At 43.9% G+C, this 72,089-nt stretch overlaps 1 protein-coding gene and 1 long non-coding RNA gene across 39 annotated transcripts in view; both read right to left on the bottom strand.

The window, feature by feature from the left end:
- LRRFIP1 (LRR binding FLII interacting protein 1) overlaps positions 1-19,717 on the bottom strand; it is a gene marked incomplete at its 5' end in the record, with an annotated part of 101,599 nt that extends 81,882 nt beyond the window's left edge. For 36 of the 37 annotated variants that reach the window (XM_083472129.1, XM_083472131.1, XM_083472132.1 and 33 more), the window contains one exon: positions 19,439-19,717. In XM_083472129.1, the coding sequence (XP_083328255.1) occupies positions 19,439-19,657 (219 nt within the window). The remainder of the gene's footprint in view (positions 1-19,438) is intronic. The other variant, XM_083472130.1, reaches the window with a different exon arrangement.
- Positions 19,718-44,956: 25,239 nt separating this feature from the next.
- Positions 44,957-63,580, bottom strand: LOC310693491. Of its 2 annotated transcripts, none has more exons than XR_014519202.1 (5): positions 63,541-63,580; positions 51,515-53,288; positions 50,445-50,654; positions 49,111-49,200; positions 44,957-46,337 (listed from the first exon to the last, which is right to left on the bottom strand). It is a non-coding gene; the product is annotated as an uncharacterized lncRNA (long non-coding RNA). The 2 variants fall into 2 exon arrangements; XR_014519203.1 differs by lacking the exon at positions 63,541-63,580 and adding an exon at positions 60,309-62,718 and having other exon boundaries at positions 51,515-55,978.
- Between the last annotated feature and the right edge of the window lie 8,509 nt (positions 63,581-72,089).

The raw sequence follows: 72,089 nt of genomic DNA, 5'->3' as shown, positions 1-72,089 counted from the left end.
TGATGACTATCCCTGCTAGCCATGGCTGATGGGACTGTGAGCCGATCAACATCTGGAGGGCACAATGTTGGCTCCCCATGCACTAGGCAATACAAACAACTTCAGAAGAAGTCTCTACAACCAAGCAATATAAAAAGTCCAATAGGTCAGTGGGATAGATAATTATTTAATCCAGGTATGGGGAACCTGTAGCCCTCCTGGTGTTGCTAGACTACAACTCCCATCATTGGTCATTCTGGCTGAGGTTGAGAGGAGTTCTAGTTCAACAACATGTGGAGGGCCACAGGTTCCCCAACCTTGATCTAATCAGATGACATAAAAGAAGGTGATGGGCAAAAAGTCCAAAAAGGCAAGATAAGTAAATAAGTAAATAAATAAATAAATAAATAAATAAATACACAATAAGAAATGGAATACCCCCAATTCATAACCCCTAGAAAACCAGGCATTACATTACAACAGAAGACAATTCATCCCATTGTCTCTGGGGGTTGCAAAACTATCAATAATTTTAGTTTTATTTTCCTAGAGTCCTTGAAGAAACATTAGTTTTAAAACACAATTAACCCTGCAGAATGTAAACCAACACTGGGAAATTGAGATGTATAAGAAAAACATTAAGATCTTAGGTTAATTAAAGCAGTCAATATTTTTTTTGTTACAGCAGGAATGCAAACATTTCATTCCTTGCCCAATTTCCTCAGCTTTTAGTTAAAAATCAAGAGAATTCCATCATTGGAACGACAGTGGTACCTTGTTTCTCGAACGTAATCCATTCCAGATGATCGTTCGAGTTCCAAAACATTCAAAAACCGAGGCGCAAAGGACTGTCTGCAAATTCAATGGAGAAAATTGAAAAACACGCAGCGGAAGCCGCTCGACTTCCGAGGAGCGTTTGAAAACTGAAGCATTTACTTCCAGGTTTTCGGTGTTCAGGTTCTGAAACGTTCATCAACGGAGAAGTTCGAGAACCAAGGTACCACTGTATACACTTACAGTGCCTGCAATTCAGAGGTACAGATTTATACTGATTGCAGTTTATCAACACAAGAAAAGACACAAAGAAATGTAGCTGCTTTAGAAAAATGGGACAAATGTAACTGATTTTGGGAAATGGGACAATCTGACCCCAAACCAAGTTGGGATCTATACAGATACCAACACAATTGCCACATCCAATGTCTACCATTTAATCATGTTAAACTTTGCCTTTATGCCCAAACCAGATTTCCTAAGGAGCTTACAGAGCACCATACCATACCTAACACAACTAGAAGTACTAGCTGCGCTGCCTTTCGACTGTTATGTTAACCAGCACTATCTTCTAGCTCCTTCAGAAATTGTGTACAATTTCAGCTCAGCCTATCTTGTTACAATCACAGTACAGTCTTCCCCAGAGCTAAAAGAAATAAATGGTTTTCATAATATCAACCAACCCCTTATTCCAAATGTTAATACATAGTGCAGAACATTTATAGATAAATAATGCTACCCATTAAAAATTTCAGGCATGACTGTGTATCTTTTTCTTCCTAAAACCTCTAAATTGCAGCTTAATCAACATAGAAGAGTTATTGCTTAATGCCTGACCCTTATAGCTCTATATTCTTAGCTATTTACTGATAAGAAAAAGCCTACCTGCTTCACCTAACCACCACCTGAGATGGGCAGAACTCCACAACCCACTCTTATTGCTTCCCTGGCATTTTGTTTAAATGAAGTCTTCTGTTATTCTGTCACCCAGCAGCCAGATCCATGAAAACTATAGTGCAGTCAAAATTCAAGAAATTGCAACTCTCACACGAGCTATACTGAATGATCCAGCCAATCAGGTTGCCAAATTCAAGAAACAGAAGAGACTAGACAGCTTGTGCGTGTGGGATGGGATTACAACATCTAACTGAACAGGAGCTTCCATGGATTAATAGGTGTAATTTCTTTTAAGACTTTATGTTCTTTTAACTCTGTTATTCAGAGGTCCATGCACCAGAAAGCTCATTAAAAATAAATCCCATGATAAATTTAATTTATTTATTTTTTTTACTTCAGTGAGACAGTCCTATTTGTATGCCTGTTCATAAAGCCCATTCATCAAAGTCCTGGCAAGATTTTACACTTAAAAAGTAATAATCTCATTTTGGACAGCCCTATTAAATATCCTAAGTCAGAAAATAAGATGGGCACCTAAAAAGCGATGCAAAAGAGAACTCAGCAATAGTGGGAAACTTCATGCCCAGCCTCCTGTTTTACACTTGAGAAATAGAAGTAAATTATCTCTTACTCTCCTGCCTCAATTTGATTCCCCACGCAGACTGACCCCATTAAAGTTTGCTCCACAAAAGACTGCATGGCAATAATACAAGGGTGGAGGCAGACAGGGTGTTTAACTACTGAGTTTGCTGTTAGGCATATGGAACCAAGATACATCGTGGCAAAGCAACCACTTTACACGGTATTCCTGCAGCATCTTTTTGAGTAGCCAGTTGAGAATGTGCCAGGAGTACTCTTCATCTATCTAATTCAGTGGTTTCAACCAGGCTGCCTTCCCTCCCTCCTCTCAAGTGCTCTCGTGTCTCTGCTCCCCAAAGGCTTGCACAGCTGTTTGCTGCCCCAGCCGTGGCCACAAGCTCCGCAGGTGAATGGTGCTTCTGGGGCTGGCCAGGGAGTGCAGCTTGCCAGGACCTGAGGTGGCCCAGAGTTCAGGGGTGGCTGCAGCGGCTGCCTGGAGGACTCCCAAGGAGGGGGAGAGGAGGAGGCTGAGGGAACACTCCACAAGGGAGGGTGTTTGAAAAAGGGTGAGGGGCTGCCAGCTCTGCAGGCAAGAGGTGACATAACTGGGCTCCTGAGCCCCACAGGGGTGCCGCAGAGGGAAGGTAGTTGGTCAAGGGAGCCAAGGACTCAAAAAGGTTGAAAACCTCTGATCTAATTTCATCTGTCTGGATCCTGTGGGCTCACTCTTACTGTTTGTGCACTGACACAGGGGGCTGTGGCCAAATAAGGCTATTTGGTGAGCCTGGAGTGGTGCAAACAGAGAAGCAAATCAAGATGGCAAACCTTGCTGAGCCATGGGGCAGGAGAGAGTGAAGAAGAATAAAAGGAAGCCAAGAGGGTGGAAGGAGTGCTTGCTGCCCCCCATCCCCATCAGAAGCATTGCCCCTGAGTGGCAAAAGTCCTGTGGCTGACTGGAAACTGATTCGTCCCCCTCCGTTTTGGGTACCTCCTCAACTGTGCTCCTACCAACCCTCTGCTACCACATCCTTGCCTTCTCAAAGGTTGACCCTAGATTTTTGTTTTTGGTTTTTTTGTTAAAAGGTAAAGGGACCCCTGACCATTAGGTCCAGTCGTGGCTGACTCTGGGGTGGCGGCGCTCATCTCACTTTATTGGCCGAGGGAGCCAGCGTACAGCTTCCGGGTCATGTGGCCAGCATGACTAAGCCGCTTCTGGCGAACCAGAGCAGCGCACGGAAACGCCGTTTACCTTCCCGCCGGAGAGGTACCTATTCAGAAAGAGAGAAAGGAGGGGTGGCTCTGGTCCCATTCACCTTCAGCTCTGCCCCTGACAAAATTTTCTTGTGGATCAACAGCTGTTCGCCCAGCTGCTGGGTTATCATTTGTGGACTACCAGCAGAAGAAGCCTTTTAAAAAGCCCTTTTACTTCCAATATTAGATCACTCATGATTCTTGATCAATTTATATATAGAGAGTGTGCGTGTTTTAAGAGAATCCAGCTTCAGATATTTTCCTACATCTCATTTCTGCTCTGCACTTGGCAGCTAAAAGGCCCCTCCAGTTGGTCACCTGAGAGTCACGGCATGCAGGCTGAGGCAAGCATGGAAGAATGTCTGTACTAAGCAGCGGCCTCCCAAGAGCTGAATGCGCACTCACTCATGGATCCATCTCAGGCAATCTTTCAGCCAAGCCAAAAGCCTACCTTCAGCTATGCAGTAAGTAGAGCCAGGGGAGAGGGAATTGAAAGAGATATTCCCTACATTGCTGAAAGTGGCATCTTCCCTTAATCAAACTCGGCAACAACTGAGCAGTGCAGGTAAGAGAAGAGTAAAGCAATACATCCCCTGCTCTTCATTTGACAACACATCCTACAGCATCAGTATCTTTCTTCACTAGACGTTTAAACTAGATCAGCATTCTGCTTATGTGCAAGACCAACATGCAAGCAGGGACGGGGCGGGGAGGGCAGGAATGTGTCATGCTCCACCTCCTATATCACCCACCCAACTCATGGGTGAAAAATGGCTTGAAGCAGAGGAGCTTTCTATGCACAGAGGCTTCCCATATGTTTTAAAAGCCTACACAACTGGGGCTCCCCATTTTAGACCTTTGCCTTGGGAGGCTGATGGGTCTGCGTGTAGCTTGATGCATTTATCACTGCTCTCCCTGCTTGCATGTGGGGCTTACACACAAGCAGAATGCCCAAACACGGCTCGTGATATGGGACAATCAGCACAGCGCCATTTAATGTTTCTTTTTAATTTTAACTAGTTAAAGAGGTTGCAGGAGCTGTAGACTTGTTGGAATGATCTGCTCCAAGAAGCAGATGGGTTCAGATGGTTTCCCAATAAGTCCCTAGTCAGGGAGCTGTGGGTTCTTCTTCCCTCCAGGCAACTTTAAATGCTACGTGAGCCTTTTGGTGTGAGCCAAAGGGCAAGCGCTCAATGGCTCTTGCATTGTGGCTCTTTATCTGGGACTCATGACCCTGCAAGGAAAGAATAAACCCATGTGGAATGAAGTTACCTTAAATAGCCCACATGGAGAAAACTCATCATAGACAATCCTCTAGAACCGGCTGCACACTGAAGTGATCGACTTCTCTGAGGATGAAAAAGAAGTTGAGACTAAACACTATAAAATATATTGCTGCTAGCAGTATACTGCTGCACTGAGTGAAGAAGCTCATCCCATAGAGGCATAAGGTTGGTGCTCAGAAATTCTGATATTTTGAATCATTGGGAGTTTGCACTGAATTGCAGTAATTGTTTTGATGAATATGTGTTTGTTTTTTGCCTAATTTCTATACCCTTGTGTTTATGATATGATTACTGTATAGTGATTCTAATGCTTGCTCCCAGTACATTTCCGAGCACAATTCAAAGTGTTGGTGCTGACCTTTAAAGCCCTAAATGGCCTCGGTCCTGTATACCTGAAGGAGCGTCTCCACCCACATCATTCAGCCCGGACACTGAGGTCCAGCGCCGAGGGCCTTCTGGTGGTTCCCTCATTATGAGAAGTGAGGTTACAGGGAACCAGACAGAGGGCCTTCTCGGTAGTGACACCCACCCTAGGGAAGTTTTTAATATTTAATGCTGTACTGTTTTTGATTGGGAGCCGCCCAGAGTGGCTGGGGAAACTCAGCCAGATGGGCAGGGTATAAATAATAAATTGTTGTTGTTGTTGCTAATTTTTAATGTTCATGCAAGCCATTTTGAGCTCAACACTACTGGAGAGATGGGATGCAAATATACAAGGTATGACCAGAAAGTTCAGTGAATGATCACAGAAAATGGACAGCGAGAAATATTTTAACATACAACCTTACAGGCCTTCAAAGTAGGCCCCCTCTGATATAATGCACCATTGACAACATTTGTAGAACTGTTGGAAACTTCTGGATAAGTCCTCTTTTCACATGGCTTTAAGTTCCCTCGTCACAGCAGCTTGGATGAGTGAAATGTTGGGAAAACTGTACCCTTTCAGTGCAGATTTCAGTTTTGGAAAAAGAAAGAAATCCGGTGCGGCCTGATTGGGAGAATATGGAGGGTAACAATTTCAACTCGGTAATGATTCAAGGGTCATCTTCAATGGTTTGCTGCCCTTCACGGAAACACTTAAACCACTCACACACTGTCTTTCGAGTTACAGCTTCATCTCCGTACACAATTGTGAGCATTTCGTGGATTTCCGATGCCAATTTACCCAATTTGAAACAGAATTTCATATTGACTCTCTGCTCCATTTTCAATCACAACACACTGCACTATTAACAGCTACTAAACGCTACTGCATGAACGTACGCCTGTCAACAAATGCCAAGACACGTGCGCATATGTTAGCTGAGATATGGATGAACGTGTCTCCGCGAATCCAGCAGTTCCCATTATCACATACAGGGGTGATTCACTCTACTTTCCCGTCATACCTTGTATATCAAGAGCCCTTGGGAAATTTCCCGCTGGCATGCGGACTCTCTTGGTGAAGTCCTGGTCACTCTGTGGGATGCACAGGTGTATTGTGTGGTAAAAACAATCAGACCTAAGCTCCCTTTCCCATGGAAAAAGTCCTTCTAGCCTCTTGGTTTACTAGGGAGCAGGGGGCAATGAAGCAGTTGAGATGACAAAGTCTAAACAAAAGTCATGGAAGTTTTGAGAAGAAAAAGTGGTGCAGATATAGTTTTATAAATAATACAGTATAATGGACTGGATGAGGTCCAAGGATTACATGCTTGATCCATATAGTTTTAAAGGTGGGCCCAGACAAGTTCATTTGTTTATTTAAACCATTTATATGCTGCTTTACACTAGGGCTGGGCAATATCTAGTTTTCAACATCATGGTATATCAGCAGCTAAACACCACAATATGCTGATGCCTGGTATGTATTTCAGCTGTTTCTTCCTCCACATCTTAGGAGAAGAAGAAGCAGCTGATTGCTCAGCCTTACATGGTGACTGAGCCATGAGAGGGGCATCGGGGCTTTCTTGAACCGCTCAGCCTGTGATGTCCCTCGGGCTTACACATGAGCTGACCTGGACACATGTGAGCTGAAGAGGCATTGGGGCTCCCTCAAAGGTGTCCGCCTGTCTTCGCCCAAACGGATGAGCTGCCTCTCTTTGCTCTTGGGGTGGTTGGTCACTCTGGGAGGAAAGACGCAGCCCCCCCCCCAATGAAGGCAAGCTGGTGGCAGCCAAGCACATGGAGTGTGAGAAGCATGTTCTCAAGCTCTGGACATCTGTCTGCCTTTGCCTGAATGGGCCAGCTCCATCTTACCTCCTGGAGCGACCAACCATCCCAAGAGAAAAGGTGCAGCCCACCCACTTGGGCAAAGGCAATTTGAGTTGCCAATACATTGTGGTGGCTTGGGAGCTGCACTCTATCAGCAGCTCAAAAAGTCTGAAACCGGTAGTGTGATATGAACACCATACCAGTTTATTTATTGGGACAATGAATAGAAGTATCATCCAGCCCCACTTGATGTCATAGACTTTAAGTGGTATGTAGTAAGGTTAAAAAGATACATTTAAGATAAAATCATTTAAATCTAACCATACACTCAAAAAACTTACTTTAAATGCCTGTTTTTTAAGTTACTGGAAGATATAGCTATACATCACCTCAAGGCTTGTTGGGGTTTGTGCTTGCAGCCAAACCACCTGTTAAGAGTTTTTTTCAACCAAAAACTCCTTTCTTTGGGTCCAGCACATAGCTGTCAAGTGTCCCTTATTTGAAGGGACAGTCCCTTATTCCAGCGACATGTCCCGCTGCTGTCCCTTATTGATGGATGTCCCTTAAATGTCCCTTAAATGATGTCCCTTAAATTTCAAAGGAAGCAGCTCCTCTCCCTCCCTCCCTCCCTCCCTGCCGGCCAGGGAGGAGGGAGGCTCCAACTGTGTTGCTTGGCTGTGTTGCTCACCCAATAAGAAGTCTAAGAACGACTGGGGGGTGGAGCTTGCATGCCTTGTGTGTGGCTAGTTAATGCAAGCTGAGGGTTTTTTTGAATGCTGGACGCCATTTTGTTGCACGTGCTGCTGCAAACTTTGCAGTGCAAAGCCAGGCCGGGGAGCCATCTTAAGTTGAGGCTGCATAGGCCTTGTGGTGCATGTGATTCAGATTCTATTCAGTTGAACCTCTGGTTACAAAGTTGGTTGGACAGTGTTCACGAAGCTACCAGAATGAGTTTGACCAGACTGCAGGAGGACAGGAAGACTGGAGTGCCTGGAACAGGTGAGGCTGCAGGTCCCTTATTTTGGCTGCTGGTCCCTTATTTTCAAATCTGTAAGTTGACAGCTATGGTCCAGCACCTTTCCAGCTACCAGACACCTAATTAGCAGAGTAAACACACACAGTCTTCAATGTGTAGGAGTTCCAAGTCAGGCATGGAGTAATCAATCACAGGAAACAATCCAGAACATACAGAAATTCATTTACTGTTGGTTTGAGCATAACAGTTACAGAACTATACAGGAAAACAAGCTTCTATCAGTGCCCTGACTGATGTACACTTAAAAGGTTACAGGCCTTGCCCTAGATAGCTGCAAGGCCTCCCCTCTCCTGATCACATCCTTACAGTTCAAGAGTTGAGTTCAGACTAAACAATCTCTCAGTTCAGTCTAGAAGCTGTGCATGTGTGGGAACAGTTCTCACAGTGTCGACTAGGTCTATGTGATTTATCGCTATATCATTAATTCCCAGCATGAAGTCTACATTAAATTAAAGGTCATTAAATTTGATCTTGCAATATATTGTTCAAAACACCAGGGGGCAGTAAACCTGCCAGCAATTTGAGCAGCCCAGTCCCTGTGCGCAGTTCCTCTCCCTGCTCTGGCTACTTCGCTGCGATTTATCTCAGCCCAAGAAACATCCAAGACTGCTTGCTCCTTCTCCTGTATACACTAGGGGGGCTGTTGCCCATGGCGCGCAATGGGGAGGGCGAACCAGCCACCCCCCTGCAGAGATCCCTGCCTGACTCCTGTGGCAAGGGCTGGGCGATTGCAGAAGTTGAACAGCACTCTCTGTGCCCCACCCTCACCTGCCTCCAAACCGGACTGGAAAGCCCCCATGCTGTGCTGGCAGCCCTAGTGCCCGTGGCTTCCTCCAGCTGGGCAGAGATGCTGGCCACTCTCCTCACATTCATGGCTGGTGGTGGCACTGGAAGCGCCTGGCACTTAACGGGCAGGCAGGTGAGCAGCGAACAGGCAAGTCCCACGTGACTGGAGCCTCTGTGTGACTGTGAGAAGATGTCAGGACAGCGTCTCTATCTCGGCAAACCCCATCTTTTTGGGGGGTGGGGGGGAGGGCAAGTGGCAGAAGAACTTGCGAGAGCACTTCCCTGCATGAAAAGACGCACTGAGCACACACACACACACACACACCCCGCTGGATCACCCCTTCAAAGAGGTGGTGGCGCTACCCCTCTGAGATGCTGTAGTTGCCTGGCATGCACCTGCCCCACCTTGGGCAGTAATTGGGGACGCAAAGCCCCTGCCTCCACCCCCACCCATCCAGGACTGCCTGCTCCTTCTCCTGGATGCTCATGGCTGCTCCTTTTACCACCCGCACGCAGAATCTTCATGCCCACCATATATAGTTCAGTTTTTCAGACACTGTGATATATCGGTATATTGCGATGTTTAGCTGGTGATATATCATGATGTTGAAAGCCAGATATCGCCCAGCCCTAGTGTTGACCTTGTATCTGCAGTAAACAAACCAGTACTTCAGCAGCTTCTGGTAACTTCCAATAACTTCAAATAGCTTCTGGTAACTTGTTCAGTATTTCTGGAAATGAATGTCTCACCTCAACAAGGTTCAAAGGCTATACTATGGCCCAATGCACACAAACATTGGATTATCAGTAAAGCACATGAAATACTAAGAATGCAAAAATTAATTTGGAACTTCAAACATTATGTCAGGGTATCATAAGGAAACTACATTTTTAAAGTACCCAGGAATTTCAGAGTCTGATATTTCTAGCTGTGCTGAAGTCTGTTTAATGCTGTATTGTGTTTTAAATATTTGGTTGGGAGCCGCCCACAGTGGCTGGGGAAACCCAGCCAGATGGGAGGGGTATAAATAATAAAATTATTATTATTATTATTATTATTATTATTATTATTATTATTATTATTATTCCCCCCAATGTTTGAAAGTCCTCTTCAAATGGTGGGGAACTTAAAATAGGAAAGTTTTAAAATAAAATTATCCTTATATGTATACAAAGCACTTAAATTCCTCTTTAGCAAAAGGAAGAAACCCAATACATCCTTTTCTGGTTTACATCCCAATAGCTATAGTGTACAGCAGCAGTATCTTTATTGAAACTGTTGCCGGTATTTCAGTAGGAGAAGCAAGAAAAGTTATTGAGAGCTGGCCTGTCAAAATATCTCAATCAGCATCCTAAGCGAGAACATTTGAGTGGGAAATGCATCCGAATTAGGGTTACTTTTACACACACAATATGTTTTAGGAAAATTAATGAATGAATGAAAGCATCATAATCAAGTGGCCCAGAAACAAATCTGGGTGTATCTGTCTATGTCCGATTATGCCATTACCAAAGCCAGATATTCATGCCAGAGGGACTTCTTTAGTCCATTTCGGTTTCACATGAAGCAACAACTATGAATGGCCCAAGTCAGAATGCCAACGGTATTCATTCTCTCTCTGACCCAGTTTTTAGCATTTGTGATAAAAAGGACTGAAGACTTAAGCATTATCTTTTAGGTAAATGCTCTTTAATGTACTGTTGCCGGTAGCCACCATTCTCATAAAAGAAGTTTAAGAGAAAACAGACAGCAGCTGCTATTTCAGAGAGCTATTTTAAGATTCTGTTACCATGTCCATCTAGCACAGATTATATACTGTGCTTGTCAGGCTGCTGCTCTACCTCTGGCAGAGACAAGCACTTTCTTTCTTTCTTTCTTTCTTTCTTTCTTTCTTTCTGACACTAGGAATAGTTTTGTGGAATTGAGGGCAAAAAGTTTAAGTTAGACAATTCACATTATGAAACAGATGAAATTTGTGGAGCAAAAACAGTTCCTGTTGAAACTGAACCTCTGGACAGGTGTTAAATGTATCATCTTACACTCCAAAACTAATCTTCCTAAACACGGCATTCACCTATAATGTAATGTATTTGTTGCATGCCGCTTGGGGTACAGCACAGCTTTAATCAGCCAAGTATAATACAAAAAACTGCCACTTTAGTATAACATTGGACATCATACAAGTCATATCAAAAAAGAGCTGTTGCATGCCCCCCAGGCATGGCCAGATGTCTGCATAAAGCAAAGAGAGCATGAAAGACAAGGTTAATTGTGTATAACAAAGATGTTCAGACAGGACCTGAGGACAGTAGCTAAGAATACATTTTCAGAGTGGCACACTCTGGCACAGAGTGGTTGAACAAGAGACTCATAATCCTTATTGCAGAAGGATGCAAAGCCCAAGCTTTTAAGTACAGAATGCTGAAACAGTAAGGTCAAGTCTACATATTGCAGCTAACAGATTGGATGGTGGCTAACAGATTGAGGTTGAATCCTGACAAGACAGAAGTACTGTTTTGGGGGGATGGGACAGGTAGGTGTGGAGGACTCCCTGGTCCTGAATGGGGTAACTGTGCCTCTGAAGGACCAGGTGCATAGCCTGGGAGTCATTTTGGACTCACAATTGTCCATGGAGGCGTACGTCAATTCTGTGTCCAGGGCAGCTGTCTACCAGCTCCATCTGGTACGCAGGCTGAGACCCTCCCTGCCCGCAGACTGTCTCGCCAGAGTGGTGCATGCTCTAGTTATCTCCCGCTTGAACTACTGCAATGCGCTCTACGTGGGGCTACCTTTGAAGGTAACCAGGAAACTACAACTAATCCAGAATGTGGCAGCTAGACTGGTGACTGGGAGTGGCCACCAAGACCATATAACACCGGTCCTGAAAGACCTACTTGGCTCCCAGTACGTTTCCAAGCATAATTCAAAGTGCTGGTGTGGACCTTTAAAGCCCTAAATGGCCTTGGCCCAGTATACTTGAAGGAACATCTCCACCCCCATCGTTGAGCCCAGACACAGAGGTCCAGCTCCGAGGGTCTTCTGGTAGTTCCCTCACTGCAAGAAATGAGGTTACAGGGAACCAGGCAGAGGGCCTTCTCGGTAGTAGCGCCCGCCCTGTGGAATGCCCTCCAATCAAATGTCAAGGAAATAGACAACTATTTGACTTTTAGAAGACATCTGAAAGCAGCCCTATTTAGGGAATGTTTCATGTTTTATCGTGTTTTTAATATTCTGTTGGCAGGAGCTGGGACCGAGCAACGGCAGCTCACCCCGTCGCGGGGATTCAAACCACCGACCTTCTGATTGGCAAGTCCTAGGCTCTGTGGTTTAAGTGCAAGTAGATAAATAGGTACCGCTCCGGCGGGAAGGTAAACGGCATTTCCATGCGCTGCTCTGGTTCACCAGAAGCGGCTTAGTCATGCTGGCCACATGACCCGGAAGCTGTACGCCGGCTACTCGGCCAATAAAGCGAGATGAGCGCTGCAACCCCAGAGTCGGCCACCTAGGTCGGACTGGACCTAATGGTCAGGGGTCCCTTTACCTTTACTAATATTCTGTTGGGAGCCGCCCAGAGTGGCTGGGGAGACCCGGCCAGATAGGTGGGGTATAAGTAATAAATTATTATTATTATTATTATCAGAAGTGGGATGAGATGGCAGAATGGACAATGCCACTTCAGCCTACAGGTAGAATACCACTGGTGAAAATATATGAACCACCAAGGAAGAAAAATCACATCATGAAGAAAGTTTCTAGAACTGGGTTTCTGCCTACATTGTAGCTAGAAAATTTGCAAAGAATATTTAACTAGAGGAAGCATTCAAAATATGACCCACCACCTGAAGGTAAAAAGGTAAAGGACCCCTGGATGGAGAAGTCCAGTCAAAGGCAACTATGGGGCTCATGTCCACTTTCAGGCTGAGGGAGCCGGCATTTGTCCACAGACAGCTTTCTGGGTCATGTGGCCAGCATGACTAAACCACTTCTGGCGCAACAGAACACTGTGATAGAAGCCAGAGTGCACAGATATGCCGTTTACCTTCCCGCCACAGCGGTACCTATTTATCTACTTGCACGGTCGTGCTTTTGAACTGCTAGGTTGGCAGAAGCTGGGACAAAGCAATGGGAGCTCACCCCATCGCACAGACGCGAACTGCCAACCTTCCGACTGGCAAGCCCAAGAGGCTCAGCGCCACCTGCAGTCTCAGAAGTTGTGCAATCCATTCTACCAACTCATGCTTGGGTAAACCAGGCCTATCTGAGAGCTTTGGGAACATTATTATTTTATTATTTTATAAATTTACATACAGCCCTATACCAGCAGGTTTATAATTCAGCCCTAAATCCTATTATTCTGGATGTGTTTGCTGCCCTGAGCTTCTTCAGGAGGAAGAACATTTTATAAACAGCAACAACAGCACCGCCATCATTACCAGCATCCCAGGAGTAAACAATATTTGAAGACAAAGACAACAACTTTTACTTCTCCAGCACCTACGGCTTACTGTATCCATTCAACAGGCAGAATGTGGTCTTAAGTAAGCAAAGAAGAGAATGCTGAAAACGATATTACTTAACTGCACTGCACCCACACTTCCATGCAGAACAGATGTGTTTTGTGCATAGTAAGAGAATGAACCAAGCCTCAAAAAGTGTAACATATCCCTTCCGTGATGGCGCATGATATTGTGGCAAGGGTGGGGATGAAGAGATTAGGCAACAATATAAATGCATAACTGTGTATATTACTAATAAAAGCCTTGGAGGAAGAGACAATAGCCCTCCCCAAAAGAAAAAGAAACTTATTTATTACTATGGCCCACAAGTCATTCACACGCTCACTGGCTGTTAGTTCCAAACAACAGCTGGTAGGTTTTTTAATACTTCTTTTCCACACTTGGTCTTAGCCAAAAGGTTGAGAAGTATTTTTTCCTGTTATCGGCAGCCTGATTAACAATAGCATTTGAATCAATCTGGCTGACCTGATCCAAGCACACCCCACACACCCCCCCTCACACAAACGAAAACAAGTTTCACTACAGCCAATCAAAGGCAACCAACCACACCTTAGGCCAACCCCAACTTCTCTCACCACCAAAGGAATACGAGCGAATAGTAAAGAAAACCCACACAAGTGATGCTGACACAAAACCCCACACATAGAAGCATTGCCCCCCCCACCCCACTCACCATCCCCCCCTCCACCTCTTTCCCCCTTTTCTTCCTAATGTAACACTAATGTCTCAACAAATGAAACTGATCTGTAGAAAATGTAACTTAAAAAAAGAAACACTGCGTATACTTTTGTAAACCAATAAATCTTTAATAAAAACATATTTTTTAAAAAGTATAATTCCCGCACTAGGTGCAATTTCTTAGTATTGTGTAGGAACTTGACTTTATGCAACATGAGTAATTTGTACAGTTTCCTTTTATTTGTTCACACTGATTTCCTTTTAAAAACTGCTCTCACATCCTGTAGAGGCAAGACATACCAAGCTCAGAAACAAATAAACTACCTGACATTTATTGGCCTCCGTCAAGCATTTAAATAGTGGTATATAAACAACTGGAAGAATGGGAAATTGTTCACATAAACACTTCAGATGTTACAAAGCAGTTAGTTCTGGAGGCAAACCTAGAAAGGGGGAGGGCCCTTGTGCAACCCCATGAACCACTTTGGTTAAAGAAAACAGTCAGTTGCACATTTCAGTATAAAGGATGTACTGCTACAAACATCACACAATAGTAAATTAGATTAAAAATAGGACACTGGATCAAGATCTTCCAGTAATCATACTTATGGCCCTGTATATTATGTATGTACTAAAGAGCTTGGTTAACCAAGGTCTATTAGAAATTATTCTTCATATTCATACAAAAGCTTGGTTTCTTATGCTTCTGCTCTGGCCTTTGAGTATGAGCAGTGGGGTATCAAGCATTTCTATAAAGCAAAGAAAATACTATTGATAGGCTCATGACCTTCCATGTTTCATTAGGAAGTCACAATATCAGTAAATAAGAATAGGTATGTATGCATTGTATACCTACTTTTGGGGCACCCTGTATACTACTAAATTGTCAGTCCTGGCCAAGCAGAAGAATAGGTGTTAAGCAATAACTTGAATATTCAGGATATAGAATTGAATGGGGGGGGTGTAAGGACACAGGCTAGAGGGGCTGTGTTTGGGAGACATTTTTGGATCATACTGTGCAAGAAAATCTGTTGGCATCACATATCCTAATGTGAACTGATTGGTTTAATGGCTGCCTATCCTTACAGAGCCAGAGAGAAGGCTTGGAAAAACCTCAAGATTTGCAGAAATACAAAGAAACACACACAAAAACCCTGAAGGAGTAAAAGAAAAATTCACCAAAAACAGCCCAGTGAGGACTGAGCAAGTAGTTATTTAACATATACCCATTGTGAGATATGGATAAGAGGGCAGACACTCCCTTTAATATTTTCCAAATGCCAGCCAAAATGGGTAAGGAAACCTTCTCACTGAGGAGGTGAGTAGGGATAGGAGTCTTTTGCAAGGCAAAGTGGGGCAGGCTTGAGGTCTGTGGAAGCATGACTAGTCCTTGCCATGTGAGCTGTTTTGCTTTTGAGGTAATTTCCCCTCATGTCTCTGCAGTCAGGCCGGAAGTAAGAATTGAGCAATGGAGCACACTAGATTAAGTCAGGATGCCAAACCATAAAAAATAAACTACAGTTAGCTCAAGCAGATTCACAAGCCAAGTTCAAACAATGGTTTTAGATTATGGTTTGTTGACCAAACAAAACATAATTCAGTTCATGCACATGAACAAAACAAGAGTTGATCTAAACATGCCATGGTTTAGCTTTATATCCAAATGCAGTCGTTTGTCTGCAGTCTATACAAACTGGCTTAACATACATAAGCTGCTATACAGCTCAGCTGTGGCCTGGTTCAGATGCAGTACCAAGCCACAATCCTGCCCCCTCCCTCCAGCCGCAAATAAGAGTACAGAAAGCATCTACTTCTGTTTCCAGCCACCTGCAGAGCATTTTTTTAACTTTTAATCAATTTGATTAGTTTTAATTATAGTTTATCCTAACAAGCCGGGATCATAGAACATGGTTTGAACTCTGCTTGTTCAGACAAACAGTTGTTAAAACTACTTCATTTCTTTCCTGTTTTGATTTAACCAACTCTATAGGTACTTGAAAATGCGGGTTTCCACTTTCCTTCTCACAGCTGTGCCAGAGGAGAGATGAGAGCAGGGGCAATGCACAAATGCAAGGCCATTTCACATGGCACTAAGCCCCCACGGTACCCTCCAGATGTTGCGGACTACAATTCCCATCATCCTTAACCAATGGCCATGCTAGCTGAGGCTGGTGGGAGGTGTATTCTAAAACATCTCATGTGCACAAAGTTGGGGAAGATTTAGCATTATGAGAACTGTTCAGACAGCTTACAAGTTTGAGGAAGGGCCATCGCTCAGTGGTAGAACAGCTGCTTTGCATGCACAAGGTCAGGTTCAACTCATGGCACCTTTGGGAAAGGCTGGGATAGAACCCTGCCAGAAACCCTGGGAAGCTACTGCCAGTTTGTGTAGGCAATACTGAGCCAGATGGGACAGTTGTCTAACTCAGCATAAGGCAGCATCCTCTGTTCCTAACGTAAGTTTTTCAGGATAAGATTCATATGGTATGCTTACTAGGAAATAGTTCCTTTCAGTAGCAAGTTAAATCAGGCTTTTTTGGATGAGCATTTCAAGAGGGAGGCAATATAGAAAATCTTTTAGATTACTATTTCATTGTTGTTTTAAGTTCTGTACTAATGCATTTTATTGTTTTGAGCTTTTTTGTTAGCTGTTCTGGATACTATTTGTTAAAAGATGAGTTATAAATATTTTGGTCATTTTGAATGGTGAGAATTTTTAATTATTTGAGATCATGTCTACATGTTACACTGCGTTAGTACTATCTGAACTTTCACTTTCCGACAGACAGCAACTAAGCTTGGGAACAATGCATTCAGCTCATCCCTGCTTTGCTACAGCTACTATTACACTTGCTCAAGATAGATGGAAACTGGAAACTCTCTCAAGGGAGTACAGCCACAAGTGGCGGTGGGGAGAGATCTAACTGTGTGCCCTGAATCAATCACCTGTTACATGACATGCCAGGGTTTTTAAAGCACGTATTTTCACCTTTATGGAGCATTTGTACATTATCCAAACCTGCTCAGTATCATAGAAATAAGGCTTCACTGGCTGTAGTCAGAGAAGCCATTGTTGTTTATTTTATATTACAAGCAGCCTTTACACTCCCTTTTTCTCCACGTATGTGGAGCTTTCATTTGTGCCTTCTATCAAACAATAAACTGCTATTTTGTCCAAATCTAGAAAAGCTATGCATTGAATGAAGTATAGATTTTCTACAAACCAATATGCAAAATCAATGTTTGATCCAGATTTGCAGGCAAACTAAAGCACACAATTCAACAATATAAAAATAGGAGCATAGCCATATGCCTTACCTTGAAACTCTCAAATATACGAGATTGAATAATGAATAAACTATCTAGATACACAAAAGCTGCTTTGTTTCCATAGTTTTCATCAACATACTTTCAACACATTTTACTAACAAAATCCATTATACCTGGAAAATCTTTTGCCCTTCCTTAACAAAATTCCTATATCCTAAAACTACAGTCTGAACATAAACTCGAGTCTGAAGAGTTTCACAAGAACATAAAAGTTACAGGCAATGGCATGCAACAGAGAAGAGTTACAAAGGATTGTTTTCCTGCCTGTATTGTTACATGTTGTAACAATGCATTTTGTAATGTTACAATGTTGCTCAAAAGATGGAGACACACAAAAATCAAGCTGGCCAGTCAGTATGCTAGGGCAGTCTGTTAGAAGGATATGGGTTTAACCATCTTTGGGAACATGTCAGAAAAGGAAGTTCTCCCTCCTTTTCTCCTTCACACAGCAACAGTACGTACAAAGGGGTGGGGAGGAGGGAAACCACCAGGGATCAGCAACCTAAGGCCCACAAGCGGCCCATGGGGGTCGTTTAACCCTGCCACCCACTTGGTCAGCTCCCGTGCGCCGTGCCAAAGCGGCGCGGGCAGAGCGGGGACTGCCTTCTGCGACACTGGCCAGCTTCCCATTGGCTGCAGGAAGCTCCTGCAGCCAATGGAAAGCTGCGCACGCCTCCTCCGCACCAGAAATAGTGTTTGCGCATGCGTGCGTGTTCGCGCACTCTGGCCCACTGCGGCATCTGCAGGACTGTGAACAGGCCCAAGCCACAAAAACTTTGCCAACCCCTGACCTAAACCATCTGGAGGGCTTGGTACTTGCAATTTTTTTAGTTTAAAAAGGACAAGCATCTCACCAGAGTCAGTACAGATATCAACTTCCTCATCTTCCACTTCCCTCCTGAGGTTACTTAACTCACCCAAAAAGTTGTTGCCGCAGAACAGTACAGAAAAGAGTGAGCAAAGCTCACAGTGCAGAACAAGATCAGCTCCTAAAGATCAAACTTCTGTTAAAGAAGTAACAGCCAAAACAATACTTCAGAAGCTCTCGCCTCTTTCCTCACCTTTAGCACCTTAAGTTAGAGGAACCAATAAAAGCCCATGAGAGAAAGAATTTATAGGTATATGAAACATGTTTTAAAGACCAACGTGTTTGCTGTGGTGTTTCTGGGCTACAGCTTCCTTTATGAGAACTATGAAGCCTTATAACCAGTTGGCAGATCATCTATTATAATACCAAAAGGTACAGAGAGAAAGAGCAAAAGGTAAATAAGTAGCAGGGTCCAGAGGCCATGGAACATTAGAAGCAACACACAGAACCCAAACACATAAAAAGTTAAGCCTTCCTTCATCTTTTTGGAGAAAATGTGAGATCTAATTGCAATAAATAGATAAACAAACTACAAGAAGAATGGTTGGTGACTATCCTAATCAAATCAGAGTGCCAGGGTGGCGTAGTGGCTGGAGTGCAGGACAAAGACCAGGGTTCAAATCCCCCCTTGGTCTTGGAGCTCCCTGGGTGACCGTGGGGCAAGGCGCTGCCTCTCAGGCCCAAGCTGCCTCACAGGGCTGTGGTGGGGACTGCTTGCGCAGAGGGGAGCGAAGAACCAGGCATGACCCCTTGAGCTGCGTGAAAGGGAAAAGGTGCAGTATAAATGCAGCACTCAAGATAAAACAAAATATAGAAATGTTTGTGTGTACACCAGTCATGGATCCAGACAAGGGAGACTGCTGCCTTTCATTCATCCCTGCCATTAAGATAAACGGTTTTGTCTTGGAAGACAATACTTTGTGTTTACAAACTTTATTGAACATTTTAAAGGGGGGGGCACATTAAGGGGATATGAATGAGCTTATTAACCCTTCTTCTGCCGTGGTCGCAAATGGGCTGGACCCCTCCCCTCCCCCGCCCCGCCCCCAAGGGCCTCCCGGAAGTTGATGGGAGGGAGGGAGGGAGGGGAGAGGAGAAATGGGGGGGCGGCAGCGGCACCTGACAGCTCCCACGTGAAAGGGGCGGGGCCGAGGTGACAGCCCCCGCCCCCCCCGCCCGGGGAGGAGGAGGAGGAGGAAGAGCGGAAAGAAGCGAGAGGCGCCTCCGGGAGGCCGCGCCCCCCCGCCCCCCCCGCCCGCTGCTCACCTCGCGGGCGATCTGGTTGAGGGCGTCGTCCTCGGCCGCGGCGGGCCTCTCGCGGTTGGGCTGCCTCTTCCTCCCGGCCGGGCCCGCCGCCTGCTGCTGCGGCTGCTGCGCCCCGACCAGCTCCATGGCGCGGCCTCCCTCCTTCCCTCCCTCTCGACGCCGCTCCTGGCAGGCGCCTCCGGCGTGAGGAGAAGAAGGCGGCTGAGGCAGTTCGCGCATGCGCGCAGGGGGCGCGGGCGGGGGCGGGGCCGGGCCGACGGCTCTCCGCAGGGGGCGGGGCCGAGCGCGAGAGCGGCGCTCACCTTGCGGGGAGGGAGGAGCCTGGCGCCAAAGGCCGCCTCGCCTGGCGAAAGCCCTCAGAAAGGGGGCGCCCCCCCGACCCCCACTCAAGCCCCAGGGAAGCCTCCTCTCTCCCCCCTCAGGAACCGAAGCCCGCCCGGGAATGTCAAGAGAGCAGAAAGGAAGACCCCTCTGTAAAACAGATCATAAAAAGAGCTCCCTCAGCCGTGGCTGCTCACTGGGAGTCCGGCACTCGAAAATTCCTAATAAATTACTAGAAGTATGAACAGATAAGAGTCCCGCTTGTGCCTAGTATGCTGAAATCTTTAGAATATGCTTCTTAGACATTTATTTCAGGCCACTGAATACTTCAAAATATCACACACACACACACACACACACACACACACACTTCTTAGTTTTGCCTCCATAAAAGGGTTGGAAGCTGAAATCCAAAAATATCTCTGATCACAGGCAAAAATGTTTAACCTTGTTCTAAGAAAACATTTGCCTCTATCGCAGAACCACTAAATAGTTTGGCACAATCAGCCCAGGAGTCACGCCAGGGCATGAACAAAGTTTGTTGACCCGAGTGGGGTGTTAAATAAATCAATTCATTTTAGAAAGGGAAGCCACAAAGAAGATCAGGAAACTTGACTGCTGGAAACCTACTTTCATAAATAATATAGTATGCAATAGATTATAAGAGTAATGAATGCTTCTGGCCTTTCTTCAGCCCCAAGGCAACATGCACGGAAATCACAATATCCCTTGACAGTTGAGCTCAACACTTCTTTGCCCAGAAGCCTATTTATGGCAATTGCTGTATGCACTTGGCTGCATCCATTAATTGTTTCTCAGTCCAGTTTTAAACCCATTTATTTGGAAGCCAGATTAATTTCAGTGGAACTTACATTTACATGTTTCATCACACTGTTTGTATGTAATTGCAAAAACAGCTGTCTGATGTTCCATTTCTGTTAACTGTGAGTGATACAAAAAGAAGACATACCAAAAAATAACAACCATATATTTTGTAGCACCTACAAGACCCAGATTTAATGTAGACTCTACTGCATAAACATAAACCTCACTTCATCAGATTCATGGAGCGTTATCCCCAGCAAGTAAACAAGTCATCTTCCAAAGATCTCAAGGGCTGTCACATGGAAGATGGAGCAAGCTTGTTTTCTCCTTCTCTGCAGGAAAGGACTCAAACAAGTGGATTCAAGTTACAAGAAAGAAGATTTCAACTAAACACCAGAGAGAACTTTCTGACAGTAATTGCTGATCAACAGTGGAATGGTCTCCCTTGGGAGGTGGTGGACTCTCCTTCCTTGGAGGTTTCTAAGCAGAGGTTGGATGGCCATCTGTCATGAATGCTTTGGCCAAGATTCCTGCATTGCAGGAGGTTGGACTAGATAATCCTCGGGGTACCTTCCAACTCTAAGATGATTCTCTCTGTGTGAAATATATAAAATACATGGAGGGGACAATGTAAACAGGGGGGCCAAAAGGCCATGAAAGCAAGAAAAAGAAAAGATCTGTGATATTTCTCTGCAAAACTCAGGTGTATGCAAATAACCATTCATAACAACAATAAGTGGTGATAATACAATCGCCCTCACCTTGCTTACTATGTTTAAAGGGAGAAGAAACCATTGCATAGTTTGAGGTCTGAACAAACAGAATCAAAGTTACTCATAAGCTATCTGCTCCCCCCCATTAACATTAGTTGCTCAGTCTGATTCATCGTCCCTCCCCCAACAGGAAGAACGCCAAAATCCCGCCTTTCTTCTCCTTCCCTTCCGTTGCTCTCTGAGCTTCTCCTGTCTCCTCATACAGGGACTGAATGGCTGGCCCGTCTCTTCCCCAGAAGACACAGCCTCAGACTCTGGCTTATCTGATGGTTGCCTGGCAATGCTTTGGCCAACTTCCAACTCTTCCTCTCCTTGAGAGCAAACAGCTTCTTCCCTGGGAAGGAGGGATCTGGGCTGTCCTCTCTAAACTCAGACAGACAGCTCCTATCTGCAGAGTCAGCCCCTTGCTCACTCAGCTCAATTTCTGAGGCTGACTCTTCCGCTGCGCTCGGGAGGGGCCATGTTCCTGACAACTGACATAGACTGTCTGACAGTGATGCTGATACCGGCTGAGTCTGCCCTCCTTACTTCAAATCCTAATAATCTTCACATCCTGAATAATCTACTTAAGACCCTCATTCTAGACCTGAACACTAGTGTAGAGCGCCCACCTCCACACTAGCCTGGCCTCTGCTTATGGTTTCAAATATTACCTTAATAAAATTACATAATTTGCACATCAACAAAGCACTAACGATGTCATGCTGAAAGGCCTAGTTCAGATTACAGGTAGAGGTTTACTACCAGCAGACTCCAAGAACCAATCCCTGTTCACTAGCTTTACAAGATCTCTGATCCTTACTCACTAACATACAACTTTTGTCTGTAATTGTGATTATGTAAATATTAGGGTTTATATCTAATCTATATTTATATGGGGGTATGCCTTGTTGAATAAGAGAGGTCTTTTGAATTAACATACATAGGATTGTACTGCACATGCCATTTATAAAGTAGCAGCCTGTAAAATCTTCATATTTTTTAAAAATGTGAACACCTCTAATTGAACTTTTATTACTATTATTATTTCCAGGTCTCTGGCGGTTTTAAGCTGTTTGCACCGCTTTGACATCAGAATCCTCTGTAAAAGTTAGTGTGACGACTTTAAATAAAAAGAAAGGCATTAAATAAAAGAAATGGTGATTAGCTGCCCTTAATGCATAATAATATGTTAATAAGAAATGAACTGAGAGACTTCAAATAAGCCTTTATAGAATCTATTTTAAACTTAACCTGTTCTTTATTAATTAAAAAAACAAATTAACACAATATCTTGTGAGCTTTTAATTGGCTGTCTTAAGTCTCTCTGGAGAATTCAGCATGTGAACTATTTGTTCTCCTTTATTGCCCTATTAGGTCAAGGTAAGCTTTTTTCAGAAGCAGCAGCTCTGTGGCATGAGTCAACAGGGTGTGCAGCACAGGGACACTTGAAATATTTCCACTTTCCTCTTACAGAAAATCAGAACCCAAGCAATTTCCAGTCCATGTTTAGAGAGCCTCAGGTCTGTAACAGGATTAGGGGCTGTTGTCTATTTCAGAGTGACGTAGGGGTTTCACCCTCAAACCTTACTGATAAAGTAAGACTCCTTACACAAGACTTGAAGGTGAATCTTTACTTGCCAGGATGGCAACAATTTAGCAAGCTGTATTATTTTTATATCAAGTTCAATACAAGAGAGGGTCTCTAAAAATACATTCTTTCACAGCAATTATGGGCGTAGCCAGGATTTTTGTTAGAGGTGCAGGCCTTTTGTTGGCGGGGCAGAACCTCACTTAGCTATGTGTTTTTATTTATTTTTATTGACGGGGGGCAGCTACCCCTCTCTGCCCCCTTTGCCCCCCCAGTTCTGCCCATGACAACAATGTGTAAATTATTAGTCCATAGCTTGCCTGTCTTTATAAGCTCTTCCGGAAAGAGTCTGCTTGAATTCTTCACACTCCCATGTTTCCAGTCAACAAAATAATGGCGATGCAACCAGCCAACCTCCAACTTGCACCCTCGCTTCTAAGACACAGACAGACAGACAGGCAGACACTCTCTCTTTTACTTTTAAAGGCAGTTAACAAGTTAAAAGGGCAATGATTCAGAGTTTCTGTGACCTTGATTGGACCCACCTGCTTTGCAGCCGCTACATTACATATGTTTTCTTTTCCCCAGTACAATTTATTCTTTGTAAAAGACATTTTCTAACAAATACAGTACAAATAGCAACAGGGGGAATGTTCTGGAGTTGGAAGGACCAGTGTTGTCCACTTCCTTCCACTCTTCTCCAAGGGCCAAACCAGAGCAGCATCTGTGATGAGCACCCTGCAGCTGGTCAACTGGTATTTTAGACAGCTTTCTAGTAGGCAGCCTGGCCCAGAAGGCAACATGGAATCCCAACTTGCCACTAGTTTAACTGGGAAAACAGGGAAAGCTGCCCTAGAGTTGGCAGCAAGCCCAAGTATTGTTAAAAGCTGCTAGCCAAACATTCATCTCTTAGACAGCCTGCCAGTCCATGGCCCAGAATGGCTGGCAGATGGGAGATGGGGGAAAGGAAATAATTGAGGTCTCTGCTTGAATGGTATATCCCTCAGTGCTGGGGAAAGGCAGCTAAGTCAAGACAACAGATTTGTGGGACTATAAGTGGGCAAAACAGCACCTTGTACTTTGGAAAAGGCAAAGCAGAGGGAGATATTTTTGTGTGTGAATTGGTCGAAGACATGGGAGAGGGCATGACCTCTCTGGTCTGATAAGGAAGTAGCAAATTTATTGCCTTGTAAGAGCTGTGCCCCCCCCCCCCAATATTCTGCTTCTATATTTGTAAATAAAGCAAATATTACAAGAAAGCCACGAGTCCTTAGTGCTCTCTCATCCAAAGGAAACCCAACCCCAAACAGTGCTACCCCATCAATGTCTTATCATAGCCCCTCAAACTTCCCCTCTCAGGAAGCAGAGAGTATTTAACAGTTATTCTTCATATATTGATAAAATCAGAGTCTTTTGAAACTATGTACAGAATTGCAGAGGAGGCTGAAACAAGCACAAGCCAGCGTGGTCCAGTGGGGAAAGCAGTTCAGTGCCGAGTCTTCAATAAAACATTATCAGTAAATGATGATGATGTAAATAAGTTCAAATATTTGGAGATCTGAAGTAGGACTGGCTCCAGATTGGAAGGGCCCCTCAGTAAAATAGCCTCTGGGGGAAGGCCCTTCTCCATCATGGCAGGGTGGGCTTACCTGGTTATGAAGGATAGCAGCGTCGAGCTGCCATGTTGCTCTCTCACAATGCTTTGTCAGGGGCAGCCTGGGAAATTTTAATGGAGGCTAAACTAAAAGTGGGTGGGGCAGGCATCTTTCGTGGGCTCTGCTGGGTTCTGATGCACCATCAACAGGCGCAGGTGGTGGGTGCTGGCATTGGGCCTGCTGGAAATTGGTCAGGGAAATTCCCACACTCTCTCTCTCTCAGTATTCATAAACACTAACTATGGATGTATTGTTTTGACTGCTTAACAGATACTTTAATCCCAAACTCTGTTTTCCTGACTAAATTCCAGGGTGCTTAGAAGCTTATTAGCCTTTCGGGGGCTGGCATGTTGAGATGGGACAAGGGTCCAGAGTCCACTTGTTTCTTGACTAAGCTTGCAATTCTGTTTACAGATAGGTAGCCGTGTTGGTCTGCCATAGTCAAAAAAAATCCTTCCTTAGCACCTTAAAGACCAACTAAGTTAGTTCTTGGTATGAGCTTTCGTGTGCATGCACACTTCTTCAGATACACTGAAACAGAAGTTGCCAGATCCTTCTATATAGTGAGAAGGTGGGGAGGGGTATTACTCAGAAGGGTGGTGGGAATGGGAGATTGGCAGATAGCTGAGATGAGCCTGTTGACGACTCTTAACGACTGCAATAGGTCTTACAGGAAAAGGCAAGGGGTGAGAAGGTGAAAAATGGCTTAGTCATGTATAATGAGATAAGAATCCAATGTCTCTGTTCAGACCAGGTCTCTCCATGGTTTTAAGTTTGGTAATGAGTTGCAATTCAGCAGCTTCTCTTTCCAGTCTATTTCTGAAATTCCTTTGTAGTAAAACAGCTACTTTGAGATCTTGTATAGAATGTCCTGGGAGATTGAAGTGTTCTCCTACTGGTTTCTCTGTTTTGTGATTCTTGATGTCTGATTTATGTCCGTTTATTCTTGCAATTCTGTGCACACCTACTTGGGAGTAAATTATATTTTATTGAATGGGGCTTACTTCTGAGTAGACATGTTATTGGCTTGAAGGCCATTACATGCAGGATAAAACTGTATCAGATACAGCACCCATCACTGGAGGGTTTTTGCCACATTGTTATTCCTCCCACCTTCCTTTTTTTGCATATTTATGAACACAGTAGCAGCCAGAAATCTTCCTATGATGAAACAGGCTCCAATACCTAAATAATGTTTACAAGAACGCCTTTTGTAAGTGGCCACCTACAGATAAGCGTTCTTTTGTGCTGCTGTTCTTGAACTGGCACAACATTTAAAATGCTTCTCTTACCTTCTCACATGGAACATTTAATTCTTCACACCTTGTCCTGAATTAAAAAAACTTTACTTTCACAGATAGACATATATTATGTCAGATTTGCTGTAGATGGGTTTTGACTTCTCAAGCCCACATGTTGCTTTATGCATTTATCTCCTGTACCTTCCTCCACATCTTATGTCACATCCAACTTCCACCGGACCTACATTGCCAAAGCAGAAAAGGCGCCCTTGAGTTTAAAGCTGTGAAGGATCGGTTGACTGTGCTGCTCTTTTGCAATGCGGCTGGGCATTGTTGTGCCCTCCAAGGCAAGAACAAGAACCTGTTGCCTGTCTGCTGGAAGTCCAACAAGAAGGTCTGGGTGACTGCTGAAAACTTTCTGGACTGGTTCCACAAATGCTTTGTTCTGGAGATGAGGCGTCACCTGCTGGAGAAGGGGCTGGAGTTCAAAGTGCTTCTGCTAGTGGACAATGCTTCTGGTTACCCGCAGGGACTGCAATTTGAACACGAGCATGTCAGAGTTGCTTTTCACTCACTGTACGACCTCACTCATCCAGCCTTTGGATCAAGGGGTGGTTCACTAGTTCAAGGCTCATTACACTGGCCTCACCCTTGCCTTGCTGACTTGATGTCCTGGGTGCTGATCCAGATCTCGATCTCATGGCATTCTGGAAGTTCTTCAACATCGCCAACTGCATCACTTAAAGCAGACAGTAGATGCCATCAAGCCTGAAACCATGAGCTCCTGCTGGTGCAACCTATGAAAGGAATGCACTGACGATTTCAGTGGATTCCCAGGCATTGCCACTGAGATGGAAAACATTGTTCAGATTGTGAGGCAAGTTGGTGGCAGTGCAGGTGCGCCAACACCAGAGTGTCTTTCGCCCCCTCAATATCTGTTGGCAGGGGGCCAGGCCCCCTCAATGTTAAGGGAGCCTTTGCACTGGCACGTCCCTCTGATGATCAGCAGGCAGCTTCTGGAAAGGTGCTCTGGCGATCTCAAAGAAACGCACCAAAGCGTCTCAGTGGGCCTCATGGGGGGGGATGCATCGCTGAGGCAGCCTCAGCCTCGCGACAGTGGTGGTGAACAAAGGTAAGACGGTGGACGGTTGGTGGGTGGGGTGTGATGTGCTGAGTCGGCCTGGGGGGGGGCGCACACATTGCATGTTGTGCATATGATGTCATACATGCATGATGGGTGCCCCAATGTTGGCCGCAAATTGCTGCCTATGTGGCAGTGGCTTTGTGACCTCATCCAGGAGGAGGTGGAAGAAATGATTTAGGGGCAACAGGCCTTGAGTCTGGAATCGCGGCAGGAAATGGTGAGATTGAGCTCCAGCTCTAAAAGTGGGAAAGAGGAGGAACAGAATGACCAATCCACCTGGACCCTGGAGAGCTTTTCTGAACTCTTCGGTACACTCAAGCATGCGAATGATATCATTGCACACTATGACCCCTCCGTAAAGATTAGGTGTGTGATCGTGAAGAGGGGCACTGGGCCAAGCTGCGTTGGGGGTGCCGGCATGGGGGTGGCTGCTTTGCACCCGCCACGTGCCACGTCAGCTGGCTGCGTGGTTGTTGGGTCCGTCTAGCGCCAGCACTGCCCTCCCCTTGCAAGGCTGCTTGGAGAGGGCAGTGTGGGGATGCGGCAACCATGCCCCAAATCTGGATCTTGGCATTCAGGGAATTCTCATTTTTTACCTATTTTTTCATGGCCACTAACAAAATGTACTGCCACTGGTTTCTGAATCTTGCACTTTCTGATGCCACGTTTGTATCTATTTACTCTTTTATGACCAGACTGACCTGTTTGTTCTACAGAGAATGCAGAAATGCATTACTGGCAAATGAAAGCATGTGCCATTTGGAAGGATGAACAAACAAATGAATTCTTGATGTTGGCATTATTAGGTCTTGTTGCCTAAGTCAATATGTCTCTGGGTTGCCATCTGGGCCTCTAAGTTTGTGCCTTTATGTGGCCTCTTGCTGATGTTTTATATTAGGGAAATGTCTGAATGATCCCTGCTTTATTTAATGCATTTGTCACAGTATTTTTGTATGTTATTTTCTTCTGCTCTCACTACTTACAGTATTCGTAAAATAGCGGTGTGTGTCTGTATATGGTGTATTATGTAAATAAAATGCCATGCATCTGAAGTAGAATCTACCCCATGAAAACATATGCTAGGCATACATTCAGAGGGTAAAATAGTCATTGTGCTGTCATGTGGCTCAGTAACAGCAAGCTGGGGTGCGGCACATCTTGTCTAGCTATGAGGCATGATGTGCCTGTGGGGCAGCAGAAGCTGAGTTGCCAGAAGGAGGAGGAGGAGAAGCAGCCATCCTCTCCTCTTGGGGACTCCATTGCAGATTTGTGAGGGGTTTACTCCTTAGCCCTTTATTCTCCTAAAGATATATTGCAAGGTTACCTTCCCAGGTTGATGAGCCGCACCTGCCCATCACTTCCCTCTGTAGCACAGGCAGAAACTGCTTTCTTGAAAGTTGGACTCACTGCTGGCATTGTCCACTCCACCCGCTGGGGCCTGTCTTAGCATGCAGGGGAAGTCCAAAAGTCACTGAGGGTTTGAGACCTGTTGGCTATCCTCACCTGCTTTAGCTGGCCCCCAAGCACTCTGCCTTGCCCCCGTGATTGAGGGGGCCGGGCCACAGAATGCCAGCACATCTCACAGTGTGCATGCATGACATAAGCATGCCCCATGGCATGCTTGCGGCATGTGCGCACGTCACAGAGTGTGCTGCACGCCCAGTGGCTTGTAAATGTGATGTGAGCATGCACTGCAGTGTGGGGGCACAGACACCAGGGAATTTTGAGGAGGCCTGGCCCTCTTCTTGAAAATTTGGGGGGCCTGTCCCCCCAGCCCCGCCAGTTGGTGCACTTGCTGGCTAGTCAAAGCCGTTTCCTGGGGTGTGGCCACTGTTGCACGCTTACAGCTTCTAGGAGTCACAGGTGAGAGCTGAGTGCAGGGTGGGGACCAAAAGGGAACAAACTACCCCAAAAGGAGTTCAACGTGCCCCCCACCAAAGGTACTACCCACCCCCTAACACCCCACACACAGCAACAAGGCTGAGAGGGGGATCTTGTCAGCTGGGCAGCCCGGGACCTCCCTATAAACTGCCCAGGGAGGTCGCGGGTGTTGCTAATGCAGCAGTTTGACTTCCCTCCTGAAGGCCCACTCCATGGTCTCTCAGGACAGACAGATGCCAAAAACAACCATTATAAGAGAGTGGCATCTGCTCTGGCGTCTGAAGATACAAACTTCCTGAGTCCCTACTGCAGTCAGAACTACATGTGGAAAGGTGAATATCTTCTAATAGAATGCTCATTAAATCAAAGTAGCTTATTCCTCCTTGAGGTGGAAGAAATTATTTTTGAAAAAAAATCCTCCTTATTCCTCCTTGAAGAAATGATGTTTCATGTCAAGACAGTGCACTTAACTAGCCAAGAGCATTTTGAAGGTTATCCTCTTCCTCCCACCTCCCCAGCTATTGCTGTTAAGTACAACTCGGGATCTGACATGTGGTGGTCACTCAGACTTTGGCAGGTGCATCAGTTAGGTTCAGTTGATGCTCTTCTAGCCCACAGTAGAGAGTCTAGAATGATATGGCTAGATTTCAGGAAGTAGAGGACGGTGGCCAGGGAAAACGATTGCTCTCTTCACAGGCTATAGCATTGCAGCTTCACATAGGAAGAAGGTAACTGCCTATGTCTTGAGAGAGTGCTCCTCCCCATGGCATAAAATGGAAATGTAGCAATATAATTATAATGGCAGAGCATCATAGAATCATAGAGTTGGAAGGAGCAAACTTATCTAGTCCACATCCAATCCATTTTTCTAAATGTGCCAGCATCTGCCCATTCTCCTAGTTTGTTAAGATTTCTTTTCTCTCTCTCAGTGGCTACACCTACTCAGTTACTGTAGCTTAGATGCAAACGAAGATAGTATTTCATAGTGTGATGGAATAAAATATTGTAAAGCTGATGGCTCCTGTCCAAAGGTAAGCAATGCACTTCATTTTGGTTGTGGATTGAACAAATCTGCAGTGGACCATTCAAACAATGGACAGATTGAAGTAGAATTTTTGGGAGATATTTCCCCTGTGCTTAGCCAGCACTTTAGGCATGCTGATAATACTATGTGGGAGTTCCAGAAAACAACAAACCAACCTGTATCATTTGGAGAAAATGGTCACCTGCTGAAAACATTGTACCCAAAGCAAATGATGATGTTCTGCATCATTTAAACTTATGATATTCTTTCATATTGCTCCGAAAGTTGTTAAAAGTTCATGTTCCCTTTTACCTAGTAGTTGTAGGGATGGTTTCACCTCCACTTCTCTGTAACTAGAGCTCTGTCCCTGCATGATTCTATTTATCCCATTTATGCCAGCCCCTAACCAGAGGGGAAGGACGGTGGTGAGCGGTGCATGTAATAAATGCACTCCTCTGGGATGCTAGGACTACCCCTTTTAGAGGCTAACGTTTAACTAACCTATTGCACTACAGTGGATTGCTTGGCTTTTATTTGGAGATCCATCTAGGTTCTAATCCTTGCTTGGCTATAAAGGTACCTGGGTGGCCTCACTGTTCCTAAGAAGTAAGTATTGACTCTAACCCTAAGATACCCCAAAGAGTTGACAGGAAGCCGAACTGCACATTAGGAAGAACTTCCTGACAGTAAACATTAGGAAGAGCTTCCTGACAGCAAGAGCTGTTCGACAGTGGAATTTGCTGCCAAGGAGTGTGGTGGAGTCTCCTTCTTTGGAGGTCTTTAAGCAGAGGCTTGACAACCATATGTCAGGAGTGCTCTGATGGTGTTTCCTGCTTGGCAGGGGGTTGGACTCGATGGCCCTTGTGGTCTCTTCCAACCCTATGATTCTATGATTCTATGCACCACGGAAATATTGCAGCCTGCTTTCTTTCTTTGGGATTATGGCACGGGAGAAATCTTCATTAGGGTTCTTGACCTTTGATGAACTGCATGTCCTCCTTCTGACTGATCACATCTTCCCACTGCCTGTGTAGGAGATTTAAGGAGTTGCAGTGAGGGGGCGCAGATTGGGGAAAACTGCATGGCTCGATGCTCCCCTGAATACAAAACTCCCATAAACTAAAAAAACTAGTGCAGCAGGGAATGGACTCAGCTGTAACCTTTTTCCTCAGTATGCTGACTTTTTAAAAAAGTAATGAGTAAAAATGAAAAAGCATTTCAGAATTCTGTCTCTGTAGTTTGAAGTGGAGTGGTTCACTGCACTGTACCAACTCAGGATTCTACTGCCTCATTCCACCACATTTGCAAAAATATGTAATGGTTCATTTCTTTTTGCTAATTCTTTGCAGAGCAGTACTCCACTGAGGCCACTTTGAATTTTAATTCTACACAGTTCCCTTTGCAGTGTCGCTTGATGGCAGCATTGCTCCACTTTGGTCCAGGAAATGTCACTTTCAAACTCCATCCACTCTAAACGCCACGGAAGGCACTTCATCCACTTTGTGGCATTTGTATTCTGTGAAGGCGTCTGCTCCAGGGTCCAGAGTGACTAGTTCTACTTCCTATATACTGGGAGTTCCTGCTTTCCTGCCTGATGCTCCCTAGCTCATTTCTGCCTACATTCAAGTAAGAAGTCATCTGAGAAATAAGTACTAGCAAAATGTGCAATTCTAGCAACACAGAGTGCATATGTGTACATATGCAGAGTGAGGCTATAAGAACAGAGTAGGGCCTATTAATCAGTTATACAAAATTTGAAGTGTTGCAGCTCAGTGTGAGTTCAGAGGCTTGACATCATTTAAAGGGCCTCCCAGGAGTTCCCATACACCCCAGCTCCATAAAACACCTTGAAGTACTTATCCCCAGTAACGTAAACTGTGTTAGGAGATTAAATTACAAACCACTAGGCTCAAGCAGGAATTGTGGCAATGGTCTAAGGTTAATTTGTCATGGTTTAGCCAAATAGCTGCACTAAAAAATTCCCATATTCCCTCATCTTACCCGTAGCACTACAACTTGAAAGTTGCTGAGCCTTGCACAAAATGCGAAGTTCTTTTCCACATAAAGGAAAGTGGTCAACGTTTAATAGACATATTGCATACAAAATTGTGAATCAGGGACACCTGGGGGTCCTGAACATAAAATTATACTATTATACTTTCCAGCTGAGGCAGCTGGTGATGTTAATGCAAAATGCATAAGAAAGATCATGGATTTTCTAAGAGTCAAATATCCTCCTTCTTACTGAAGTTTTTAAGACAACATAGGTAATCCTTCCTAAAAGTGCTTTAGAGGTTTGGAAATTATTTCACAGGTGGCTAACACCACATACATTCTTTTTATTATTTTTAAATAGGGATATAGAGGGGAGTTAATAGCGCTATTTTCATGAGATCCGCTCAAACAGGCTGTCTAGTCATCAGCCAATGGGAACTTTCATTCCATTGCAAACAACGGGCTCAGAAAGTTAGAACAGGGCCACCATGGAAACAAAGTGTTAAGTACATGAGAACAGCTTTGCTGGATCAGGCCCAAGTCCAGTCTTGCTCAGCATTCTGTTCTCGCAGTGGACAACCAGACGCACATGGGAAACCCAGAGACATGAGGGCAATGCGCTTCTCCATCCTCACCATAGTGAACGGCCATCCTAGGCCTTCTTCAGAGCAAAGAGAGATTGCATGCATGGCTGACTCTAGAGATGAATACAGTCTAACTGGCTTACCACACGGTTAATGTGTAGAATTGTGTCTACTTCTTAAAAGTGCACTGATATGTAGTGGTTGGCTTTGGCTTAAGGTGTGGTTGCAACCCCCAGTTGCTCATCTGTTGTGTTGCTGTAGCTTGAATGCCTAATCCCTTCCTGGTTCTTTGTTCAGGGAAAAGTTTATTCATGGTGATTATGGTGTTTCAGAGAACTGAAATGTTGGAATGGGCCCAAGGGTCATCTAGTCCAACCCCCTGCAATCAGGGGCAGAGGAAGGGGGTGCGGTGGGGTGGATCACCCTGGGTGTCTTCGCTGAGGGGGGTGACATTTAGCAGTCGCAGGCGGGTGGCATGCCAAATGTCCGCCATCGGCGGCTCACTCCACCCCTGGCTGCAGGGTTATGCGCACCACTCCATGCACCCGAGTGGCTATCCTGCGCCTGGGAGGGTGCCCCCTGCCCCCCTCGGGAATGCGCCTTCCCTGGGCAGCGCGGGCATATGCTCGGCCACTGCCTGCAATGCAGGAATCTCAGCTAAAGCATCCATGGCAGACAGCCATCTAACCTCTTCTTTAAAACCTCCAAGGAAGGAGAGCCCACCACCTCTTGTGGGAGTCTGTTCCACTGTCAAACAGCCCTCACTGTCAGAAAACCTTTCTGTATGTTTAGTCAGAATCTTCTTTCTTGTAATTTGAAGCCATTGGTTCAAGTCCTGCCCTCTAGAGCAGGAGAAAACAAGCACGGTCCCTCTTCTATGTGACAGCCCTTGAGATCTTTGAAGGGGGCTGCCATATCTCTTCTCAGTCTCCTCTTTTCCAGGCTAAACATATCCAGCTCCTTCATAAGGCTTGATTTCTAGTCCCTTGATCATCTTGGCTGCCCTCCTCTGCACACGTTCAGAATGTCAATATCATTCTTAAATTGTGGCACCCAGACATGAACACATTATTCCAGGTGTGGTCTGACCAAGGTAGAATAGAATGGTGATATTACTTCCCTTGATCTGGACACTAGACTTTTGTTAATGCAGCCTAGGACAGCATTAGCCTTTTTTGCTGCTGTATCATACTACTGACTCAGCTTGTTGTCTACTAAGAACCCTAGATCTTTTCACATGTACTACTGGCAAGCCAGGTTTCTTATATTTGTGCAGATGCTTCTTGCTGTCTATGTGCAGAACCCTACATTTTCCCCTACTGAAATTCATTTTGTTAGTGTGGGCCCAGTTCTCCAATCTGTTAAGGTAATTTTAAATTCTGATTCTGCTTCTCCGCCATTAGCTACCCCTCCCACTTTAGTGTCATCTAGAAATTGGATGAGTATCCCCCCAACACCTTCATCCAACTTGTTTATAAAAATGTTGAACTACCAAGGGCCCAGGACAGAACTCTGCAGCACCCCACTTCTCACTTTTTCCCAGGATGATGAGGAACCATTAGTGCCTTTTTTGTTTCGGTCACGCAACCAGCTACAAATCCACAGTAACCTCATTAAGCCCACATTTTACCAGCTTCCTTGCAATCGTATCATGGGGAAGTTTGTCAAAAGCCTCACAGAAATCAAGATACACTACATCCACAGCTCCCCCCCCCCCCGATCCACCAAGCTTGTAATTATCTGTTCAATACCTTTCCTAGTATTGATGTAGGGATGGTGGAGGCACTGTGGTCTAAACCACTGAGCCTGTTGGGTTTGCTGATCAGAAGGTTGGCAGTTTGAATCCATGCAATGGGGTGAGCGCCTGTTGCTATGTCCCAACTTCTGCCAATCTAGCAGTTAAAAAGCATACCAGTGCAAGTAGATAAATAGGTACCACTGTGGCGGGAAGGTAAACATCATTTCAATGCTTCTGGCTTTCAGCACTGTGTTCCAGTTACAATGGCACCAGAAGCAGTTTTGTCATGCTGGACACATGACCCAGAAAGCTGTCTGCGGACAAACGCCAGCTCCCTTGGCCTGAAGCAAGATGAGCTCCATAGTTGAATTCAACTGGACTTAACCATCCAGGGGCCCCTTACCTTTACCTAAGTATTGATGTAAAGCTCACTGGTTGGATCTCCTTTTTCCCCATTTTTGAAGATGGGGACAATATTTGCCTGCCTTCAGTCTGCAGGGACCTCACCTGTTCTCCAAGGTTGGACACGGCTTTCCTTCTGGGTCAGACAGAGGCAAAGTGGGTGTTGAGCCGTTCTGCTTTCTCTATGTCACCCAGTAGCATTTCTCTATCTTCTCCATGCAGAGGACCTGCTATTTGCTTGTTCTTCTTCTTGCTTTGAATATAGCTGAATAAACCTTTATTATTATTTTGAAGCCTTGCAATTCTGAGTTCGTTCTGAGGTTTGGCCTGCCTGACCTTCTTCTGGCAACTGTTGGCTACTCAGGGCTACTCTTCCTTCAGTCATGAGTCTCATCCCACCAGGTTTCAGTGATGCAATGAAGGCAGCATTTTCCTGTCTCTTTGGAGTACCCCCCCCCCATTTGGAAAAAAATGCTTCCATTTAAACAGAAGATTGATTGATTGATTGATTGATTGATTGATTGATTAAACAGAAGATCCATTTGATGGACTGTTTGCACACAGAGAATGGTGGGAGGAACCAGCTGGGGAACCCCCAAGGGAAGAAGGCTCAGAGCCCAGGGAATAGTGATGGGACAGCAATGAGTGGTCAAAGGGAGAAGACTGGGAAGAGGAAGGTTCAGAAGCTGAGGAGGAAGCAGAGCTTAGTGAGCTGCGAGAGTCCGTGGCTGAGAGAAGTCGAAAATCAGAGGCAGAAGCTGAAGCAGGGGACACCAAGAGGCCGAGATGATTCAGGCTGGTGAAGTCAAGGGTGTCTCCCTCTCCTGCCTCAGCCTGCTTCCCTCCCTGCTTGGCTCCTAGAAGCAGAAGAAGCATGAAAAGGGCAGAGGAGAGGTTGATGATGAGCAGGCACAGTCTCCAATTGCTTGGGGGGAAATCCTGGAGAGGAGGGGACTTGGGCAGCTGTGGGGCGTCAGGGACCTTCATTCTCAGCAGCTGCTTCATGGAGGTAAGACCTACTGGGGATGAATTGTTGTGCTCATTAGGCCTGACATTCCCGTGTCCATCATCTTTTTGCTAATAAAGAGTTAACTCCAACTTGCACAAGTGTGATTTACTGCTGGGTCGCTCCTGACATTCACACATTATGAATTAATTAATTAATTAATTAATTAATTGAACTTTTTGGCTTAGAGTGCAATAAAAAGAGAACACAATAAATACTTCTTTTAGGTTTGGGGATGGGGGTTGGCTGGTTTTGTTTACCCCAAAGCATCACATATGAAGGAAACAGTTGCCTTCTTTTTGTTTATGACCTGTATTCATGTATAGTGTGATCTTAATATAATGTATTAAGTATTAATACCCACTTCAGTTGTAATAAAAAATGGCCACATTGAAAGTACTATGACACATTTATCCATATGTGCCCTGCAGCTTCATGGGTAGAATTAAGTGAAACGCAACTCCATGTTCTCCCTTTTTTGCCACGCTAGTTATCAGACCACACTGACTCGGCTTCCAGAGTGGTAATCTCATTTGTCTGTTTATTAAGAACAACAAGCAGGAGTCTTGTGGCACTTTAAGGCTAACAGGTTTGCCACAACTTTTGTTATACTGACTAGACTCTATCAGATAAATAAAATGTCATTTCTTAGCTGGCAGGTATGGGGGGAGCCAAATGGCCTTGAAATGGAATCATACAGCCTGTGACAATTAATGTAATGTTAAATGCATCCCACAGTAACCAACATAGCAGCCATAATTGGGGAATTGTGAAATGAGAATTTTATGTCTGAGAAGAAATTTGAACTAGGACTTCACAGCTAATTCTCCTATGATAAATAAAGTCATAGCCAACTTGTTTTCAGTCATAGAGAAAATGAAATTTCCTCCCACATAAGTTGCTTTAAAGATAGATGGTTAAGGTGCTAAGGTACTAAGGCCAAATTATGTTTGTAATTTGCCTTAAATTTCAATTTCCATGCCCCGCAGAATGTAAGTGAACTTGTAAGTAGCATAACTCTTCTCTTAACCTGAAGATTTAAAAATATGTATGCAGTGACTATTCATCATAAAGCTTTAACTGGAGCAAGAGAATCAGAAATTACTGCAGTTTATGAATCCATTTTGTGTTAACTTTAGGTATATTTCTGAGATAGCAGGGAAGTCAGTCGTTCATGTAAAAAATGTGGTTGAATATCAAACATTCCCTGGCCTTATTGGTACCTGGTTCTGACTTATTCAAACTTTCCATAAAATGGAACCAGACTTTTATAGACTGTCTAGTTAAGATATGTAAACGACTGCTCTTAGGACAGTAAGAGTCACAGTTACAAGGGTGCCTTAGCAAGTGTTTCAGGGCCTTTGTGTTTTTAACACACATGATATAAAACATTCTTGGTGTTTTACTGGTTTTGTTCCAAGTGAAATAATCATGCAGCTCCTCTCTGCTTAGTTTTGCAGGAGCTCTGCCTGTGCAACCAGGAACAGGTTTCCTTGGCAATCCCAACCCTGCTAAGGCTCTTTGAAATCTTCCAATATTGTGAAGCCAGTAATTACCTCCTCCTTTTTCTGATTCCTTTTCCTCAGCAGACACCCTGCGGCGCTTTAAAAAACAGAATGTAGTATCAGAGCAGCTTGGTTAACAAATATCCTTTATTTTCTTTACTATTTGAATGCCCCCTTATGCAGAATTGGCAGATTTTGCCGCCTTTCTGCCCTAGTATAATGAATACATGCCATTTTGCTGATCTTAAAGATATTTGGCCCTCCAAAATGTAGCACCCTGCTTGTGGTTAACGCTTAGCTGGAATGAAATATTCAACGCAGCAATAGAGAAATTAAAATAATAATTTATTTGTCAGACAAAAAAATAATAGGCACCGTGGTATATGGTTACCAAAAGCTCTGCCCACTCCAGCCCTGATGGCCAGCACTTATATTCTCTCAGCCCAGCCCCCTTGCTCCTCCTTTGGCTGCCTCTGTCCAATCAGCCTGGTTGAAATTCCTATTGGCTGTTTGCTAGAACCAATCATAAAAGATACACCCATTTCCTATTACCTTTTATGGGAGACAAAGAGCTATATTTCCTTCTATCTATAAATGGCAGACAAGTAGCCATATATCTTACATTTGCCTCGACAAGGCACCTTAATTACCAGATCACCTTTTGCCCTGTTGCCCCTGCACTCCAAAACAAATGGGTAAAACAGATGGCTCATGGTTTTAAATTCTATCTAAACAGAGATATTGGGCTCACATTCTCACACACCATTAATTAAATAAGAATCTAACATAAGAATCTAACATTTCTTACTTTCTAAATCCTTTGCATAATTACATTAAGCCAACAAATTTCATACATAACATAGATAGCTTTTTAGAAGAAAAGGCCTTTTCAAAGTAAAAAGGAACTCAGTAAAAACAGCTTCAAAAGCAGCCTCTTCAATTTACAACCCCCTTTCCCAGCCAGCTGCTTTTCCCATTAACTCTTGCCCTTTAACCTTAGAAAAATATGGCTAGAGTCTAATGGGAGGCACATGGTATTATTTTCTGTTAAACAATAAATCTTACTATTTACCAACTCTTAATTAGTGTTTTTGCAGCTTGATTGTATTCTGTAATACAATGTAGGGTCACTGTAACATTTGCTCCCAGCCTGTATTTCCCTTTTATAACTTTGAGAAACTTGTCTCCTGGTACTGCTATAAATCAGGGGGGCCCTTTCCAGGAGAGCAGGAAGATAAACAACTGCCAAAGTACTTAGCCAGCTGCTTTATGCCTGGCATGAAACATACAAACATTTGCAAATATATCTTTAAGCTCATTTTAAAATACAGGCCTTGATCAGATGCCTCAACACCTCTCTCCCTCTTTTCCTCTGTGCAAATTGACTTCATTATCTTGATAAAACTCTGAGAGCAAAGTCCATGTGATATCCTTTCCCACAAACAATATATTCCTCTGCTTCATGAAATGCAGCTGATAATTTTTTTTAGAAAATTAGAAATATTAAGGAAGCAGACAAAGACCATCACCTTCCTTGTAAAATGGCAATTAGCTTTGTGGATATTTTGATGCACAGTTTGAGGAGCTGGTGATTCCATCTCCACTAGTGAGCTTGGAGTACTGTGTGGATGAGGCTTCAGAACCGTCTTCAGAACAAGACTGATAAACTGCATGAGACAACTGGAAATCTATATAGAAAAGAGCAACCTCTCACCATGGCAGAATTACCAGGAGTGAAATCCCACATTATGTACTTTAGCTGCATTTGTTGTCAGGTGTGACAGTTTGGCTCCTGTCCCATATCACTGAGAGCCAGGCCCAGACAGAGGGGGGGGGGGCATGTGGGCCACGTGGCCAGGCCTCCGATTCCAAAGGGGGCCTCAGTCAGCATATTCACAATTGTATATCTATATTTTCAGTTTTGTCTTTATATGCGGATACAATTCAAGCCTTGAAATAAAATTGTTAGCATAACTTTTGTGAAAATTATTTATATACTTACTTATTTATAAGACTTCAGTTATTAGTTATTATTAATAAACTCCATTTGCATGTAGGAACTCCTATGACTACAATTAATAATGGGAGAGGTGACTGAGTTTATTCCAGACTACATGGCTTGCAGGAATGCGTTTTATAATATTTATAAAATTACAACAACAATATGCATTATAATCTTTGCTCTAGTATTACAGAGCAGGCGTAGCTAATTTGGGGCTGTGTACACACCATACATTAAAAGCATTATTGCTTCTCCCCTGTAAGAATCCTGGGAACTGTAGATTACCCTTCTACCGCCTAGCTACAATTTGTAGCACCCTTTACAAACTGTAGTTCCCAGTACTTCTTTGGGAGAAATGTGCTTTTAATGCCTGTTTTTGCTGCAGCAGGCATGCTCAGCTACCCCTCTGGAAGCTCAATCCCACAGAAAGCTGTGACGGCCACCAACTTGGATGGTTTTATGCAGGAGAAGGCTATCAATGGCCGCTAGGCACAATGGCTATGCTCTACCTCCACAGTCAGTGGCAGTAACGTTTGTGAATAGTAGTTGATGGAAAGTATAGGAATACAGAACACTCTTGTTTCCACAGGCCTCTGGTTAGGCATTGTGAGAACAGGATGCTGGACTAGACAGGCCAATGTGGCCTCATCCAGCAGGCACTTCTTATGTCCTTACGTGATTCAAGGGTAGAGATTGTGAGAAGGCATCTTCCAAAGCAATCCCACCCTGCAAATAGCTTTGGAGCCTTCTTTCCTCTAGCCTAGCCCTCACCCCTTTTCCTGTTCCCGCTGGAGTCTTCTTTTGTTTTGTTTTTATAATACTTTTTATTGAATTTTCCCACAAACAAAATAAAACAGTCTTTACAATCATTCTTAATATCATTTTATTTACATTCCGTAAAATCACGCCTCGACTTCCTTCCTTCCCAGTTGTGGTTTTCTTAATATACATCTTAATATACATCTTCTCTTCATTTCTATACATTTCTAGAGACAGCTCAGCGTGGGGGTGGTGTGATTTCCCTTTTGCGCCTGCCACGCCGTCCCGCTCTCGGGCCTTTAAAAAAACCCCTAAGAAAACAGGGGAGCAGCTGTGGCGCCGCTGGGTGCCCCTGTCCCCCAAGGTTGATCCCCTTGAGGTTTGGTGGTGCACAGTGCCCTTGCGCCACCCCCAGAGCCCGCCGCGCCACTTGGAAATCCTCAGAGACGTTTTTCGGTGCTTCTACAATGTCCATGGTTAAACCAGAAGTCTCGGAGTCTTCTTTTGCTTGCCACACCTGCGGGCTCTCTTCCGGCCAACGCTGCCAATGACCGATCTTAAAAATTTGGGGTCGGTGAGATTCGGCAATCGCGGCACCTTGCGCCTGCTGGACCTCCTGAGCGGAGCAGGTTGTGTCTTGCTCCTCGTGAAGTAGGGTGAAATGTGAGGAGTGTTGCAAGCCGGCGCAGAGGCAGAAGGTCTGGCCGAGGTGGTAGAGCATGGCTTCTCTGTCTGGGGCGTCTTCCTAATCCAGTGGAACACCATTATCATACGCCTCTTAGATGTGTTAGACATGCTGAAGACGGTGCTGGAGGCCCAAAGACCAGGGTGACTTCAAAGCGAGTACGCAGCAGGCAGTTCCCTATCAATGGCGCCAAATCCAAGCAAATGTTAGCTCCAGTCCTGTTCAATCGATCCAGCAATTCTGAACGTTAAATAAGGGATTAATTCCTCAGGCAGTACGAAAAGACTTCCTGTGGCTTTTTAATAGCAGGGAGCTCCCAACTACTGCCACTGTTGACAGCCTGTTGCCCCTTATATCTGCTTGAATGGGTTATGTCACAATGGTTCTTTCATCAGGTGTTTGTGAGCACGAAAATGCTGTTGGGAGTTTAAGCAATGAAGGCTCAGGTATAATACACTGTTTGAAAGTCTGAACATTTCCTCTTTTTTATTTAACAAAATTTATATACCACTTTTATAATTTATATACAAATTATTAGGAAAGTAAGATAAAAATATACTGTAGTTGATTCACTTCTAGGCTAGTTTACATACTTTATTCCTTCTTACACTTTTATCCCACCTTTCCTCCACAGAGCATACACACTTCAGCCTCCACCTTCTCCATTTTATCCTGACAGCAATATTGTGAGCTAGGGCCATAGCTCAGTGGTAGAACAGCTGCTTAGCATGCAGAAGGCATCAGGTTCAGTCCCCAGCATCTCCTGGTGGGACTGGGAGAGATCCTGCCTGAAATCTTGGAGGGCTGCTGCCAATCAGCGCAAACCAAGTATCTTCAGCCTTTGAAGACCCAGGACCTACTTTGAATCATACATGCATTTGGGGACCCATTTCTTAATCTTTCCCCATATATTGGCAGGGTGGTAGCTCTCTGGTTGCAACCCACCTTGGATCGGGCTGCAGCATGTTAGTGGGTGCCAACATACCAGCTGAAGACCAGTGGTGTAGACAATACGGAACTGAATGGACCGGTTTCATGTGTTACTCTGTGTTGGGCTGAGAGAAAGAGAGGAACTGGCCCAAGGTCACCCAGTGGCCTTCATGGCTGAGTTGGGATTTGAACCCTGCTTTGGCAGGTCCTAGTCTAACACATCCAAAATATCTGGAGCATTGGGAAATTTCCCAAGAGTGTCTTCCTACATACATCCCTTCCTCATCCCCTTTAAAAATGAAATAAAATTCTTTAGCATATTGAGTTTTCAGAATGAAATTTAAAATGTGGTACGCCAGCCTAGTTAACTTGGGGGGTGGGGGTCCTGGTCATTGTGTCAAGTGGGGCCTGTTAAGTTGTGGGTGAACATATCAGACGACACAGCGATTCTTCAAACAGCTCTTGTTTATTCACAGGCCAGGACAGAACTGAACTGAAGGGTTTAGTCAGCCTGCTTATATAGAGCTCCAGTACAACATAACTGTAACAACTTTCTAAAACTATCCAATCACTGAACGTCACTTTCAATCCCTTATTTGCATAACTATCTACAGTATCCCCCTGCTGGCCCAGGGTGAGAACTTCAGTACATAACACAAATGGCTGCAGAAAGTGAATGCATGATGCCTACTACTGACTCCACCAAACATTTTGTGAGATGCAGATACCTGTGCTGGCTGCCAACATTAGAGGAATGGTGGAAATTGAACCCTTGGTCTGCTTGGATGTAATCTGAGAGTGAAGAACTGACACAACTAAACTACTGAGTCACAATAGCTATTCAATCAAAGTTTTTGGTTGTGTTTGTATGCTTTAAAATGCTTTATTGCCCTGAGCTGCAACAGGATAGATAATAAGTTAGTTAACATAGAGCCTAACAGAACAATTGTGTGTTTGTGTGTGTGTGTGTATACCCACTTACCTGGAAAGTATGTGTGACACACACACACACACACACACACACACACACACACACACACACTTTCCAGGTAAGTGAGTATAGGAGTGCAGCCTTCAAATCATTGCGTGGTATGAAACTACATTTTACTCAGAGTAGACACAGTGAAATTAAAGGCCCTAACTGTTAGGAATGTGGCTCACCAGAGCGCAGGGGAAGAGTCAGACTCAGAAACTGAGCTAAGTGAAAGAGGGACTGACTCTGTAAATGAGAGCTGGCTGACAGAGCTGAGAAAGGGCAGTTTGACCCCCCTTCCAAAAGAAGACACTGTTCGCTCTCAAGAAGCAGGAGGGTTAGAAGGCAGCCAGAGAGTTGCTAGGCAATCAGCAGATAAGCAGAGGTCTGAGACTGTGTCAAGTGAAAGTGGGGAGGGCGAAGGCCAGCCTCTCAGTCCCCGTTCTAGGAGACTGGACAAGATCAGAGGGCAACAGAAGGTCAAGAGGGGAAAGGTGGGAGTTTGGCGTCCTTCCTGCTGTGCGAGGGGTGAAGATTCAGACTGACCAACTATCATCAATGCGAGGAGGCGAGAATGTGTTTTGTTGAAAATAAATGTACACAAAACTGCTGGAGAGTCATTACTTCTTATTGGGACTTGCTTGCCTGCCAGAGATCATTACACTAACTTAGTCATGTTCATAAAAATCAGTGGGTCCACTCTGAGTAAGACTTAGTTAACTTCCACCCATTTGCAATTATGAAAATGTGAGTGCAGGCTACCTGTTTTCTCCCCATTCAGCACTTGCTGTCAAATAGACAAGAGTGAACATTGTGCACAGTCATAGGAGCTGCACATTGTAACTAGAAAAGGCACAAGTGCCAGTCAGTGCTATCAATCACAGAGGTGCCTCTGGCCAGCGAGACAGAGTAAAGAAAACAAGAGAGAAATAATCTCTCATCTGATTTATGGGGAAAGGAGCCGAATGAAGAGAGCTTTCCCATTCATTACTCAGATGTCCCGAGGGAAAGTTTTAACGTAATGTAAAGTCATGCATTTCTCTTGCACGCATTCAGAAGGTGATTCAAGGTGATTAAAAAAAGGAAAGAATTAAATGCATTTAGGAAGGTCGTCACACTGGGGCTTTGATTTGGCTTGTCCATATTATTAGCATTTTATATTTATTGCTATTTTAATAAAGCTGTTGAGGCTAATTGACTTTTAGGAGAAGCATCTTTCTGGACTAGAATTTGTATTCATGTTTTGCCTCCTTGCTCAGCTTGCAATGTCTCGTTTCTCTCACAGTGTCTGTGACCACTTTGAATGCATTTGTTGGTATATAATTGTATTAATGCTACTGTTCCACTCCAACCCCCAGTTGGCAGGCAGGATGCTTTATCCAGTTCATCAGAAGAATCAAGTGACGTGGCTTTCACTTAACTGTATTCACTTTAGATGTGAAATGCAGGATTGTTTCCTCTTGGGGGGATTCCCCCCCCCCCAACTACGGGAGGCTAGCCTGACATTCTATTACTCTGTGTATCAGAAAGGTTTAGAGAAGCGTCCCAAGATGCTGCCCCCATCCCATCTGCAGACTGGAATGGTATAGCCCAGTAAAAGCTTTCCTGCTTAATTTTGGTGTTAAAGTGTGAAAAGGACAAAAAACTTGGGCTACACCACTTTAAGTGTTTCCCAACTTTGCTATAGTCTAGCCCTGAGGATTTTTTTTTTTATAGAATATTTGTTAAAGTTTAAACATTACAAGAAAGAAAAGAAAAACAAGAGGAAAAATATACAAGACATCAACAATACCAAGAAAAGGAAAAAAAGAAAAACATTAGGGGAAAAAACCCAAAAGAGAACAGACAAACATACAAAAGAGCCCCATATTTTCATATCCTTATCTTTCATTAGCTTATTTCCTTGACTTCCTCACACCTCCTTTTTTGTATTCTAGTTCAATTAAATGTTCTAGCAAGTCCTTTCCCTCTTTCACAAATTTAGTTCCATAGTTTAATTTAACAAAGTTTTAAACTTAAATTTACATCTTTACCCAATGTCAGCTATTCATACTTAATAATATTTCTACTAGAGTCATATAACTTCTTTCCAGCATCTTTCTAACATTCATTAATTTTAGAATATTTCTGTAAATAAGCTTTAAATTTCTTCCAATCTTCTTCCACCAACTCTTCTCCCTGGTCTCGGATTCTGTCAGTCATTTCTGCCAATTCCATATAATCCATCAACTTCATCTGCCATTCTTCCCTGGTAGGTAGGTCTTGTGTCTTCCAGGGCTTTGCGATAAGTATTCTTGCTGCTGTTGTAGCATACATGAAAAGACCTCTATCCTTCCTTGGCACCGATTGGCCCACCATGCCCGGGAGAAAGGCCTCTGGTTTCTTTAAAAAGGTATATTTAAATACCTTTTTCATTTCATTATAGATCATCTCCCAGAATGCCTTAATCTTTGTAGCCCTGAGGATTTTGGATCAGTCAGAAAACAAGAGGCTTCAGCCAAGTAATGAAGAAGCAAATCAGTGGCCAATAGGCCTGATCTTTATTTGTTGCACCAGAGGTCCCAACCTCTAAGGCAAGCAAAGCAGCAGCAGCCCAGAACAAAGGTTACATGAAGTTTTAAAAGTTCCCATAATTTCCCATAATACATTTCCAACAGTGTCATCAAAACCTCACAGATATGTCACAGAAGAGGAGTGGTGTCAGGAAGAAAATCCAGACACGCCCTTGTCAATCCCATGTCCCCACACCTGTCTCACACAGGCTAAAGAAAGTATTTACATATCCCTTTGTCGTTAAAACATGGCTGGCACAGTTTACTTGTTCAGGCTGGGTTGCATTCCACTCTGGAGATGGCTTTTCCTGCCTGGGGCTTTGTGATTCTGATAACACAGAGGTCGGCAACCTAAGGCCCATGGGCCACAAGCAGCCCACGGGGGTCATTTAACCGGCCCACAAACCAAACCGTCTGCTCAGTGAGTCCAGGAAATTAGGTCCTGCTATCCTGGGGCTACACATGCTTGGAACAGTCAACTGGTTCATAACACAGTTGCTACTGGGTTGTCGGCAGGGGGTGACCATTCTGAGCAGAATGTAGCCGAGCTATATTCCACTATACCTTCTATACCTTCTGCGAAAGTCCTTCTCTGGAGGATATCCCACCTGTAGGTATCAGGGAGAAGGCCTTCTTCTGTAGTTGCAACATGGGTGTGGAAAACCACCTTAAAGGAGATCTACTTAATGCCTTCTTTTTTACTCTTTGGTGCTGGGCAAAATCTTCCTTGTTTCTTCAGGTTTAGATTGTCTATTTGTGTGTGTGTGTGTGTGTGTGTGTGTGTGTGTGTGTGTTTGTGTGATTGAACTACTGCTTTAATTGCTTTGTTTTTGTGCGTGTGCAGTTGAGATTTTTTTTTAAGTTTTATACTGTGACATGTTTTAGTCTGATTGCTGGAATTTTGCTATTTTTAGTATTTTTATTGTGCTTTATTATTTGTTAGCTATCCTCACTGTTAGGGACGTGGGTGGCACTGTGGGTAAAACCTCAGCACCTAGGGCTTGCCGATCGTATGGTCGGCGGTTCGAATCCCCGCGGCAGGGTGAGCTCCTGTCGTTCGGTCCCAGCTCCTGCCCACCTAGCAGTTTGAAAGCACCCCTAAGTGCAAGTAGATAAATAGGTACTGCTTTATAGCGGGAAGGTAACAGCGTTTCTGTGTGCTGCGCTGGTGCTGGCTCGCCAGAGCAGCTTCGTCATGCTGGCCACGTGACCCGGAAGTGTCTTCGGACAGCGCTGGCTCCTGGCTTCTTAAGCGAGATGAGCACGCAACCCCAGAGTTGGTCACGACTGGCCCGTACGGGCAGGGGTACCTTTACCTTTATCCTCACTGTTAGCTGCAAAACAGTGGTGTACAAAAGAATAATAAAATAAATAATCCAAGGGGAAATGGCAACATGCCAGCTAATCTCTATGAAATTACCACCTGGTATTCCTTGTCTTATATGCTTGACTCTTCTCTAAATTGGGGGTGGTCCTACCTTCTACAAACCCAAACTCAAACCTTCATACGCTACTAGTTGTTTGGCAGTTTTTCTAACTCTGATGTTTTTCTCTTTGTATGTCAACTGGTTTCAGTTTTTCAAAAGCCATGCTTAAAACTGGACTTCATCACGATGACTTTCAAACACAAATTAAGAACAAATGGTAAACCAAACATAATGCGAGTCACAAAGGAAACAAGAGGTTCTCAAGGATTTTAACACATTTTTCTGGTCAAGGCCATGCTTGTGTAATTCTGGTCATGGTCACAGACTTCATTTTTTCAGTTTGTTTAAGTCTTTTGAAGTTCATTGTCCCTGTTCAGCTAACTTCACTTTGCTGATCTCAATCAGTTCATGATCATTAATTTAAGCTTTCTTCTGCCACTATATCATTCTCAGCTATTTCCTGCTTGCTGGATAGAATCTGATCTCAAATGCTCCATCTTTGAAACTTCTAATTTCTGAAAGAGAAATTATTTCCCTGTGCTGACTTAATATTCTAATGTTCTGACACCATAGGTGCCAACTCTGTATGGCCCTGGATGCCCAAAATTCCCCATGAAGGTGCTGGGCACCCACAAACTTTGGTGCCAGGGCCATGCATGGCACCCACAGACCCAGGCACCCACAGTCGCGGGGATAAATTGGCACTTGTGCCTGATACATAGATTATTTAGTGACATTCTTGTTCCAAGCTAGAAAATGCCTTTCCCTTTGTTGTAGTCAACCATTTAGCAACTTTGGTTAAAGTCTAGTGAGTCTGCTATTTCCCTGAACATTCTAGCTGCTTATGCTCCAAAAGCAGTAGTTTAAACAGGGATACTCTCTCACTACATTTTCTGTAAACCACATTAAAAGATCAAGTCATACTGTATGTTAAACATACTCTTTGGGTTTCACACTTAAATGAACCATGCAGATTACAATTCCCACTTCACCTATAAATCAGCAGCAGGAAACAGTATAGAGCATGATCAGGATCTTTGCAGATACCATAGGAAATCTATTTGGTAATTTTCGTTGGTGTGCATTGTTACTAGTCTGGTATGTTCAGTGGCAGAATCTTTCACTGGGGTTTCTTTTTACTCTTGTACTACTCCAGCACAAGGGAAGGGTTTTAGAGCAATTGATTTGTATGTGTAAGGTCTCATATTCAATCTCTAGCATCTCCAGGTATGTGCTGGGAAAGACTCCCGTGAGTCATTGTAGACAATATTGATCTAGCATGGCCAATGGACAGGAAAGGTGGGAGTTGTAGCCCCACAAAAAACATTCTTATTTATTTATATCTATCAATTTCCAGTTTTTATTTTACATATATTTATAATCTTCCCATCTTCCCAAGCAGACTTCCCATCCTCTCCTTCAGTGACATCCTGAGCTGGCTGCGTCTCTGCCAGTTTCTCCGCGCCATTTTGTCCCTTCACTTCCCTTGTTTTTGTCAACTGCTCTTCAAAGGTTTGTCTCTACTTGCAGATTATATTTACAGTAATGCCATATCTTTTAAAGTATTCTCCAAGACAATACCACTCGCTCCTTATCTTCCTCTCTGGCCAGTTCCTTATTTTAGCCCTCTGCAAATTCTATTAATTTATGCAACAATTGGTCTTTTGTCAGGATAACCTTTTCTTTCCAGTTTCTTGCATAAACTGCTATTGTGGCTGCTGTTGCATTGTAAAAATAAATTGTGTCCTTCCTTTTCTCCTTTCCTATTATAGCTAGAAGAAAGCCTTCTGGGTTGTTGTTTTTTTAATGTGAGGAACATTTTTTTAAATTCCTCATATACCATCTTCCTTTTTTTTCATGTTTACATAGCCACCACATATGTATTAATAAGCCTTCCACTTCTAAACACTTCCAACACAGTGTAGCCCCACCAATCAATGGAGGGCGCCATGTTGGCTACTCCCAGTGTGGACCGTAGTGAGCTAAATTGGCCACTGCTCTGACTTGGCATAAGGAAGCATCTTATGCTTCCTGTGTTTCTATTCAGACACATGCTCTTTCTGTTCAGTGATTAAGCACAGAATGTTCCCTGAAGTTGTCTAATTCAACACAACAAACAACAACAAACACCTCGTAGCTGTACCTCTTGGGCTATTGAGTTCTACGTTTATTTCATATTCTGCTTGTAAGTCCTGAAGCTACAGCCCATCAGCTTTATTGTGAACCTAAGTTCTAGTCTTAGGAAAGAGTGAAACCACTTTCTCTCCAAAACAAATATGTTATAAACCTCATTCATGTCCGCCTTCCTTCTAAACTGAAAGTCACAGCCTTTCCTGTGTTGTAATGTTCTGCCATGCTAAGAATGTTTTAATATTAATTTAGTTTTTTCCGAAGCTGGTCCACTCTCCCCTGCTGGAGTGCCTAGCCATCTAACATCCCCCCCACAGCGGACAGCATTACTGTTATTCCTACTGTTATTTACTCTTACTTATTTGATAACAGTGTCTTTGGAGGCAGACTCAGTTAAAGGTCATGGTGCAGTTGGGAAAATATTCATTTATAATCTGGATAAGCTATTTACTTGGCAAATGCGTCTGATGTTGCCACCGCCACAGCTTCTTTATCACCTGCAAGACGTCTTTAACATCTCCCAGATTTACTTTTTATTTTACTTACTTACTGGCAAGAATTCAGCAAATGCGCACACACATCTGTAAAATGTTTGTGTGATCTTCTTTTTGAATGCTTGACAAATTAAGTCCTGTGAAAACTGATAATGCAGTGCAATGAATGGCATTTTAATAATCACAGAAAATAAGCCTGATGTTAAGTAGAATGTTTAGCGGCATCTTCTCCCTGGTTATTAAACATCTATTTAAGTAGCCGAATTATACATCTGTCAACAATGTTTAGAACAAGAATAAAACTTTCTTCCATGGCAAAAGGTTATTTGAAACAAAATACACAGTATAATAAGTAGGTTTAGTTTTGAAGGTTTGGGGACAGCCTCTCTTATTCACTGCTCTGTGCTCCTTGGCAGCAGTGCCCATGGCAACGCTCCCTGGTACAAGGAAGACTGCAACAATACTGCAGCTGTTCCTATCACAAGAAAGAGGGGAACTGAATCACTAGCGCATGGCTTTCTCAAGGCTGCCATTCTCTCTGCGCAAGGCTCAGGAGTGTCACTGGCAAGCACCCAATCCGGATGGAGTAAGAGACACTTCGTCCACAAAAGTAACTGAATGAGTGCAGCGCCATGACTGACTGGCTGACTGACTGGTGGCAGATCTACAAACCTTTGCCTTCCTCAGAAGTCTTCCTGTGTGACTGAATTCCCGTGGGCTGGGCTTGAATGAATAGAACTGGGTGCTTTAATTTTTACTGTCAGGAGAAATGGTAATGTGAATGTGGAGGAGGAATATTAATTATGCTTGGCAGACCTTCTTCAAACTTAAAAAAAAAAAATCTCAACTGCACACGCAAAAAAAACAGCACAAAGAAGGAGTCTAAGGAGCTGATAAGTGGGGGAAGCTTTTGTACTGCAGACCTGTAGAAAACAGGTGGGTAAAGGAGAATTATTTGTCACTCTCAGTTTATCAGTTTCATAATTTTAGTTTTGCTTTTTTATTAAAGAAAAAGCCACACAATTTGAAAACAGAATTTAAATAGTTTTAAAAAACATTTGAAAGGCTATAACATGGATTAAAAAATAAAATATAATACCATAAAACCCTTCCTTCCTGTCATCTGCCCTTTCTCTGTCTGGTCAAGTAAACCAGTTCTTTACATTCGGGAGATGCAAAGTCTGGGGCAGGAGCCGACTTCTTCCTGAAGAGAGCTGCAAACTGGGGAATCCAAGAATATCCTTCAGCCTGGCCTATTGACATGTGGTTGATAGAATGCCAGGGTGTATGGGGTGTTAGCGGAGGGGTAGTACCTCTGGTGGGGGACACATCCTGCTCCTTCTGGGGTAGTTTGTCCACCTTTGGTCCCCACCCTGCACTCAGCTCTCACCTGTGCCTCCTAGAGCTGGCAGCATGCAACAGGAGCCACACCCCAAGGAATGGCTTCGACTGGCTGGCTAAACCAGGTGAGGGGAGCTGATGGGTCTCAAACCCTTGGTGAGTTAGGGACTTCCCCTGCAGGTGAAGACAAGGCTCTGGTGGATTGTGCAGATGAGAACAATAGTGGGTCCAATGGTCAAGAAGATGATTTCTGCATGTGCTGCAGAGAGACATGAGGGGCAGATAGGGCCTGTCAACTAGGCAGCCCATCTAGGAGAAGGAAAACTCTGATCCTAAACCTCCACTGCCTTGTGAGATATCTTTGGGAGAAGAAAGGGCTAAGGAGTAAACCCTGTACAAATCCAGAGTAGATGTCCTAAGGCAGTTGGATGGTGCCTTGTGCCCCTTGTACGTCTCCTTCCACCAAGCTGGTGCCAAACGTCTTGCTCTCTCTTTGGGCCACATCAGCAAGGCTGAGGGCAGGGTCATCTGGGCAGCTGAGGACCTCCGCACACACTGCCCAGGCTTGCACCCTGCGGAGGCCACTTTGGTGCTGCTAACGCAGCAGTTTGACTTCACCCATGGAGGAGCACCCCACTGTCTCTAGAGACAGACGGATGACGACGGCAGCAGCAGCAGCAACTGATCAAAAGCCATTCCCAGAGGGATAGAAGAGGCCGTGTGAGCAAAGGCTACTTAAGTGTCAGCCGGACAGCTATTAGCAGGGACTGTCATTTTGGACTTTAACTGCTGGTCCTCCTATTCCTACTGCTTGCAAGGAAAGACCAGCCAGCGAGCCAAGGGACCATTAGCACCTTGGGCCAAAGTGAGGACATCCCATCCTCCACAGCCTGAAATACCCACTGCCAGGTATGCTTCCTGGTATGCAGAGATAACACTCAGTGTCAATATAGACTGCATCAGTGCAGTGTGGGCAGTTTGAGCAGCTGGGAGCAAAGTAGCCATTTATGCATCATCAGAAAAGAGTAAAAAAGACTGCACAGATCTGCATGTGCTGATTTAATATATATAGATAGAAATATAGAAAAAACACTGTAATAGAATTACAATATATTTCACCATAGAGGAAAAACTGTGACCGGGTGAACTGTGGGCTTGCTCTGCTGTCCGGATGCTACCAATAGGTTTCTTCTTTTAACCAGACTTGGACTAAACAGGCCTTCAGACAGAGGACGGCCCTCTGTGAAGCAGGGAGCAGAGCCAAGACACAAGGAAGAGGCAATCTGGACTTACTGTAACATCTGGCCCTTCACTCTGCTACTGCGACCACTATGGAAGAACCCCATTTACTGATTTTAATGCTTGGTTTTGTTGCTTCTCTGAGGGTGTTGCATTTATCACTGTGATGTATATTATGGGATGGTTCGTAGCCACTCCACTCCTCACTCTTAGGTCTATCTGTTCCAGTATTCTGCTTCCCATTCTGGCCTCTGAGAAGCCTTCCAGCTAATTAAAAATGTGCTAACCCTCTCCAATTCTTATTGAACGTTATTCATTTATTTTTTGCATTTATATGCCACCTTTATCTTCCAAGGATCTCAAGGTGGTGTCCATGGTTCTCTTCCTCCTCGTTTCATCCTCACATCCACCCTGTGAGGCAGGTTAGGCTAAGACAGGGGGAGTCAACCTTTTTATACCCACCACCCACTAAGGCATCTTTCTTGATGGTAGTTTCCTTACCGCCCCCCAGTGCTCGATGGAAGGAGGATTCAGCTCGTGCCGTAGAACCCCCTGCTGCCCACCTAGAATCCTGAAACACCCACCAGGGGGCGGGAGGGACCAGGGGGACAACTCCTGGACTAAGAGATGGCGACTGGTTCAAGGTCACCCAGTGAGCTTCGTGGCTAAGTGAGGATTCAAATCCTGCTCTGCCAGGTCTTGGTCCAACATTCTACACCACACGGACTTGACTATATGAGCAGTAAACTGCTTCAAAACATGGAGATGTCATATAACTATGCATTTTAACTTTAATTGTAAGTCACTTCCATTGGATTGAAAAATGGTGTCTAAATACTATAAAAATGGCCATCATGCCAATTCCCCCTTTGATGTACACATTCAAGTAGGGATTTCTTCATTCAGGGTTTAGCAGTCAGCTCTTTTACTGAAGTAGAAAACATGAAGACCAAGTGCCTGCATGTTTGCTAAGAATTTTCCTGTGTTCCCTAGAGCTTACTCCCAGGTAGGCATGCCTAGGATGGCAGCCACTGTACTTTTGGTGGAACCAGAATATCCTCTTTTTTAGCAGATTCTTAAATTATCATTGTGGCAGTACTTCTTGAAGTGAAAATAGTATTCTGCTTACTGGCAGTGCTGCTACCATGCTTTGGTGCAGGGATGCCAACTCGCCCATCACATGGGGGTGCATCACGTGACATGTCATGGGATGTCATGGGATGCATCCTGCCCCCATGATGCCAATACTCGCACACTGAGCTGGGCTCCATCCTCGGCCTCCTTCTCCCCATGGCATGTGCTGGGCAGGGGTAGGACACACGGAGGGCGACCTTTGCCCTTACTCATCCAGCCCCCTCCTGGCTCCTGGGCTCCCACGCAGGGGCTGCGGCATGTGGGGAGCATGTGGCGGTGGTGGAGGATGCTGGCCCCTTGTGCCCCATATATCCAGTGCCCCTGCTTTGGTGTATTACCAAAAGAGTCATTTGAGGAGATACCAAAAATTCTTCTCAGGTTGAAGGTTATTTTGACAAGTAGCCATGAAAGACAGTTGGCTGAAGGGAGTCATCTTCCTTCATTTTAGCAGATTCTCCCAAAATACCATGGTGGAGTACTGAAGAATAAACAAGGTGTGGATTGCAGCCAAAGCCCAATTCTGCACAGAATACCAGGGGAGACAACAAAACTAGCTGGTGAACATACAGGGAATTTAGGACCGTTTCAAAGGCAATGCATAAAACACACATATACTCAATAGTCAATAATATAATGACAGGACTGTAGATTTCTAAATAACATACAAATTTCAGAGGCTGTTAAATTAATGGCATAGAGCTAAGACTTCAGATACAAGCATTCTTGTGAAATTTATTTTCATGAGCTTCTATAGTCTACAGCCTCTTCATTCAGTTTTGAATAATGGTTCAATTGAGCTGTAAAAGCTTCTAAAGTTGGAAACTTCTGACAAGTTAATTTCAGCCACACAGGGTAAAAATCCTCCTCCACCTCCCAGCCAGATAAAAGCTTCCATATCATGAATGTAGCAGTCATTCTAAGGAATTTAGAAAACAACAAAAATGACGTCAACCCTATCTTGCCAGGAAAAGAAAAACACATATAGTGGTATGCTTTAGGGAGAAAGTAGATTACACTAAAACACTGCTATTCCAAAGAATAAAGAGAAATACAAACCTAATGTGGAGCAGGGGGGGGGGAATAAAGTGGAATACCTTATAGAGAGCATAGAATCATAGAGTTGGAAGGGACCCAAGGGTCATCTTGTCCAACCCCCTGAAATGTAGGAATCTCAGCCAAAGCATCCATGACATATGGCCGTCCAACCTCTGCTTTAAAACCTCCAAGGAAGGAGAGCCCACAACCTCCCGAGGGAGACTGTGCCACTGTCAAACAGCTCTTACTATTGGAAAGTATTTTCGCATGTCTAGTCAGAATCTCCTTTCTTGCAACAACTTGAAGTCATTGGTTCGAGTCCTACTCCCCCCCCCCGAGCAGGAGAAACAAGCATGCTACCTCCTCCATGTGCTATCCCTTCTCCTCTCAGTCTCCTCTTTTCCAGGGTAAACATACCCAGCTCCTTCATGTGCTCCTCATAAGGCTTAGTTTCCAGAGCAGTGATCATCTTGGTTGCCCTCCTCTGCACACGTTCCAGCTTGTCAATACCCTTCTTAAATTGTGGTGCCCAGAATTGGACACAGTATTCCAGGTGTGGATGTGTGACCAAGGCAGAAGAGAGTGGGGCTATTACTTCCCTTGATCTGGACACTAGACTTCTGTTCATGAAGCCTAGAATAGCATTAGCTTTCTTTTGCTGCTGCATCACACTGTTGACTGATGTTAAGCTTGTGGTCCACCAAGACCCCTAGATCCTTTTCACATGTACTGCTAGTAAGCCAGGTGTCCCCCACCCTATATTTGTGCGTCTGGTTCCTCCTGCCTAAGTGGAGAACCTTAAATTTATCCCTATTGGAATTCATTTTGTTATCTTGAATTGCGTAAATTGCACTAAATAATAAACTACTAAGCTTTTGTAGTCATCATGTAGTGGGACCCACTACAAATAGCCAGTGAAGACCCGTTCCTCACTCCTGTTTTAGACTGTGAGCCTTAGGACAGGGACTCCCTTAGTACTGATTTTTGTAAGTGACTCAGAGAGCCTCTTTGACTAAAGGGTGGCTTATTAATTAATTAATTTTATGTACTTTTATGATCTGCGCATTGTGAAATGTAAGGTACCAACATATTCTTTGTAGAAATCCTCCATTTGACATCCTGGTATAACTACTGAAGGCAAAGTAAGCCAATTTGTCTACGCAAACCTAGCATAGGGATGTATTGCCAACCATTGCCTCAAAATTCAGAAAATAAACTAGAGGAGATTATTATGTGCTGTTTAAAAAAAGTGAAAACAGTACATTTAAGAGAAATTCTAAAGTTGTTCAGAATTTGTTAGGATCATCTAACAAATGATTTAGTAATATATAATGGACAGTATAGAGGAGATTTAGCTCTGTTAGATCTGACTAGAGCCAGACTATCAGTCAAAGAAAGAAGTAATGATTTGGTAGCACTGCAAAATTTGTGAAGAGTGCCTTCTAACAGATGTCCCTTTCTTTGAACATTTTCAGAACTCTTCACTGCTATGGAAATGATCTGAATACTATAACCAACAATCAGTTAAGAAAAGCTGTGAAGTTCTGAGCAATTAAAGTTTGTGAGTTTAATTATTGCTATGACAGTATGTAAATTTATGGGCTATGCATTTCACTAAAAATATTAATACCAACAATTTAAAAAGTGCTTAAATACATCATAAGCAGCTAGGGAAGTGGTTGGTTCTTTGGACAGCAGTGGAGTTAAAGGTGTGCCAAAGGAAGCAAAGGGGATTGTGCAGAAGCTGATTTAATCATTTCCGTTTGTTTTTACTGCGGGAGATGGAACAGAGATACCGGTGCCTGGAGTGACATTATCAGAAACAGAATCTGAAGAAATGAGACAAATAAGAGGGACAAGAAACAAAGTTCTGGGCAGTATGGCAAAAAGATTGGAACTGGGAAGAGGTTAACATAATACTCTTTTTTAAAAACTGGATCAGGTGCGTGAATTGAGAAAACTACAGGCCAGTTAAAGACTCTGCTCTGGGAAAACTGATGGGAAGAATATGTCCTGCTGGGAAAAAAATCAGCATGGCTTCTGCAAGCAAGTCCTGTCTCACTAACCCTTTTCACTCTCAAGAGCCTCATTTCTGTGTGCCCCCTGGCTCTCACGGTGGACGCAGCACTCATGTTCTCAACTCAGGTTTTGCTGATGGCTTTAATGCATAGATCACTATGGGATGTAAGTCAGCTTACAAAGCACACTGGTTAGCATTTGCAGCAGAGGTTAAAATATCTGACCAAGCACCAACTGGGCCATGTCCGCCAGACTCTCATTTTGAAGAGCAGAATGGATACTGGCATTCGTATGGTTGGCGCTCCAAGAGACAGGACTGGGCAAGTAAGTGGCACTCCTTTGAATTGTCTGGGTTTGCTGAGTTTGTTCATGCAGGTGCAGCCATCTTTGTGTCCTTGGCGATGGAGCTGGAGTCTATGGGGCTGGCTTTCTTTCTGATCTGCCCGCTGGTACCTCCTTGATGGGAGGAGGTTCTTGGGGGGTGGGAGGAGGCCCAGGCATCACGAGGCAGCTGTGATGTGGCACCCAATGTGTCTGATGGCACTGAAGCAGACTTCTCCCGCTCCCCAAAGTCTGAGTCAATGTCTTCCAGTTCTGGTAGTACCCCATTTTCCTCCTCTCCACCAGACCACAGCTGCAAGACTTTTCATGGGGTTGGGCTGTAATGTGTCACGGCTCAAATGAAACAACCTTTTTCAGCCTGTTGATTGAAATACTTTGTTCTTTTAATTTAGATAAAAAACCGTTTTGGATAATGAAAAGTTAAATTGATTTTGGGAGGGATAAAAAATGCATGCAACCAGAAGCAACTTTTCCTTTATTTTAAAAGTTTGTGTTCCCATCCCTGGAGTATTCATTTTGTACCTAAAGTTTCAAAAAGGTTCTAATAAAGTTTCTTATCAAGAATTTATGAGTAACTTAACAGTCATAAGATAAGATGACAGATTCTCTTATGGATCTGTAACTGGTTAAAGAAAAGGATGTAGAAAAAGGAATAAATGGACCATACTCACAATAGATAGATGTATGAAGTGAGGTCCTGCAAGGATCTGTATTGGGACCTGTACCTTTTAATGTGAATAATCTGAAGTTTAGAGATGAGCAGTGAAGTTGCAATGTTTGTAACGACACCACATCATTCAGTGTGGTAAAAATTGTGGGGTCAAATTTAAAGACTATCTACAGAAATACTGTAAAATTAATGAATGTTAAAATGATGTTGGACTGAAAATAAGTGGTTTTGGTATTAAGGCTAATAAGAATATGTAAATATAGATAGTTATTTGGATGAAAATATATAGTTATAATAGGTTAAGATTATAGAGTAAAGACAAATGAAAGAGGGTAAGGATTTGCTGAAAGGACTTTGTAAACGGGAATAGAAAAGGGGAGGTGTGAGGAGGTCAAGGAAATAAGCAAATGAACTTAAAGATATTGAAAAATGGATTATTTCTTTTAAAGATATTTTTCTTTCTTTTTTCTCTTTTTTATTTTTTCAACTACCGGTTTTTTAGGTTTCTTTTTTGGTAACTTTCTTATTAGCTCTTGTTCTTTTTTCTTTTTTCTTTTTTGTATGTGTAATAGTTGGTTTAAAAAAAAACTTATGTTTTGTATAAAATCTTAATAAATATTTTATAAAAAATTATAATTGTGGGGTCAAGATGGGTAACTCAATGAAAATGCTGATGTAGCAGCTGTGATAGTGTATGAATTTATAGATGGTGTGGAGAAAGTGGTTAGAGATTTTCCCCCCTTACTCTTTTATAATATTAAAACCTGGGGTGTTCCAATGCAGTTGAAAACGGAAGAGTCAGAGGGCAAAGTACTTTACATAGCACATAGTTTCAAACCATGAAATTTGCTATACTGTACAAGGCAGTAGTGATGACCATCAGTTTCTTTTAAAAGGAAATCGGACCAATTTATGAAAGATGAGGCAAGCAGCAATGGCTGCTGTGATATTCTGATAGTGTGTAGTGTTAAATGTGGAGGTAATTAGATTAGATGAATTAGGCTAAGTGTTGGCTGGGAGAGAGAGGGAGCGTGCTTGGAACATTGGAAGTGAGTGGTGACGAGATAGGAATTTTGAGGGGCAGTTTGAATACTAGTTGGGATTGAACGTGGTTGAAACTATATTGGGTTAGTGAGATGGAATAGGGTCAGTGTTGTTATTGGTAATAGTTTTGGGATAAATGGTGAGGGAGGATTTAGCTTAGGTATTTTTGGAACCTTAGAATAGGTAGGAGTGTTTATATGAATCAGAATAACTTCTAACCATAACTAAATACATAAATTCTAACTACATAACTAAAACCATATGCTTCTGTGTGCTGAATTAATATTTGATTACTTTTATTAGTTCTGTTATCAATAAAGTTGTTGTATTATACACGTGTTTCTTGACTGGCCTCACTAAAGGTGGAATCAGATAGTTTGTATCTGTGGTGGCAGCAAAAATCAAGAGATCCTCGATACCTAGCAGGAACCCAGGTGAGGGCTGTACACCTTAGAGAGAAGGTGGTCCAGTGAAGTTGAGGTAGATCTGAGGGTGATGTCAGAGAACCACAAAGCAGAAGCAAAGTGGCATGACACCTATTAGTCATGATGGCTGTATGCTACCTGCAAGATCAGAGGAGGTACAGGAATAGGACTTTCAGGATGCTGGAGAGATTCAGAAACTAAACTGAGTGATGCAATTAAAATACTGGCTTGATTATGGAAACAGTCTAGGACAGGTAACGGAATGTGATTAATTTCTAATTATGTTTTATTTTCTATAATGGGTAAGTACACAAACTGAAAAATCACCTTTTTTCTAAGAACAATTTCTCATTTTTAAATAACTTGTTGCCATACCAAATTCTAAGTAAAAGCATAACTGGTTTTGGGAAAAATTGGTCTGAGACCCTGTTATTTGCGCCATGTCTAAGTGCTATAACACTGTACCAAGTGTTGGGAGTAGGTTGATTGGACTAATTAAAGTCCTGAAGGTTAAACGAGTACTTAGAGGAAGCAGCCAGAGAAAAATAAAGATATCTTCCTGGTGGCAGTGCTGAAGTTAACAAGAAAGAGGAATTGTTTTGGCTGGTTTGCTTGCCTCCCTAGCCTCTCAAAGTACAAGCTTCAGACTGTGTCACCCTAGCCTCTGAATATCAGTATCTTGGGAACAACAATCAGGGGAGGGCTATTTCACTCAAGCTCTGCTTGTGGGTTTCCTGCAGGCATCTTCTTGGCCACTTGTTGCTGGGCTAGAGGGAAAAGCCATCTGCATGCGCACTTAGTAGCATTAGTCCCACTGAATTCAATGAGGTTTACTCCTAATTATGCGTACATAAGATTCCAGCTCTAATGGCTAAGATCAAGAGGTATGAGATGGAAGTCTCTGGTTCTTGTTAAATTTCATCAATTATTGCATGGCTTGATGCAACCACTATCCCTCAACTTCAGCCACCTTTTGTAGCATACTTGCCTGCCTTGCAAGGTCATTTTAAGTGTGACTCGCAGGTAATGTATGGGTCATTCCCTATCAAGTGATCCAATTTTTTTTTACAACATGTCATCCAGTTTTCTTAATACTTTCTACACTTGTTGAATGATCAAGACTAAGTCTAAATCTAAAATTTTAATTTTTTTATCTCATCCTGTTTTTGAGTTATGAGGGTTTCAAATTTCATTTTTGGGTGGACATTGCCAGACTACACAAAAACCTCAAAAGCTCAGCTCTTCAAATGTCATATGATGGGCCCACTTTAAAATTTAAAGTTACATAATTTAATTTTTTAAAGTTATTTTTAAAAACGATTAAAAATTTTCTCCAAATTGTATTGTTTCATACTTCTAAGGTATACTTCTTGGTATCTCAATGGGATAACATTAAAAACATATTTTGTACATACATGTTGGGCTTATTGGGTTCTATTTAGGATAAATGAGTCTTCTTTGGGTAAAGTATAACAGAATAAACAAGACTTCAAAGTATAATATCAGTTACTTCAGGCATTTCTTCAAAAAGTTATTCAATTAAACAGTATCTGAAAAGCTAGTGAGGCTTTTCTTTATAAAATGTGTTCCACAGCAGAGTGGTAACTTGCTGTTGCATGATAGAATTAACGCTTTGAAAGCATCCCTGTTAGTACTTCATTTCATGAACATTACAACAAAATACATATCAAACAAAATTATGGAAAAAACCCTTATACATCAAACGGGTCTAAAACATTTATTCTTCCATTAATTATACTTTATACCAAACACTTTTCAATAGAATTTGTTGCACATGATGTTTCATTTTTTGTCAAAGTGTAAGTGTGGCCAGTTGCAGTCCTTGCTTTGACCGGTGTTAGAACTTCTGCTCGCCTTAAGAACATCCCAACTAGATGTGTAAGCAAATTATGACGCTGAGCCTGGCAAGTGTCAGAAGGGCAGAGTTACACCGACGGCACACAGGTCAACCACCATTTTTTTATTGTATTCACAGGTTACATACCTAGTTATCTCAGCCATATCCGGAGATTTTGTACCTCCTTCAATGTCGAACTTCTCACTCTCATTGCTAAAGGAGTACACTTTGGTCACAATTTCTGTTGGACTGGATGTAGATGGAACAAAGCAATGAAATCCTTGTATTCCCTTGATTGATTTCACTGTTTCAAAGGGTTGTTTTAGGAATGTTCTTTTCTGCACTCCTCATTTGTTGAAAATGACAACCCGGTAGAAGGAGTGTTATCTTGGCACCAGTTAAAGCGTTCCAGTGGTGTCATAATTTTGTTTGCTATGTACAGTATTTTGTTGTAACTGTAAAATTTTAGATTTAAACTTAGTTTTGATCATTCAACAAATAGACAAAATGTTAAGAAAATTGGATGACATGAGGTAAAAACGTAGGATCATTTGATATGGAATGACCTTTATGTGAAAGGCTTTTGCACTTTGCATTTAGTATTTAAAAACCTTTTTCAAATTATTATACATTTAATGAATTAAAATGCATCTCATACTTCATCAGTTGAATATGAACATTCATCATCTTTCTTTTTAACAAGGTTCTAACATGTCAGGACTACTTAAGCAGTAATCATTTTAATCACAATAGTGAACTGGCTTACAGATCAAATAAGGAAGTGTTGAGTAACTGAATGCAATCTTCAAATAGATACAACAGATTCCCAAATGAAACCTGTTAAAGGTTTGGGCGCACTCTTGCAAGGAAAAACAGTAAATAATGCTGGAAGGAATTTATGCTATTATGTGGTCCAGTTGCTAACATATGGCTTAGGTGCTGAACTGAAAACTGTTTGACACTGAACTCCTAGGTGGTTTGATGGCAAATCACACTGTTATATGCAGTGCTATAAATGTAAATTGTGATCTATTTATGAGAAAATAAATAAAACAAGGATCATTATGAGGCTAAGTAGCAGACAGGTGTTGGTTAATTGATCACCAGCAATTGTGACTCTCTATAAAAGTCAAAATTTTAGCAGTTTGATGGAGCATTCAGATGTGTTTTCACACAATGCCAAGGAGGAAAGATTTCAGCAATGCTCTTAGAGAAGCAATTGTTGCTGCCCATGAAACTGGGAAGGGTTATAAGACCATCTCTACCCAATTTAACGTGCATTATTCTACAGTAAGAAAGATTATTCAAACGCGGAAAACATTCAAGACAGTTCCCAATCTTCCCAGGAGTGGACATCCCAGCAAATTCACCCCAAGGTCAGACCGTGCAATTTTCAGAAGAATTGCAAGAAACCCAAGAGTTCCATCACAGGATCTACAAGCTTCATTTAGCATCAGTGTTACATCTCATGACAGTACAACTAGAAAAAGACTGAACCAGTATACAGTAGGTTGTTTGGAAGGGCTGTCAGGAGAAAGTCTCTTCTCTCTAAAAAGAACACGTCAGGATAGTTTACAAAGTTGCATCTGAAGAAACTACAAGACTTCTGGAACAATGTCCTTTGGACAGACAAGACCAAAGTGGAGTTGTCTGGCCAAAATGCACAGTACCACATTTGGCCAAAACCAAGCACAGCATATCAGCACAAACACCTCGTACCAACTGTCAAGCAGGGTGGCAAAGTGGTGATGAGTTGGGCTTGTTCTGCAGCCACAGGACCTGGGAACCTTGCAGTCATTGAGTTGACTATGAACTCCTCTGTACAGAGAAGTATTCTAGGGTCAAACTCGAGGCCATCTGCCCAAAAGCTGAAGCTTGGCTGAGATTGGGTCATGCAATAGGACAATGGTCCCAAGAACATCAGCAAATCTACAACAGAATGGCTGAAACAGAAAAGAATCAAGGTTTTGCAATGACCCAGTCAAAATCCAGACCAGAGAGCTGTGCATAAACAAATGCCAGCAAACCCAACAAACTGAAGCAACGGTGTAAAGAAGAGTGGGCCAAAAATCCTCCACCACAATGGGAGAGACTGATAAAGTCATCAGAAAACAATTACTTCTAGTTATTGCTGCTAAAGGTGGTTCTATTGAATCGTAAGGTGTACTTAGTTTTTCACAAATGGCTTCCCCATCTTGGTTTTATTTTTGTTAAATAAATCTTGACACAGTGTAATATGTCCTGTGTTGTTGTTCATCTGTGGGTATATTTACCTAATTTTAAAACCTAAAGAACACATGATTTTTATTATGCCCTAATGTGTAAAACCACAGAATTCAAAGAGGGTGTACTCCCCCCCCCCATGGTAGGTAAAGGTAAGAACCCTGGACAGTTACCGTAAGTCCAGTTGAATTTGACTAGGGGGTACGGCGCTCATCTCGCTTCAGTTAAAGAGAGCCGGTGTTTGTCTGCAGGCAGCTTTTCTGGGTCATGTGGCCACCAGACTAAACCACTTCTGATGCAATGGGACACTGTGTCGATTGCCAGAGCACACAGAAATGCTTTTTACCTTCCTGCCACAGTGGTACCTATTTATTTACTTGCACTGGTATGCTTTTGAACTGCTAGGTTGGCAGAAGCTGAGACAAAGCAACAGCTTATGCACAGATTCCAATGACTGTATATTATACAGTGGTACCTTGGGATGCGAACAGGATCCGTTCCGGAGCCCCGTTCGCATCCTGAACAGAACGTAAGATGCGACTGCACGTCTGTGCATTTCGCCGCTTCCGTGCATGTCATTTTGTCTGTCTGCGCATGCGTGAGCGGCGAAACCCGGAAGTAACATGCTCTGTTACTTCTGGGTCGCCGTGGAGTGCAACCCGAAAATACTTACCCTGAAGCATATCTATCCCGAGGTATGACTGTACAGTGGTACTTCGGTTTAAGAATAGTCTGGTTTAAGAATGATTTGGTTTACAAACTCTGCAAAACTGGAAATAGTGTCTTGGCTTTACCTTGGTCTAACAATGGAATCCGAATGGTGGAAGGGCACTGCCTGCGGGAGGCCTCATTAGGGAAAGCGCGCCTCGGTTTAAGAATGGTTTTGGTTTAAGAAAGGACTTCAGGAATGAATTACGTTCATAAACTGAGGTATCACTGCACAGTCCAGGAAGATGTCCCTTACTCCTGAGCTGAAGTGACAGAGGGGTTGCAATCTAATTATTTCTGGGCTTGTCCGAAGGCATTTTGTACCTTAGATGGAAAACCCAGATGGGTTCTATCTCCAGTGATACGTGAGAATAATAATTTATATAGCCTCCTCAATACATTTGCTGAGCAGGAAACCAACGTAGGTCTCTGTCCTCACAATATATACTTGCACATTTATGCTGTTTTTGTACCAGAGCTGCGAGATCCGGGCTCCCAGGTGGGAGGCAGGCGGCTGGGAAAGGGGTCGGCCCTGAGCTCGGGTCCGCGGCGGGAGAGAGCGCGAGGGACCCGCATTCCCCGGGCGAGGCGGGGGGGGGAGGCCTGGGGCTGCCCGTCGCCCCCCCCGTCTGCGCGCGCGCTCGTGTGTGGGAAAGGACCCCCCCCCCCGCCGGCCGAGATGCGGAGCCCCGTCTTGGGCGGCCTCGGGGACGCGCCTGCCTGCCGAGCTCGCCCCCCCTCCACTTCCGGCGCGGAGGGGGCGGGGATGTTTTATTTTTTCAGGGAGGGGGAGAGGAAGAAAAAGGGAAACGGGGCTATTAATAGCGCCGCTGCCTGATTGGCTTAGGGAAGCAATATACATATATATATATAAATATATATATATATATATATATCTCTCAAGCGGATTTTTGACCACGTGATTTTCCATCCGAAAACTCCAAGATGGCGGGTGCCGTCACGGGCTGATTCCGTTGGCGGCGCGCGCACCGCTGTGCCAGCGCCAAAGGGCCCGTCGGGCGCGTGTCCCTCCCGCCTGCCTCCTCCTCCTCCTCCCCGCCGCCGCCGCCTTCCGCCGTGAGGGTCCCTCGCCGCCGCCGCCGCCCCCCCTCGCCCCTCAGCCTCCCGTCTTCGCACGCAGGTCAGTGTAAGCGGCGGCGCGACTTCCCCGCCGACCCTCCTCCCTCCCTCCCTCCCTGGCGGCGGCGGCGGCGGCGGGGGGGGCAGTTCTTCTCGCGGGGGGGGGGATGAGGATGGTTTTTGTTATTGTTATTCTTCCCCTCAGTTGTGTTCCTCAGGGCGGGCGGCGAGGATGCGCTGCCCCCCCCGCCCGCTTGAAAGAGATGAGCCGCTTTCGCCCGCTGCCTCCCAAAGGCGCCTTTTTCGCTCCCCCCATTTCACGGGCCGCGGGCGGGCGGGGGGGGGGCGGCCTGCGGGGGGGGGGCTGAATGGACGTCCAGGGTGTGTGTGTGTGTGGTGGGGTGACTGACGCCTGGGAGCGCCAATCAGGGCCCCGCCTGCTGCCTTGGCGGGCGCTTTTGAGCCGCCGTCTCCGCTGCCCCCCACGTTGGGGAGGGCGGGCCTTGGGGTCCTTGATCGACACCTGCGCCGGCCTCGCCCCCCCCCCCGGGCCGCCCCGGCTTGCTCTCCCCGGGCGCGGAGGGGAGGGAGCCGCCCTTCGCCCGCCCCGGGGCTGCCGGAGCCTCTTCCTTGATCCCCGGCGAGAGAGCTCTGCCTGGTCCAGGAGCCGCGCCCGCCTCGCCCTCCGCCGTCCGAGGCGCCCGAGGGTGAGTCTATAACGGGGGCCGGGCGCGAGGGATGCGGCGGCTGCGGCGCGGAGACGCCCATGGGGCGAGGCTGGGCGGCGTCCGCCCTCCCTCCCGGCAATCCCGGCCCCGGCGGCGGAGGGAAGGGGAGGCGGAGGGCGGCCGGTCCCGCTGCGCTCGCGGCCAGGCAGCCTGGCATCTCCGGCGAGGCCAAGCCCTTCGAGAGGCAGCTCTTGCCGGCCACGCAGGCCCGTCCACGAGGGTTCCCGGTCCGGCCAAGAGGGCCATTGCGCTGCCAGAGCTTCCCGGGCCTTTCGGGGGGTCGCCGCCCGCTTTGGACGCCTGAAGTACGTGCGCGTGTCTGTCTGTGTGTGAGAGCTGAGGGTTTCCTTGCCTGATCTCTGCCTTTGGAGCCCCGAGTCTCGTCTGGCAGGGCGATTGGGAAAAGGAAATAGCAGCCAGAAGACAAGAGTTTTTGTTGCTGGGAAAGTGCCTTTAACTTTGGCATATGAGGCTTGTTTACGGATTCGAGCATCTTTTCCATCTCTCCTTCCTTGGAGGTTTTTAAGCAGAGGTTGGACGACCGACCGTCTCTCACAGATGATTTAGTTGAGATTCCTGCATAGCGGGGTTGACTAGATGGCCCTGGCGCCCCTTCCCGCTCTACAGTTATATTCTCCTCATCTCATGTATCTTGGGTATAGTTCATTAATGGAGCTTTGCTTGCATAAGGTTTCATGCTCAATTCCTGGCATCACCCGAGATCCTTTTTAATTGGAAACAGGGCTCTAAACAGCCACTGCCAGTTGAACTAGACAGTCTCGGGCAAGATGGGCCACTGACATGAGATATGCGTAAGAAACAGTCTTATATCAGTCATATGTATTTAATGATTCTCTCTCCCTCCCACCCCAGGTTTGGGTTAAAACTGTCTGTTCTTGCTGTGCCGTATCACAGGCTGTGCTTGCTTACAACTTGTTCTCAACGCAATCTTGCTTTACCTTGGTCTTTCAGGCTCAGATACAGATGGGCAGGATGGGATGCCTGGGAGAAACAACAATGTCCCATATTGTCCTGGATCTGTATCCCCTTTATGAAGCATTTGAGCCCTAGGGCTCATCCACACTTCCACTTTCCCCACCTCTTTTCCCCGTGAAAACCCACTCTTTATCACTGAATTGGAGCATATGTAAGTTGGATTTTTTGTGGATTGGCATTTGCTCTGATTCATTGTTAGAGTGGGTTTTCCTGGGGAAAGTGGTGGGGAAACGAAAAGCTTTTTAGACCTGCGTGTAGAAAGCATGGGACAAGCAGAAAACCTTGGAACTGTGCTTTCTAGGCACAGGGCAAGCAAAGTGCAGACATAGGGTTGACCTATGCCTCTTCGTTTCTTACATCAGGAGCTGGCAGGAATGGTGAGGGCACTTTTTTAGTACCTTGCACAGTTCTCATGCTGTCTTACTCCAGAGTAGGCTTCTGTGTGTCATTACTGTAAGAATGAAGGACACAAGAGTTTAGGTTTCTTTTTCTGGATTTGGAACTGCGAGATGAACGATAAAAATGTTCATTCATCACCATATTAATATTTCCAGCTGTAGATATGCTGTAAAATATCTGGGGTTGCTTTGGAACCTGAGATGTTTGGTGGGGATGAAATGGACTGGGTGGTATGGTGTTACAGCAGAGAAGAAGGGGTCAAGAATTATTTTCCAGTGTGCGTCTTCTTTTCTTCAGATTGCACTTTCAGCAGCACTTTGCAACAGAAAAGATGTATGAGAAAAGATTTGTGAACTCAGTTGTCTAACCTGATATTTTTTGTAAAGTCCTGTGAGCAACTTTTAGAGAAGAGGCATTGCACAAATGCACTGAAACATAAATAATTAAGTAACCTGTTCTTGCTCAAAATTGGTATGCTCACCTCTCAACGCTGTCAATATGCACTTTTTCTTATTGTCTCTTTAAAATCTATGAAACAGGTGGACCATTTTCAAAATTTGCTTTGACACTTTTCATTACTGACACAACTGTCTGTTGCAGCTAGGAAGCACAGCTATACACACCATACTCCAAGTCATTAGCAGCCGTGCCAGTTTTGCCCCTACTGATTCTGAGAAGAGTCCACATTTCCCACTCTTAAACCCATCCTGTCAGCTCCTGATGGAAACAAGTCAGTCAACCCAAGAATGATTTTTCTAGCAATATAGTAAGGCTTGGATACTTCATGAGGTAACAGGAAGAGGACAGCATAGGACATATTTACTGGTTCTTCATCTGGATTTCACCCTGAAAGACCAAATAAGAGTATTAATATGCGGAAAGTAAATTGGAAGCAAGCACAGTTTGTGACATTACACAACATCATTGCTGATCATGGGGCATGTATATGAAGGCACTAGGCTTGTCTTCTGATTTTTGGGCATTGTGGGAGCCTTAACTCTTGATTGTAAACTGGCAGGTTTAGCATTTTATTATTGACTTTTATTGGTTTTTGAAAAGAAGATGCATTAACATTTTATGGGCTGTTTAAACATGATAGTAGTTGTTTTCTAACATAAGTTTTGAACATAATTGGTAGTTCTCAATTATACATGCACTTGCATTCACACTCCAAACTGTACATTGCTCCCTGAAGCGGCAAACTGAAGTGGAATGCAGAATATTACAGCATGAATTTGCATAAAGTTCGGTTTAAAAGTTCGAACAACTAACTGCATGGCAAATCATTTTTGAAAGTAAAAAGAGAGAGAATGTCTTAAATCCTCTTAAGTTCAGTAGAATGGCCTGGACAAATCTTGTCCAAATCTAAGAGCCATCTCCAAAATATAGGAGCCAGAGTTAATAACTGACATTTTAATGTACCAGAACCAGGGTATATTTGATTTAAATCAAATCATTATAAATCGCGAATTAAATCACTAGACAGTAAGACTTGATTTAAATCGGGGGGGGGGGTTACAGAAAGACATTCTTGCTGGTATAATCTTAATATTTACAACCAGATGAAAGTTTCATTTTTGGAATAATAAATTTTCAGAGTAGTTTTTACAGTTATATAAAAAAATTCTGATTTGTTATACTATTAGAAATACATAGACAGATAATTATGAAATTATTGTGAGGTTTAATAAGTTAACTGTTTATATTTTGACAACTTTTCTGCTGTACTTTATTGGAAGGAGAAAAATAATCATTTCCTTAGTAACAATTTACCGTATTTTTCGTCCTATAGGACGCACTTTTTCCCCTCCAAAAATGAAGGGGAAATGTGTGTGCGGCCTATGGGGCGAATGCAGGCTTTTGCTGAAGCCTGGAGAGCAAGAGGGGTGGGTGCGCACTGACCCCTCTCGCTCTCCAGGCTTCAGGAGAGCCCCACCGCCAGCCCCACAAGCTTGGGGGACAGGGGGGAGGCGCAGCGCGCCTTTCCCGCTGTCCCCCGACTTGGTTAGAAGGCCTGGGGGGGGAAAATAAATTTCCCCCCCTTTATTCCCCCCCCCCCAAATCTAGGTGCGTCCTATAGGGCGAAAAATATGGCAGACAATTTATTTAACTAAAAAAACATTATAGCATATGTATCCATGTTTGTTAACCGATCCAGTTAAGCATTCTTTTTTTAAAAAAACAACCTTAGACTGAGTTTCAGCACACATGAAAAACTTAAAACAAATCCTTATTTCTTGATGAATAGCCTTTGGACTATAATGCAACTTAAACAGAAACCTATCTTTAGAAAGTTTTTTTCCTCCAAAAGCATTTTATTTTAAAAATCCAATTTAAATAAAAAAGATCTGATTTAAATAAAAAAAGTCTGATTTTTTTAAATATAAAAAATCATTGATTTTTATCCACCCTGACCCAACTCCAGATCCTAGAAAGCAATATCAACTCACCACTGAGTTGGCTCCAGAAACTTGTCCAGTCCTACAGTAGGATTTGTGCACAACCTGCATTAGAGTGAAATTAGCTGCATTTCCAATTCTTTTCCTAGAGGCTTACTTCGGAGTTTACACTGGTACCATTCATAATGACCATTTCACGTTTGTAAGAACTCAGTTGTTTAGTGTGGCAGCACCTACACTTTGGAGCTTTTTGCTTATTGATATCAAGCAGGTGCCTTCACTGTATTCTTTTTGGTGCCTGCTAAAAACATTGTTTAGACAAGCCTACCCAGATTATGTAGAAAATTGCTGTGAATTTTAACTTGTTTTAGTATTTTAGGTTTTCGTATGTTAAAAGTATTACAAACCTTTCTTGATTTTATTGTTCTTTTTTTGTAATCCCTGTTCAAATACTTTTTAACAAGCAGTGTCTACATTTTATGAAAATAAACAAAATAAATACATAAATGATAGCATCATAATTTAAAAATGACTTAACTCAGCCTCTAAAAGCCACACATAAAAGGTGAGTTTTTTTCTGATTTGTAAATGTATAAGAAGTTGGAGCAAGATGCACAGATGCAGAGCCACAACTAAGAAACTCTTCATGGGCCCTCACAATACACATCTCATTTAACAGACCACCAGCAGAGCCTCATCTGTTCAGCTTAATACATTGGTATGATGATATGGAGGAAGGCTATTTGCTCGGATATTTGGGCCCCAGTTGTCTGGGGTGCTAAATGTCAACATAAGCACCTTGAATTGGACCTAGAAGACGACTGCCAACCCGTGCAGCTGTTAGAGAATGAATTATATGCAGCTGACCTGCTGTTCCTATCAGCACTCTGGATGCCACATCTCGCACAAGTTTGCAACTTCTGGATTGTCTTTAAGGGCAGCCTCATGTAGGTGCATTACATTAGAGCATGAATTATAGTACCAGGCTATCCCTGTGCAGAAATGGGTGTGCTAGATGCTCCTAGCCACGGAAGTCACTTGGACCTCAACTGACAGCGATTGTTCTAGGAGCACCTTGAACTTCCAGCCTGCTCCTTTAAAGAGTGTGCAACCACATCATAGCACAGACTTCAGAACCACCCACCCACCCACAGGACCTGCATCTTGTTTGAATTCAGTTTCATTTTATGGACATACATTTAGCCCATTAATCCACACACCAATTCAGAACCATCACTGCCTCCTCTGATACCATAAGCTGGGTGTTATTAGCATTTTTGATGGCACTTTGCTCTAAATTTCCTGATGACTATGCCCAGTGGCTTAGTTTGATATAGATATTAAACAACATGGGCCACAAGACTGGCCCTTCAGGAACCCCTAGGACAGCTGCCATGACTAAACAGAAGATGCCTAATTCTATTTATATACAGGTAGGTAGCCATGTTGGTCTGCCATAGTCAAAATAAAAAAATTCCTTCCAGTAGCACCTTAAAGACCAACTAAGTTAGTTCTTGGTATGAGCTTTCGTGTGCATGCACGCGAATCTGAAGAAGTGTGCATGCACATGAAAAGCTCATACCAAGAACTAACTTAGTCTATTTATATAAACCACTGAATATAGGCTGTTTACTGGCTGTTTACTGGCTGTTCACAAACACAAAATTATACAACCATTTTCAGCTTTCTAATGTCTTTCTCCTACATGGCATACTTTGATCCAACAACCAACCATTTGAGGAAATAGCTACTATGGTTGGGTGTTATTAGATGCAGAATCATTGCTGTGGGTTGGAGGCACATACCCAATTCTTCCAAAGAATCAACTCCTATTCAGTTAGCTCTCAATCCACTCATTTTCCATCTGGCTACAAACTTAGCCCCCTGTCCTGTCCCCCCCCAAGAAGGAATGGATAAGGATATAAGGGGCAGTGAACCACCAGTGGAAGCCCCCACCCTGAAGCCTGTCCCCACTTGCTGTTTCTGCCACTCAAGTTACAATCATTCACTTTCTGCGCTCTCTGCCTTCCAGGAGTCTGTGTTGCTGTGGCCTGGGCCTGGCCCTGCTCCAGAAATATAGGTTTCTTCGAGCAATTCCCATCAAAAAATAGTGTTCAGGATGGCAACAAGACTTGCCAGTCTTCTAAATAGACTTACTTCCTTGTGATTGGTGGCACCTAGCCAATCAGGGCACAGATATTTACATTAATCATGAGGAAAAAGTTTTTGGCATAAATTGTGTCTGTGATTAACATCCACAACCATTTAATTTCAAGCAGTGTTCGAAACTCCTGTTGTTCTAGGCACATTTTGTGACAGGGAATTTCATTAGCACGAGCAGTTCCTGAGCTCTGGGCGCAGTTCTACACCTAAGATTTCAAATTAAAACTGCAGAGTGGAAGGAAAGGAGGACTTTTCTGCTTCCCCACTTTCAGCTACTCTCTGAAGCCTGGAGAAGAGATCCTCTTAAGAATATTTGGGGGGTGGGTGGGGAAAGGACTAGACCATGTGAAAAATGAACATAATATTTTAGCTGCGGTTCATTCATTTTCAGCTTTGTATTCTTGTAGACATTCCATTGTTCCCATAACCTAGGTTTAAGGTGCCATTTAGCTCCTAGCTTTCATATCTCAGTTTCTAACACTGACTTCAAGCACTGTGACTCCCATGAAAGCAGTAGTAGCAACCCTGGGAGTTCTCAGAACCACACCAGCAGCAACAATATAGTTTTAATCTCCTCTCCCCTTTCCTTCCTTACTCTTAATGCTTTGGATGTGAGAGGGGACGTCTTTGATTGCCCTGAAATGGCATTTTGTAGCTTTGTTTTTTTGTATGTGTTTTTGTTTTGTTGGCTTGTACACTCCGTTGGTCTTAAATTAATTGGCTTTGGGTCTGACAAGTTTGCATGCCCTGAAATGGGGTTTGGCAACAGAACTGTGGCTGTTAAAATTTAGTGAATGCATTTCAAGGCCTGGAGCAGCCTCTCAAATTTTGTTGAACCTTCATTCTTAGGAAAGATACACCTGTTGAGTATCTGCCTCTGCTGTGGCAGTTAAAGGTGCAGTAGTTTTGTGTATAGAAAAGGTGGTAATCATACTTGTCCCTGCAATTTTATGACCTCTGGCATTTTTCTAGACTATATAGCTGGCAGCAGAATTGCCAGTTTTTTTACTGTTTCTTCTCCTATGAGTACCAGTAGCCATGCCGTGAAGAGCTTCGCCTGCTTAATTTCTGCATTGCAAACTGCTCTTAAAGGCAGAAGAACAGGACCAGTAGAAAGAAGAGAATCCTAAAATGGCCATTCAATATGCGCTTTCTTGGGAGCAAGTCCTAATGCATTCTACAAGGCTCATTTGTGAGTAAACGTTTATAGCACTGGGTTGTAAAATAACACT

The sequence above is a fragment of the Podarcis liolepis genome, assembly GCF_965112155.1.
Source record: "Podarcis liolepis genome assembly, chromosome: 1".
In the NCBI taxonomy this organism is placed as follows: domain Eukaryota; kingdom Metazoa; phylum Chordata; class Lepidosauria; order Squamata; family Lacertidae; genus Podarcis; species Podarcis liolepis.
Note: the sequence above shows the minus strand (reverse complement) of the source record. Positions and strands in the feature narration are given on the sequence as shown.